The sequence below is a fragment of the Peromyscus leucopus genome, chromosome 1 (genome assembly GCF_004664715.2).
Source record: "Peromyscus leucopus breed LL Stock chromosome 1, UCI_PerLeu_2.1, whole genome shotgun sequence".
In the NCBI taxonomy this organism is placed as follows: domain Eukaryota; kingdom Metazoa; phylum Chordata; class Mammalia; order Rodentia; family Cricetidae; genus Peromyscus; species Peromyscus leucopus.
The window spans coordinates 3,803,897-3,875,985 of NC_051063.1; the positions used below are offsets into that span (position 1 = coordinate 3,803,897).

The 72,089-nt window shown below is 44.4% G+C and overlaps 1 protein-coding gene across 3 annotated transcripts; it reads right to left on the reverse strand.

Moving 5' to 3' along the window:
• Positions 1-20,738: 20,738 nt before the first annotated feature.
• LOC114685690 (inner centromere protein) lies at positions 20,739-46,376 on the reverse strand. 3 transcript variants are annotated; one of them, XM_037204577.1, is made up of 19 exons: positions 46,294-46,376; positions 41,627-41,773; positions 41,096-41,209; positions 39,491-40,251; positions 34,990-35,041; positions 33,407-33,485; positions 33,169-33,286; positions 32,137-32,188; positions 31,566-31,680; positions 31,360-31,494; positions 30,913-30,924; positions 28,657-28,766; positions 28,464-28,584; positions 27,956-28,075; positions 26,966-27,129; positions 25,700-25,778; positions 25,448-25,555; positions 24,457-24,607; positions 20,739-23,152 (listed from the first exon to the last, which is right to left on the reverse strand). In XM_037204577.1, exons 2-19 carry the CDS (start codon positions 41,764-41,766, stop codon positions 22,938-22,940), a joined length of 2,646 nt encoding a protein of 881 aa, XP_037060472.1. In that variant the 5' UTR covers positions 41,767-41,773; positions 46,294-46,376; the 3' UTR covers positions 20,739-22,937. The 3 variants fall into 3 exon arrangements, with proteins under 3 accessions (XP_037060472.1, XP_028716168.1, XP_028716169.1); XM_028860335.2 differs by having other exon boundaries at positions 41,627-41,777; XM_028860336.2 differs by lacking the exon at positions 30,913-30,924 and having other exon boundaries at positions 41,627-41,777.
• Positions 46,377-72,089: the final 25,713 nt, after the last annotated feature.

A 72,089-nucleotide genomic window follows, 5' to 3' on the forward strand; every position in this document is an offset into this window, starting at 1 on the left:
CCTTCAACTGAAGAACAGATAAATAAAATGTGGTACATATACACAATGGAATACTACTCAGCAGAGAAAAACAATGACATCATGAGGTTTGCAGGCAAATGGATGGATCTAGAAAAAATCATCCTGAGTGAGGTAACCCAGACTCAGAAAGACAAACATGGTATGTACTCACACTCATAGGAGGATACTAGATGTAAACAAAGATGACTAGACTGCTACTCACAACTCCAGGGAGGCTACCTAGAAAATAGGACCCAAGAAAGACACAGGGATTGCACAATGACAGAGAAATGGATGAGATCTACATGAACAACCTGGATGAGTGGGGTAATGAAGGGCAAGGGTGAGGGAAAGAGAGCTTAGGGAGCAGGAGATCCCAGCTGGATCAAGAACAGAGAGGGAGAACAAGGAATAAGAGACCATGATAAATGAAGACCACATGAGAATAGGAAGAAGCAAAGTGCTAGAGAGGTCCACAGAAATCCACAAAGATACCCCACAATAGACTACTGGCAATGGTCGAGAGACAGCCCGAACTGACCTACTCTGGTGATAGGATGGCCAAACACCCTAATTGTCGTGCTAGAAACCTCATCCAATGACTGAGGGAACCGGATGCAGAGATCCACGGCCAGGCCCCAGGTGGAGCTCCAGGAGTTCAATAGGCGAGAAAAGAGGAATGGTTTATATGAGCAAGAATTGTTGAGACCAAGGTTGGATAAGCACAGGGACAAATAGCCAAATGAATGGAAACACATGAACTATGAACCAATAGCTGAGGAGGCCCCAACTGGATCGACCCTCTGGATAAGTGAGACAGTCGATTAGCTTGATCTGTTTGGGAGGCATCCAGGCAGTGGGACCGGGACCTGTCCTCAGTGCATGAGCTGGCTGTTTGGAACCTGGGGCTTATACAGGGACGCTTGGCTCAGCCTGGGAGGAGGGGACTGACCTCCTGGACTGAGTCTACCAGGTTGATCTTCAATCCTCAGGCAGTCTTTGCCCTGGAGGAGGGGAGGAAGGGAAGGAGTGGGAGGGGGGAGAACAAGGGAATCCGTGGCTGATATGTAAAATTAAATTAAATTATAAAAATAAAATACAACTTATTCCCCATAATTTTTAATTGATTTTTTGTGAATTTTCCATCATGTACCCCAATCCCACTCATTTCCCAATCCTTCTATATCCACCCTCCACTCTGGTAACCTCCCCAGCCAAAGAAAACAAAATTAAAATTTCTCACCGTTGAAGCTGCAGTGTGTCATGGTGTATCATGCAGTCTTACCTTTTGTCCCACCAGCTTTACTTGCAAATGTTCATTGTAATGAGTCACTGGTCTGGTTTGAGGCCTCTGGCTTCTGCTGCAACATCAAAAACTGGACCCTCACTGAGACTCCTCCTGGATATCCTGCTGTTGCCCTGAGTCATGGAGCTCCTGCATGTGCTCCAGCAGCTCATAGATGGTGTGGATGTTGGGGTGGGCTAGATCAAAAGCCCTGGATCTGGGCCTGGGTGGTAGCTGAATTTGGTCAGGCCGCCAGCTCTCCAGTTACCCACAGCACCAGGGCCAGCTCTTCCTGCCCTGCCCAGCAAGGTACAGGACAAGTTTCTCCCAAGTGCCACAGATGGAGAGGGGTAGAGCCCAGTCTCCTGCACCCATGCCACCAGGGCCAGCTTTCCCTTGATGCCCAGGTAAGTGGCAAAGCCAGCTCTCCAAGTATCAAGGCTAACAAGGGGTGAAGCCATCTCTCTTTTTTCCACAGTTCTGTGGTCAGTGAGGGGTTAGTCCAGCTCAGACAACATGTCCTTGGACAGCAGCCCAGATCAAGGAGGTCCACATGGTCTTGGGTGGTGATACAGCCATGGACACCCACACAGAACCCTGCTTGCAGAAGGGCCATGGACCCAGACATGGTCCTTGACAGCAGCACAAGTCCAGATATCACCATGCCTCAGGGGACAGTGCAGGCCTCTCACATCAGGCTGCTCCTCACAGCCTCAGTGTCTCCAGTTCCTCCTCTCTTCAGAGTGCACAAACCACTCTGCTTCTCTCCCATCTCCACCACACACTTGGTCGTTGCAGTGGCACCTGCCCAGGGCCTCTGTGGCCTCTTCTCTTCTCTCTTTATAGTTTTTCAAGACAGGGTTTCTCCGTGTAGAACTGGCTGTCCTAGAACTCACTCTGTAGACCAGGCTGGCCTTGAACTCTCAGAGATTTGCCTGACTCTGCCTCCAGATTGCTGGGATTAAAGCATGAGCCACCACCACCCGGCTAAATATAACTCTTTACTAAAAGGTGAGCATCAGTCCAAACACTGGAACAGAATAGACACAGTTTCTATACCGTGTTGCCACTGTGCTTACTTTCCTGCATGAAGACTTTAGGATCAGTGAATAAGAACACACATGAAAAGTGTGGGACCTCACATTCAGGTTCAAGGGCATGCAATGTCCCCAAAGGACACTAACATGATACCTTCTCTGTTTCAAAACCAATCTCTTCAAAACCAGGAGCTGCACTGGGAAGCAAAGCTAGAGTCGTGTCACCCACCAACCTGCCTCCTCCGTCAAATCATATAGTTACGTGTTCATCTGAAATATGGGACTAAACATGTAATCCCCGTGCCTGAGTGTCTGGTATTTTAGTTCAATAGTTCACTTTCACACTAGCCCCTCCAATGTATTATTAATTTCTGCTTCCAGTGCCAGGCCAACAAATCTCTGCTCCTGGTAATGCCCACATTTGTGACCCTGCTGTGGTGGTATTGTGTTCCCCGAAATATTGTGCATGCTAACAAACTTATCTGGGGTCAGAGAAGAGAACAGCCACAATATTAAACATAGAGGATAGGCAGTGGTAGCACAAGCCTTTAATTCTAGCATTCCAGAGGCATTCCCTCTGGATCTCTGTGAGTTCAAGGCCACCTTGGAAACAGCCAGGCATGGTGACACACGCCTTTAATCCAAGAAGTGAGCCTTTAATCCCAGGGAGTGATGGCAGAAAACAGAAAGATATATTAAAGCAGGAAGATCAGAAACTAGCAGCATTTGGCTAGTTAAGCTTTTGGCTGGTTAAGCTTTTAGGCTTCTAGCAGCACAGTTCAGCTGAGAGGCATCCATTCTGAGGAAAATGGATCAGCTGAGGAATTGGCAAGGTGAGATAGCTGTGGCTTGTTCTGTTTCTCTGATCTTCCAGCATTCACCCCAATACCTTGCTCCAGGTTTGTTTTTATTAATAAGACCTTCTAAGATTCCTGCTACACCCTGCAGTCCTTATTAGCATTGCAAGAGGTAGATGGGGGATTTCTCTAAGTGATTCCTATACTGAAATAGGAATTCTCAGATAAGGTTTTTATTGACCTGAACTACTAAAAAAGCAAAGACCAAATATTTTGGGATTTTTATTAGACATATATTTTTTATTTATTTAATTTTTTTTCATTTTATATACCAACTGTTGCAGGAATCTTAAAAGGTCTTATTAATAAAAACAAACCTGGAGTCAGGTATTGGGTTGAACGCTGAAAGATCAGAGAAGCAGAACAAGCCACAGCCACCTCACCTTGCCAATTCCTTAGCTGATACTGTTTCCTCAGACTGGAAGCCTCTGAGTTCTCATCCAAATGGATCTCAGCTGAACTGCTGCTAAAAGCCAAAAAGCTTAACCAGCTCTAGTTCCTGGTCCTCATGCCTTATATACCTTTCTGCTTTCTGCCATCACTTCCTGGGATTAAAGGAGTGAGTCACCATGTCTGGCTGTTTCCAGGGTGGCCTTGAACTCACAGAGATCCAGAGGGATTTCTGCCTCTGGAATGCTAGGATTAAAGGCGTGTGCTAACACTGCCTTACCTCTATGTTTAATATTGTGGCTGTTCTGTGTTCTGACCCCCAGATAAATTTATTGGGGTGCACAATATATCAACCACATTTCCCCTTTTTGTCTAAAGTTTAAAAAAAAGCTTATAACTAATACAAGAAAAACTATATCCAATAAGTATATACAATATATAGTCAAGAATTACATTAACAATGTCTAGTTCATTAATATTTGACAGATTCAGACAAAAAACTCCATTATATATATTAACAATGTCCAGTCCAGTAACATTTGATAAACTCAGACAAAAAATTTCATTATTTATCCTATTTAAAACAAGTAGTTCCTTTTTAAAAGTAGATTCAATAATTGACCTTTTTATCATCATATCCACATTCTCTTTTTTCTTTTCATAAGATTCAATAATCTACCTTTTGTCATTTTTATATCTTCCCCTTTTTCTTTTTAGAGTAGATTCAATGATCTACCCATTTTTCCTATTATTTATCTTTTTTCTCAGAGTAGATTCAATGATCTACCTCATATCTATATTCTCTTTTTTCTTTTTTAAACAAAAACTCTGAATCTAATCTCCTTGTTCAGCTTTTTTCCTGACCATTAACAATTAACAATTTGTAACCAACCATCATAAACAATGACAATAGCCATAACTCATTAAACAACCAAAACCTCCATCCCACTCTTGGGAATGTGGGCATCGTTTTCTTAAAATTACTTCCTGCTTTCTTGGGGCAAAGGTATCTTTAGGGAATCCTGAAAAGAAAATTTTTTGGGTTAATTGTCAAGCCCTGAGAGAGTTAGCTGTATCATTTGTCCAGTCTCTGCATAATGGGAAAGTGCAGGGCTTTCTTCAGTCTTTGCTCAAGTAGTCGTGAATTTGGACCATCTCAGCTAGCCATCTCGAAATTGTCCTGAGCAGTTTGTGGTCCAAAGTCGGGTTCCCTGCATATTTTTTTCTTTTTCTTTTTCTTTTTTCTTTTTCTTTTCTTTCTTTCTTTCTTTCTTTCTTTTTTTTTTTTTTTTTTTTTTTTTTGTGCCTCCTCTGTGGTTTGGAGCAATCAGTCTGATAAATGTCTGTCTCTCGGAACCATAAACATTCTTCCCTAGAAGAGAAAATCTTGATAGCAATTTCTCCCTACCATTTGTCTGGCCAAACTTTTCCAAACTGACCTTTGCCGATGCTTTCTTGTAACATGCTGGTCCTGGCAATTCTTCTCTGAACAAGCAGCAGTAAACCCTTCATCCCAGATAGCAGCATCACCGCAGTCACCAACATGATGAGAAGCAGCCAGCAACTCGGAGCAGCAGTCGCTGCCTCCATGGTACCACCAGTGTTTGTGGCTCTGCCCCGGCCGAAGCCTCTCCTTAGCAAGCCTCCTAGGCTGGTTTCAAACTTGGCATCCTCCTGCCTCTGCATCCTTCAGCAAATCCAACCAACATGTGCCACCACAACCGGCTGAGGGTAGCTCAGGTCTGAGCTAGGGTCCACAAGGCCACAGGCAAGCAGCTTTTTCTCGAATTCGTACCAAGAACGTTGGGTGCCAGAACCAACCACAGTTCCCTCTCCCTTTTCTTCTCCCACTCCCCACCACCCTTCCCCCATCCACTCCTCATAGGAGGTAAGACCTCCCTTGGGATTCAACACAGGCTGACATTCCAAGATGGAGCAGGACCAAGCCTCTCTCTCCTGCATCAAGGCTTTGCAGAGCATCCCACCATAGGGAATGAGCTCCAAAAAGCCAGTTCATGTACCTGGAGAAGCCCTGGTCCCACTGCCAGGGGCCCCACAAACAGATCAAGCCACACAACTGTCACCCACATTCAGAGGACCTACTTCGGTCCTCTGCAGGTTCCCCAGCTATCACTCTAGACAGAGTCATGAGCTCCCAGTAGTTTGGGTCAGCTGTCTCTCTGGTTTTCTTCAACATGCTCTTGACCTCCTTGTTCCTATAATCCCTCCTCCCTCTCTTCATTTGAATTCCCAGAGCTTGGCCCAGTGCTTGGCTGTATAAGAAAACGTGATACTTTACTCAATGGAGTATTACTCAGGGGTTAAAAAAAACAGTGGCATGAAATCTGTAGGCAAATGTATGGAACTAGAAAAAATCATTCTGAATGAGGTATCCCAAACCCAGAAAGACAAACATGGTATGTACTAACTCTTAAGTGGTTATTAGACACAAAGCAAAGGATAACCAGGCTACAATCCACAACTCCAGAGAAGCTAGGTAAGAAGGAGGACCCTAAGATGGACACCCATGGATCGCTCCAGGAAGGGGAAATAGTTAAGATCTCCTTGGTAAGCTTGGGGGGCAGGTAGGGAAGTGGAGAAGGAATGGGGGATGAGAACATGAGAGATGGGGATGGTCAAGTTAGGGGAGGGATAGAGAGGGAGAGCAATGAAAGAGGTATCTTGATAGAGGGGGCCATTAAGGGGTTAGGGAGAAACCTGGTACTAGAGAAATCCCCAGGAACCCACAAGGATGACTCCAGCTAAGACTACTAGCAAGTAGAGAGGGTGCCTGAACTGGCCTTCCCCTGTAATCAGATTGGTGACTACCCTAACTGTCATCATAGAACCTACATCTGCTGGGTGGTAGTGGCATACCCCAGAACTCAGGATGCAGAGTTCAAGGCCAGCTTGATCTACAGGGTGAGTTCTAGTACAGCCAGGACTATTTCACAGAGAAACCCTGTCTCAAAAAACCAAAAACAACAACAACAAAAACAAAAACAAAACAAACAAAAAAACAACCTGCATCCAGTAACTGATGGAAGCAGATGCAGAGACCCACTACCAAATATTTGTAACTGCAGTAACAACAGACAGCTTCAAGTAAAATGGATCTCAATGTGTTTACCAAGTCACAAAGCAAGATGGGCCAGTGTCAATTTCTATTGCCATCACTGTTTTAATATCAGCGTGGTGTTTTCGTCTTTCACCTTCATCGTCCTGTTCTCCTGCTCTAGTTCTCCTGCTCTTCTTCTTCTTCTTCTCCTCCTCCTCGCACGTTTTCTTGTCTAATTTTAAGCACAACAGCTTCCTGTCACTCAGCGCTGGCACAAACGACTAGGTTTGGTGCAAGATTTCAAGCATCCACTGGGAGGCAGAATTCTCTCAACTATAGATGCTTTCAGAAAGGTGCTTTATGCTTTCTGGACAGTTATTAATGATATTAAGGTTTAACATTTCCAAAAGGCACACATGTGTGTACATACATACCATGTGACTAATTCAGCTTCACAAGTTTATTCTATTGCAAATTTCTGTACTTCAAGAAAATAGTTGGTATTTTCCTTTTTGTTTTTTTGTTTTTATTTTTGCTTGTTTTTGATGGAGAGGCACAGCCATATCTGATGGGAACAGCAAAAGTCAAACGCCAGCGCAGCTGCTTGACCAAGATCCAGCAGAGCTGAGCCACATGATGGCCGCCGGGCCACCTTTGGTTTTCATTTCCACCTGTTGTATGCTTGGGAGACTTTTAATATCTGTACAATTTGAGGATATTGGATTGATGGGAAATTTCTTATGAATCATTTATGCCTTCTCCCATGAGTACTGCTTCCAAGCTTCCCCAGGAAAGTCCTGAACATACTACCCCTCCCACTTTTAGGGAGATATCCTTATCTACTGGAAGGTCTTCCTTATGCCTTGGAGGTTGTGACACATAAAGAAGCCAGAGGTCTCTTTATAAGGCTATGAGACATTCTTGAAACATCTGTCCCTGTACTTACTTAGAGACAAGATATTCAAAACCATGTAAACTTAAAAAGGTCAATAAGAAAAACACCAACAGCACAGACCCTGAGCACAAGAATTAATAAATGGAACCTCTCGAAACTGAGAAGCTTTTGCAGGGCAAAAGACACAGTCAATAAGACAAAAAGACAGCCAACAGAATGGGAAAAGATCTTCACCAACCCCACATCTGACAGAGGACTGATCTCCACAGTATATAAAGAACTCAAGAAACTAGACATCAAAATACTGAACAGTCCAATTAAAAAATGGGCTAAAGAGCTAAACAGAGAATTCACAAAACAAGAAACACAAATGGCTGAAAGACATTTAAAGAAATGCTCAACATCTTTAATCATCAGAGAAATGCAAATCAAAACGACTCTGAGATACCACCTTACACCTGTCAGAATGGCTACGAACAAAAACACCAATGACAGCCAATGTTGGAGAGGATGTGGAGCAAAGGGAACACTCCTCCACTGTTGGTGGGAATGTAAACTTGTACAACCACTGTAGAAATCAGTATGGCGGTTTCTCAGAAAATTAGGAATCGAACTACCTCAAGACCTAGCCATCCCACTCAGCATATACCCAAGGAATTGCTGATTCATACCATAAAGATACATGCTCAGCTATGTTCATAGCAGCACTATTTGTAATAGCCAGAACCTGGAAACAACCTAGATGCCCGTCAACGGAAGAATGGATGAAAAAAAATGTACATATACACAATGGAGTACTACTCAGCAGAGAAAAACAATGAAAGCATGAAATTTGCAGGCAAATGGATGGAACTAGAAAAAATCATCCTGAGAGAGGTAACCCAAACACAGAAAGACAAACATGGTATGTACTCACTCATAAGTGGATTCTAGATATAAAATAAAGAACAATCAGACCACAACCCATAGATCCATGGAGGCTATATATATAGCATGGAGGTCCCTAGGACAACTGTGGCTTATAATAAATTTCGATTTTACTCAATTATTGAAAAAAATAGCCAAATGAATGGAAACACATGAACTATGAACCAAAGGCTGAGGGGCCCCCAGCTGGATCAGGCCCTCTGAATAGGTGTGACAGTTGATTGGCTTGATCAGTTTGGGAGGCAACTAGGCAGCAGGACCAAGTCCTGTGCTCATTGCATGAGTTGGCTGTTTGAAACCTGGAGCTTATGCAAGGACACTTGGCTCAATCTGGGATGAGGGGACTGGACCTGCCTGGACTGAGTCTACCAGGTTGATCACAGTCCTCGGGGGAGGATTTGCCCTGGAGGAGGTGGGAATGGGGGGATGGGCTGAGGGTAAGGGGAGGGGGTGGGAGGGGGGAGAATAGGGGAACCCGTGGCTGATATATAGAACTGAATGATATTGTAAAATAAAATAAATAAAATTTAAAAAAAAAAGGTCAATAAGATTCAGAGGGTTAGAGGAGTTGGCCACAGATCAGATTGCAAGCCTCTTCCCACTATACACTCAGACAATTACATGGCATATACAGCAACACAGTTAGACTAGCTGAAGTTGCCTCTGTCCTACATAGAGTTTATATTGATGAGCAAAGAATGGAGTGAAAAGATGATAAAAGAATAGGACGTCAGGACCTCCCTTTTTTAGAAAAGTTAGCACAAGCAGAGACACTATGGTGTCATTTGACCAAAGAACAACAGAATGTCAGGATTAGACATATAGACAAATTCTATAAGGATGTAAAATATAAACATTGTATTATGTCAAAATTTAAATAACTGCAGCAGCTTTGGCCGGAGGACTTTTCTTGAGCACTCTGGCCATTAAGAGTTAATAATACGCCGGGCAGTGGTGGTGCACGCCTTTAATCCCAGCACTCGGGAGGCAGAGCCAGGCGGATCTCTGTGAGTTCGAGGCCAGCCTAGGCTACCAAGTGAGTTCCAGGAAAGGCACAAATCTGCACAGAAAAACCCTGTCTCGAAAAACCAAAAAACAAACAAACAAAAAAAAAGAGTTAATAATACACTAGTTGGGACAAGACAATATGCCTGGGCTGGCTTGAAGATTTTGTTTTGTTCTAGCATCTTTGAAGCAACCAGAGCTAACAGCCTAAGAACATCTAGTCTTAAAAATTGGGTTATGGGTTAATGAGACTTGTTATAAAAGGTAACTGTTTATCAATGATGTCAAAATGAGGGAAAATGATTGAAAATGATAAATCTGTTCTAAGTTACCAATGATGACTAAAAGATGAGCAAAAGAAAGTGAAATACACGTCCAAAAGCAAAAAATGGTACGATCTATGTTTTGGAACAACATAAATCCCTGCTTATTGAATTCTGTATGAATAAAGCAGAACTCTGGCTGCTAGTCAGTCAGGCTGCAAGATTCTCACTACCACCATATCATGGCTCACCTCCTTCCCTCACCAACTCCTCATATCCTCTGCTGGGACCTGTCCACTACTAAGGATGGCTCCCACTTAGAGGGGGCATGAAGTTGGGTGGGAAGGGAGAAGGGGAGGATTGGAGAGGAGTTGGGAGAGGGAAAAAAATTATCAAAATATACTGTATGAAAAAAACTAATAAAATTAGCTGGGTGGTGGTAGCACAAGCCTTCAATCCTAGCACTCGGGAGGCAGAGGCAGGCAGATCTCTATGAGTTCAAGGCCTACCTGGTCTATACAGCAAGTTCCAGGACAGGCTCCAAAGCTACACAGAGAAACCCTGTCTCAGAAAACAAACAAACTAAAAACAAACAAAAAACTAAGAAAATTTTTGGGCTTGGCAGTGGTGGAGCTCACCTTTAATCCCAGTATTTGGGAGGCAGAGGCAGGCAGATCTCTGTGAGTTCAAGGCCAGCCTAGTCTACAAAGAAAGTTCCAGGACAGTCAGAGTTGTTACACAGAGAAACCCTGTCTCTAAAAACAAAACAAACAAAAAAGTAGTGCTGAATGTGAACAAGAATGGGACTTGTCCTCATACAAACGTGGATCTGGAGGCGATGTAGGGTCATACTGCGCCTTGTATCAACTTCAGGGTTGCTCTCTGAACTTTGTTTCTCTTTTGTAAATGATGGTACACTACATTCTATAAGAATGATAGATGCTCTGGTAAACTCCCTTACATTATAGCAGTGGTTCTCAACCTTCCTAATGCTGTACCTTTTAATACAGTTCCTCATGTTGTGGTGACCCCCAACCATAAACTTATTTTTGTTGCTACTTCACAACTATAATTTTGCTATTGCTATGAATCATAATGTAAGTATTTTTGGAGAGAGAGGTTTACTAAAGGAGTCACAACCCACAGGTTGAGAGCCATTGTATTATTGCATAAGACAATCATGAATAAGTGATTGTTCATACATGAAGTATACTGCTCCCAGCGTGTAGGCTCATCATCTCATGTGTCTGTAACAGCCAGAGAGGCAGTGATGACTAAATGGTGTTTTCTGGACACAGGAGGGCAGTTGCACATATAAACTCACAGCAGTTGTGAGGTGTGCACAAAACCTACATGAGCACAACCCATCACGAAGGAATAGGATGGACATGAAGTCCAACTTCTAGCTGAGGAGCTTTTGTTAATTCTTAGTTGCTGGGAGAGGGAGTCAGTTTCCTCTAAGAGATAGTCTCTAAGTCAACCATGCTCTCTGGAAGGTCATCTAGCCAAGAGTATTTGGGCAGCATGAATTGATCTTGAGTTTAAAAGAAAAAGACACAAAGTTGGGGTAGGTAGGGAAGGGGAATAGATCTGGAAGAGTTCAGGTGAAATTCTTTTTTTTTTTTGGTTTTTCGAGACAGGGTTTCTCTGTGTAGCTTTGCGCCTTTCCTGGAACTCACTTGGTAGCCCAGGCTGGCCTCGAACTCACAGAGATCCGCCTGCCTCTGCCTCCCGAGTGCTGGGATTAAAGGCGTGCGCCACCACCCGCCCGGCTCAGGTGAAATTCTTAAGGAAATACATATATATAATAACATGAAATTTGTTGGGTAAAAAATAGAATGGATCTGAGAATGGAATGGAATAAATATGATCAAAATATATTGTATGAAACTCTCAAAGAATTAATAAAAATGTTGTTTTTAAAAAGAAAGACTAACCAGATAGCCCATAAAAAGTAACAGATGGTAAGCTATGTCAACAGTAAAGTAAATGCAACGAAGATGGAAAATAATTATTTCACTAATAATTAGCCAGCAGTAAATTAATAGTTAATAAGCTAAAAGTTGTTACTTGTCCCCTACTTTCCTTCTTATCATTTAGTCAGATAATCTAGGAATCAGAATTATGAATTAGATACTTATAATTTATAAGGGATTGTAAATTAGATAATTATAAACTAGAAGTCATACAAGTGCTGCTTTTAGGTATTTATTCAAATAACAATTGCTGTGGGATGGTCTGTATGTCAAATTGCTCTGATTGGTCAATAAATAAAACACTGATTGGCCAGTGGCCAGGCAGGAAGTAGGTGGGACAAGGAGAGAGGAGAATTCTGGGAAGCGGAAGGCTGAGGCAGGAGACACTGCCAGCCGTCGCCATGACCAGCAGCATGTGAAGATGCCGGTAAGCCACCAGGCACGTGGCAAGGTATAGATTTATGGAAATGGATTAATTTAAGCTATAAGAACAGTTAGCAAGAAGCCTGCCACGGCCATACAGTTTGTAAGCAATATAAGTCTCTGTGTTTACTTGGTTGGGTCTGAGCAGCTGTGGGACTGGCGGGTGACAAAGATTTGTCCTGACTGTGGGCAAGGCAGGAAAACTCTAGCTACAAACAATCTATGTTTTTAAATTGCATAATAATGGAGATAAATGGTATGAATTGAATACATGTAATATGCTAGAAGTACACTACACACTTGCTCAAATATTCTACTGAATGTTGAGACCAATGAAGCAAAGATATAAGGATGGGCAATGTATAAAGTTTACTAGTTCACTTCCAGCTACAGAGAAAATCTGAGATTTAGTCTGGGGTCTCTATGCTAAAATCTCACAGTGTGATCTCCACAGATGACCTGCACATATGTGGATTAAAATTTCTAGTGATGGTTTGATGCTTTTGCAATAGTTTGAACAGTGAAGAGTTGTTTTTTATGACTTGAAGCAAAAACTTTGGAGGCAAGTAGAGCCAGATATTCCAGTGGAGGAATTTTATGTTAGACATAGTTGTGTGCTCAATGAAAGAAGTACCTTGAGGGTACCAAAGAGCACCAAAGAAGACATTGCTCACAGCACATCCTACTCTTCCAGAGAACCTCAGTTCAATTTGCAGCACCTACAACCGGCAACTCAAAAACTGCTGTGGGAAAGAATAAGTCATTCTTCAGCCACGTGTACAGTGTTAATCAGAGAAAGAAGCATTGCGTTCTGGGAACTCAGCAGAAAGATCTGGGAAGAAGACCACATTGAAACAACAGAGCTAGACTGAGGAATACAGGCTTTCATTCCACATGGAGACAAAACTCTGATTGGAGGAGGAGTGACAGTAGCTACAAATGGCCTAAGTTCCCCTGTACCAGCAGAGCAAGAAAAAGAATACCTGAGAAAACACTGGACTTCTACAGATGTCCACACAGAGCCATTCTTGTGGGTTAAGATACAGCAGTAGCCTGGTAAAGAAGGCAGCTCAAAAGACACCATCTAGCACACTGCAGACTAGGAGTCCTGGGTGGTTTGGCATTTGGTCATGAAGAATTCATCAGAAGGCTGCAATCAGTCACTGGCTTGACAGCTATAAAAACACTATTTCTGGTTTAAGGATAACTGATCCTTACCAAGGTGGATGAGGTGCTTCAGCTGCCTGACAACCGGAGTTTGACCCTCATTCCAAAGAGATGTCCTCTGACCTCCGCTAGTGTGTCATTATACACATGCCCATATACATACATACATACATACAAAATACAAAAAAAAAAAGATTTAAATTAAAAAAAAATCAGCTTCCAGAAATTAACTGGGGAAAAATAAAATTCTCTTTTCCTACCCAAAGGGGCTTAAAGCTCCCTTGCACTATGCTCCTAGAACTCCTGCTACTTTGAGCCATTCAACATACCCTCTTTCCTATGTAAACTAACATACTCTTAAGTGACCCCCCTCATTGGGGAAGGCACGGGTCAGAGCCTTTAATATCCTGAAGATCAGAGTGCTTCCCCAGGTTTAGGGATGGAGGAAGGTCTGAAAATTCCAGTGACTCCAGAGGAAGACCCAAAGCAGCTGGGGTTCATTTCTCTCCCATGTCTGCAGGATGAAGCAGAAAAGCAGAGGAGGGTTGGGACGGGGAAGAGGAAGAGAGAGAAAGCAATTCATTTTCATAGAGCAGACACACTAGTTTTGATTGGATTTTTCCATTGTCTTAGGGTTTCCACTGCTGTGAAGAGACACCATCACTGTAGACTGATTTTTCTTTGGGTAGCTAGCTCATAAAAAATGACACGGAGACTTATTATTAGTTATGAAAGGTTGGCCTTAGCTTAGGCTTGTCCTATTAATTCTTATAACTTAAAGTAACCCATATTTTCAAATCTATGTTCTTTTATGTGGCTCGGTTACCTTTATTCTGTACTGCCCATCCTGCTTCCTCAATGTCTGGCTGGCATCTCTGCCTTTCTTCTTCCCAGAGCTCTGTCTGTCCAGAAGTCTTGCCTATACCGCCTGCCTAGCTACTGACAATTCAGCTCTTTATTAAACCAATCATGGTGACACACCTTCACACAATGTAAAGAAATAGTCCATAACACATGAACATGGCAACTCTTGTAAAGGGAAACATCTAATTGAAGTGGCAGTATAGTCGAAAGTTTTCTCAGATCCCGTCTAGCCCTGCAGTCCTGCATTCCTCTGGTCCTGCCCAGCTCCATGGTCCCTCAGACGCTTATAAAATAATCATTCAGAGGCTCAAAATTATTTACAAACTGTATGGCCTATGGCAGGCTTCTTGCTAGCTAGCTTTTATAACTTAACCCAGTTCTTTTAATCTATAAGTTGCCATGTGGCCATGGCACTACCGGACTGCTGGCATCTTGCTGCTCCTTCAGAGGTGGCTGGTGTGGAAAGGCATGACACAAAAGAAAGGACTGCCAATTCTTGCCAAGACAAGGTAGGAAGGCTCTTTAGAAAATCCTGCTTCACAGATGAGTCTGTCAGATATGCTAGGCCTGTAGGCCGAAGATGGATGCCTCAACGTTGCAGAGAAACTTTGAATGACTGTCAAGGCAGTCAGTTGTCTGTCATTTCTATATTTTTGGAAGTTGCTTACAACGCACTTCCTGTTTACTTAGGTAATATTATATCCTTTTGGGGTCTTTGATGTAATTGAAGACTAAATAGTTATTGTTATAATTCTCCTTGGTTATGATAAAAGATAAGTTAGATATAATACTTTAGACTCACAAATATAGGATAGATGATAAAATATTTTCTTTAATTTTGCCAAATACAAAGACTAGATAGTATAACTATAATTCTTGCTTGATAACTGTTTGTTATATATAATTTTACTATATTAAAGCTAAAACCTTCCTTTTTGATTAGCTAGAAAAGGGGAAGTGCTGGGGGATGTCTTTCTGTACACTGTGGGTATATGTTGTTCCCATTGGTTAATAAATAAGCTGCTTTGGCCTATAGCAAGGCAGCTAAGAGGCAGGCAGGAAATCCAAGGAGAGAGACAGGAAAGAGAAAGGCAGAGTTTGGAGAGACTAGAGCCAGCCACCGAAGAAGCAACGTGTAATGGGATGCAGGTAAAGCCACAGAACATGTGGCGATACATTGATTAATAGTTATGGGTTGAGTTAAGTTATAAGTTAGCTAGCAAGAAGCCTTCCATAGGCCATACGGTTTGTAAATAATATTAAGCCTCTGAGCGATTATTTTATAAGCTGCTGTGAAACCACAGGGTCAGGCGGGACCAGAGAAAACTTTCTGCTACATGGCAGCTTACAATTTCAGAGGTTCAGTCCATTATCATCATGGCGGGGAGCATGGTGGCATGCAGGCAGACATGGTGCAGGCTACAGCTTGATCAAAAGGCAAAAGGAAGTGGCCTGTGACACTGAACAAAGCTTAAGCAAGAGACCTCAAAGCCTGCCATCATAGTGACACACTTCCTTCAGCAAGGTCACACCTCCCAACAGTGCCACTTCCTATGAGCTTATGGGGGCCAATTACATTCAAACTACCACATCCATCTTAATGCATTTCTTATTATATTGAGGAATACTGCTTTTTTTTCTCTTTAGGAGTATAATGGTTTACAATGATCACCACGCTCAGAGAGAAAGCAACAAGAATAGCACTGATACCAAATACAAACTTTGCAAAAAAAGAAACAAAGAAAGAAAGGGAAAAAAGAAAAAGAAAAAAGCATTTAAAAACATTCCACCTGGGTCAGGCAGTGGTGGTGCATACCTTTAATCCCAGCACTTGGGAAGCAGAGGAGGCGGATCTCTGTGTTCCAGCCTGGTCTGCAGAGTGAGTCCCAGGAGTTCTAGGACAGCCAGGGCTACATAGAGAAACCCTGCCTTGTCAGGGGAAATCATTCTACTTAGACAACACCTATATATCTCATTGAATACAAAGTGGAGCTGGTGCCTACCTAGAGCCTTCACCCTACTGACATGGTACTGGAAGGGGCTCTGCATGCTATCAGAGAAGAAAGGTAAACACCAACCCTGCTACAAACTCTTTCATCTACAATGGTGACCTCCCTGCTTGATATGTTGGTGCGGTATCGGTACAAATGTTAAAAGAGTAACCAAGCACTGAGATGGAACCTATGCCTGACACAGCTCAGGTGGCCAAAACTCTGAGACTAGATGGGCCATGTACCGAAGGGAAAACCAAATACTATTTATTGTTCTGCTAAAGGAAAACAGCAATAAAATGGCATTTGCTATACCTATAGATCAGTCTCAATCAGCTATCATCCCTGCAGTAGATGGGAACAGCTGGACAATGTGCAGAGTAAAAGACCTTAGCACATTTAGTCCTAAATGGGATTTCTTCATCAAGCTCCTCTGTTCAAGGCTCAAGGGGCTTATATAGAAGAAGAGGTGGAGGAAATCTAAGAGCCAGAGGGGATGGAAGACACCAAGGAAACAGTGTCTTCCAGTCACAACAGGACTGGCACACATATGAACTCAGAGACCGTAGCAGTATACATTTGGCCTGTACAGATCCAAATGGTATGTGGGTCCCAGCACTGAGACAGGGAAGTAGACATGAGTTCCTATCCCCAATCAAGAAGCTATGTCCAATTAACAGCTGCTCATAAAGGAAAAATTAGTTTCTTCAAGAGAGTCTCACTGAGTACAACTTAAGAGCAGGCTCCATGTCCAGCAATAGATGGCCAACATAAAAGGAACTCAAAGGTATTTTTGGATATATATTTTTTTTCACATATTGCTTTGTTTGGGCATCTTTTAAAAAGCCTTACTGGCCAGGCAGTGGTGGCACACGCCTTTAATCCCAGCACTTGAGAGGCAGAGGCAGGCGGATTTCTGTGAGTTCGAGGCCAGCCTGGTCTACTGTCCCCTGGGCGATGGGGGGGGGGGACATGGGGACGAACGGGGGGACCTTACTGGTCTTTTGCTTCCAATTTTGAATTTGTATGGTGTGTGTGTGTCTATGTATGAGCTTCTCATGCTCTTAGGGTTTTTTTTTTTCCTATGTTCTGTTTTATCCTTGTTTCTCTTTTTTAGTTGCCTATTTTCTTGAGAGAGAAAGAAGGCGTGGAGTTGGAAGAGTGGGGAAGTGGGGAGGAATATGAGGGCAGATAAGGGAGAGGAAACGATGATCAGAATATACTGCATGAAAATAATTGTTTTTAATTTAAAAAAAATTAAATTAAAATGGTGCTGAAGAGATGGCTCAGTGGTTAAGAGCACTGGATTCTTTTGCAGAGAACCTGGGTTTGATTCCCAGCACCTACATGGTGGATCACAGTCCCCAGATTCAGTTCCAGGACATTCAATGCCCTCTTCGGACTCCTGTGGGCTGTTGCAGGCATGTGGTGCACATGAACTCAATCAAGCACACACACACATGCAAATAAGCAAACAAATGCTTTTTAAAAAACAAATAAAAATCATTCTGCCTAACCTACTTGTCCCAATAAAGTAGACTGAAAGAAATGCCTTCACATTGCAAACTTTTTTGCAAAATGAAACAAACATCATCTTCTATAACATACCTAAACCACAACTTCAAGGTTTAAATTTTATGAATTACATTTTATTTTGTACACATTTGTACACTCATATCACTGTGTGCATATGGACATCAACGTACAACTTTGGGGAGTTGGTTCTCTCCTTCCACCACGGGTCCCAGGGATCGAACATGGGCATCAGGCTTGGCAGCCTAGAGCCTTTACCCAGTGAGCCATCCATCTCTCCTGCCCAGAACTCCAAACATAATGACTTCTGCTGGAGACTTCCCTATCCAGCCTTGTTGTCTTTATTGCTATGACAACCATTCCTGTGCCTTAGAGTCCAAGGCTAAGCTATGTGATGGAGAGATGCAAACACTTGCGTGAGAGGGCCCTGACCTGGCTTACTAGCTGAGTTACAAGCAAATGTCCTGTGACTTTATATATAAAATGGATAATTTGTTTTTATTTCCCATACACTGCAATTATGATACTATTAGCTGAAAGTTCTCCCTGGGAGCATGTGAGCAATGCCTGCTCCCCACTCTGAGCTGCCTTTTTGCCTCTGTCAAAACCCAAACAGTCGGATAAGGGCAGGTCTGCTTCTGGAAGACACACAATTCCAGACGTGTCTGTCTTTATGCCAAAATCACTCTTCTGACTTCAGCAGTACTCAACAAATGTGGTGTTTTATTTTGCAGGTCTGCTGCAGTTAAAATTTTTAAACCAGTTTTTCATAAAATTCTACCCTGCCCCCACCATTTAAAAAAATTGGACTTGGTGAGCCATTTGGGGGTGGAGACCTGACATTTTCTTTTTTTCTTTTATTATTTTTTAATATTCACTATACTTTTATTGTTACTTTTTATTTATGTACATTGTTATTTTGCCTGCATGGGGATGTTGGATACCCTGAAACTGGAGTTACAGACAGCTGTAAGCTGCCATGAGGGTGCTGGGAATTGAACCCGGGTACTCAGGAAGAACAGCCAGTGCTCTTAACTGGATGAGCCATCTCTCCAGCCCCGAGACCTGGCATTTTCATAAGTATTTCCGCCCATGAGTACAGTTATCTACCCCCCCCCATTTGTCTGTGCTAATTTCTCTCAACAACATGTCTAGTTTTCATTGTTTGAGTTTCAGACTTTTTTGTCAAGTGTATTCCTAAGATTTTCCAGACACTATTATAACTTACATTTTTACTTCAATTTCTGATTCCACAGTCAACATGGAAATGCAAAGGCTACATAACATGTATCCCTCAGTGGTAGCATGTTTGCCTAGCATGCATCCTGGGTTTGATCCATAGCACCACCAAGAAAATAAAAAAATCTCTGCCAAGCCATGGTGACAAGCGTCTGTGATCCCAGCCCTTGGGGTGGTCTGGCCAGGAAGATCAAACTCTTTTTAGTAGATGTTCTGAATTCTCTACATTACTATCTCAAGCTTTCAGTACTGGGGATTGAACCAAAGCCCTGTGCATGCTAAGCACATGCTCTACCACTGAGGTACACCCTAGTCCTTGAATAATTAATTCTTACCTTTTCCTCTTTTTGTCCTATGGACCTAGCTATAAACTCACTAGATATTTAGAAAAATTGGCATCCTGAATTGAAACTAAGAAGAACAGACAAATTCATCATGGGGAGTATTACTTGCTAGGTTTTTGTTGTTTTAAAAGTGCTTTATATACGTAAATAAACTACCCTTAAATCCAAATTGTATTTAGTTTTATCATGAATTATTAGCATGCAATTGTTGAGTTTTAAATTCCTGTCTACTTGGTCACGACTTTCCTCTTGTGCTGTTTCCACGGTGAATTACACTGATTTCTTAATGTTAACTCTACCTTGCATCCCTGGCACACATCTCATTTGGTCTGTTATCTGCCCATGTAAGAGAACGTGTGTCCTAAGTGTTTGTTGAAACTTTTCAAATCTTGTGTTGCCAGGCGTGAATGTACACAGCACTCAGGAGGCTGAAGGCAAAAGGATCTTGAGTTCAAGCAACAGCCCGAGTTACATAGTGAAATGCTGTGGTGCTCACCCCCACCTCCACAAGGGTAACAAAACACACTCACGTTCACTGGGAGTTAATGGAACTTTTTTTGCTTTTTGCCTTGGAATCAGGACATTGCTGCCCTTATGGGTGCAAAGCAGTAGGAATATGGTTTTCTTTTCCTATAAAAATATGTAATGCCACTCAGGTTACCTACATCTTGTTTTCCTTGTGAAAGATTAGCTAAATAAAATGTCAGTTTCTTTCATAGTTACTTAGGTGTTCGATTTGTTAAGTGAACTGAGACAATCTGTATTGCCTAGAAATTTGTCCTCTAGTCAATTGTATCATAAGTTGTTCACACAGTCTCACTGTTCTGCTTTAGGGGTTGTTTTACTTTGACAAAAGTCTCACCATGTAGCCCAAGCTGTCCTCAAACTGCAGCCTCTTCTGCCTTAGCCTCACAAGTGCTGAGTTACAGACACACTCCACCACACCTGGTGTTTATTACTATTTTAATGCTGTAAAAGTGTACTGATGCCATCTTTCTGAGAAGGTAACCTGCCTTCATCTTCAGAGTCTCAACAGAGGCTTATGGATTTTCTTGAACCTCTCAAATTACAAGCTTTTGCTTTAATTTTTTCTTTCTAGTATCATTGATTTCTGTTCTGCCTGTGCTATTTGTTTATTACTTTAAATTGATCTTTTTCTAGTTTCTTTTATTTGTTTTAAGTGTATGGGTGTTCTGTCTACATGTATATCTGCTGTGTACACTGTGTACAGCGCCCATGGAGGCCAGAAGAGGTAATCAGATCCCTGGAACTGGAGTAAAGATTGTGAGCCACTGTGTGGGTGCTGGGAATTGAACCCAGGACCTCTGGAGTCAGTGCTCTTAACTGCTAAGCCTACTCTCCAGTCCCTTGTCTAATTTCTTCAAGTAGCAATAGCCGTGTAGACCTTTTTCACCGCTAACATGAGGAAACAGTGCCATAAATTTCCCTGAGCATTGCTTTAGGTATATCACAAAATACAAGACCAACATGCAAAAGCCAATTGTATTTCTATATACCAACAATGAACAAGTATAAACCAAAATCAGAAAAACAATACCATTTACAGTACTCCACAAAAATAAATATTTAACAGAAAATGTACAGGATGTATGCTGAGACCACAAAATGCTGAAGACAGAAACCAAGGGTGTAAAGACAAGCTGTTCACAGACTGGAAGAATACTGTAAGTGTGCCAAGCTCCCCCCTAATTTGTCTATTATTCAATGAAATGCGAGTCAAAACTGAGAAGTTTTGTATATATAAGCTGATTCTAAAATGTACATGAAAAAGTAAAAGTAATACAAGGCAAAATCAACTCAGAAAAGGAAATACAAAGCTGGAAGAATTAGAGCACTGGATTAAGACTTACTACAAGTTCTGGTCCTTGTGGAGTCTTAGCAGGAGTCGCCCATGGGCCCATGCCAATGTGCTTCCCCAACAAAGATGTCAAGGAAACTCTGGAAAATGAATCTCTTCAATGAAATGTGCTACAATTAGACATCCGTCTATGTTCTCAAATACAAACAAAAGGCAGACACCGGTAGTTTAAAAAGTTAACTGGAGATGATCATAAATCCTCATGCACTGTGTCAATCATGGAATAGTTTAGGAAACACGGAAGGAAATCTTTGGATTTCTTAGACATGACCTCAAAAAGACACAACCCATAAAGTAACAAAACAGACCTCACCAAATTACAAACTGTGCTCTGTGAAGTGTTAGAAATGAAAAGACAAGCTGCAGTTTAGACTGGGGAATACCACAAAGCACATCGGACAAAGACCACATTCCTACATTTACATCGTAAACTCCACAGTGAAAAAAAAAACACTTCAAAATGAACAAAGGACTTGAACAGACTTGTTACCAATAAAAGATATCCAGGTGGTAAACAAGAATCTGATATGATATTCACCAACAGATATTCGCCATTAAGAAAATGCAAATTAAAACCATGATGAAATATCTCCGTACAGCCATTAGGGTGGCTAAGTAAGAAATACAGACAATCCAAATGCTGGCCAAGACTCGGCAAGATTACCTTTCTGTTTATTTTCTAAGCACTGAATAAATGTGCTGACAAGTGAGTCTGATCTTGCAGTTTTAGACAGTTCTGCCTTCCAGTGTACTCAACTGTTACTAGTGAGAATACATGGAATTAACTGCACTGTGTGCACCATATTTGAATGAACCGTAAATGAACTCTACATGGGAAGAATCTTCTAGACTTGGACTACTGTGTTCACTGTTTCCTCACTGTTTAAAGCACTATTGCATTTGTATTTAGTCTTTATTTGGACCTAAAGCAATTGGCAAAGGTTTCCATGGTCAGCTTCTCAGGCCACACAATTTAACTGTCCTTAAGAGTGGAGCTGGAGGTAATGGGAAAATACATGAGCTTACTATAGTATCTTCAAGACAACTGTGGTGTGACTGCCTGTCTGCCCAAACTCTATGGAAAGAGTATCAGGATCAGGGCCACCCCGCACTGAGCTAAGCACTTCCTTAATGGCTAGTGGTCTTGTGGTGAAATCCTTCTCTGCTTGCAAGCACAGATCCCAAGGTCATCTTGAAGAGCATTCTTCCTTCCTAATCAGATCCAGCACAAGGACTTTCTCAAGCATAGCAGAGCCTGGAGTGGTCAGGCTGAGAGACTAGAGCTAAATAGCAGAGCTATGTCACAGGCCAGGTCTTTCCCCGAATGGGCAGGCTCCTTTTACAACAGGAAGGATGTTCAACTGCCCTTTAATGACAAGCTGATATGCTTCCCAGGGGTTGTCTGGCATCAGAACCTCTGGGTGGAACACCATCTGGCCCCAGGTGATCCTGAGTTGCTGCTGCAGGCCAACATTCCATTGAAGGCCCTAGTCTTCACAATAGCCACAGCAGGCTTCAAGGTATATACTTTATTAAACTGCCTCACAACACTAGAAACTAAAAGTCAACTGAATTGTAACAATCTATTTACAGAGTACTGCCTACAGACCAGTCAGTGCTGAACCTGGTTCTTCCCCAGCCACCCATCAAGCCCATCCTCCACACAGGGCTGGGAGGCCCTGACAAGCAGAGGATGCTGACATCCATCTGAACAATGGCATGTCACAAAGAAGGGCACCAGCCCAACACAGAAACAGACAGACGCACACAGGACCAGTACTGCCAGGAGGGCTGAGGACCTGCCTCATGGCTTCTTCAGGCTATAGACCAGGCTGCTGGGGACCCTGGTGGCTTTCAGGGGTGGCGAGTTCCAAGCAGCAGAGCTAGTGCGTTTGTGGTAGCGGGGCTTGCTCTTCTTAAAGATGTCTTCCAAGTCCAGAGGGAGAATGGTTCCAAAGAGCTCTGGAAGGTTCGGGGGGTGGTAGTACTGGTGGACGATGGCCTGGCTGAGCTGGGAGCCTGAGGAAATCAGAGGCCTGGATCACTGCCTGGTGCTCTCTGGGAGCTTCCCTGATCCCTGTACTACGTACAGAGTCCATCCACCCTCTCCACACCTGCATGCCCTGCCCTACTCTGTCTGCTCCTCCGGAGGCCTCCTCCTCCTGCCCATCCCCTCCCAACACCAATTACGCTCTATCTCCACCTTCTAGCAGCCAAACCCACACAAAGCACACTGGGAGGAGGCTTAGGTGATAGCTTATTCTCCTCATTTTGTGGGCAGAGACTTGTCCAAGGCACATGGACATGCAGATGAATGGCACAGCTAAGTGTGAAGACAAGCCTGCCTCCAACTCTTAAGCCTTCTTGCCTGGCTACTCTCACCAACCTCACAGACCCTAAGAAAGAATGTGAAGGCTGAAGGAGCAGAGCTGTGGTAGTCACAGCCCTGCAAACCAGTGGAGGACCTTCAAGAATGAGGAGGGAACACACACTCAGGGCTTGCTCTGCACTGGGTACTGTTCCTGAATTACTTCACTCTCAATAATCATCTCAGTTGGGTCCTAATATTATGCCCTCTTCACAGATACAGAAACTAAGTAATCCAACATCAAGTACCATCAGGTGGCTTTGCTGGCCACACCGGCCCCTGCTTGAGTGGTTTAGGAAAGTAAACCACTCAAGTTCTAGTTACTACGGGGCTCATTTCAAACAAGGTCAGAGTCATGAAGTTGTCTTCTATCCAGTGCTGACCCACTGTGGGATTTAAGGACCCTTCTTCTGAGGTCAGCACCCTGTGCTAACCTTCAGTTCATCAGTCCTAAAAACCACCCTAGCAGATCCTCAAACCCAGGCCAGAGACAGCATTACACCCCTGTATAAATCTGAAACCTCCAGACTCAGGGCAAATACTGCTCTAGTACCAATGCCCCTTCTCATGACCTTTCCTAGCTCTTAGCATTCCACCCAAATCCTGCTACACCCTCAGTTCTATGCTCACCCATGGGTGCTTACATGGGTCCAAGTCTCAAGAGCCCTGCTGGGCCAGACTCTGAGGAGGGGACTCAGTCCACATCACAGAGCTACATTCAACAAGAGTAAAGGAACTCAATACCCTTCATCCTACATCCTCAGATGAGCCTTCAGGCCAGTACCCATCCTACCTCTAGGTGCATGCTCAAAGCCCAACACAGGCCTCTCAGATCAATGCCATAAGCCACTTGGCACTAGCACATCAGCCTATACATCTGCAGCAGCTAAGCCACCACTTCCACATCCCACAAAGGTGAGGAAGGAGGGCAGCCCAAGCACTGGGCTCTGCTCACCTCTGGCCCAGGAAGGGATGGGCTTCCGGGGATGAGCTTCATCATCCGTGGAATCATCACTGTTTAGGTCCATCCCATAGTTATCTGTGCTGATCTTGGGGTGGGATTTGGGTCCTTGTGGAGTCATTTGATATGAGGTGCAAACAGGAGACTGGAAGAAAGTCAACATGGCCGTTACTCCCTCCTCTGAATTACTGGAGGACACTGACACTCTGGTCATCTCCACCCACTTCTCAAGGAGAAGAAAACAGAAAAGCTTTAGGGGCACTTTTTCATTTAAATATGCCAGGCAATATAAACCACTTTGTATCATGCTAACTTTCTTCCACTTCAGCATGTCCCTCCCCTTGGAGATACTTCAAGACACACCATGACTTCAACTAGCCCTCTGGTCCTTTAACTAACTTCAACATCTTGACTTTGTGGCAGTGACAATGTGTTCTGTAACCAATTTAAAAACTCACTCATCAACAGGAACTTGTTAAATTCCAATGTGATTACCTGGGACATAGCCATCAAAAGAAAGAAATTTACATGTGTTAAGACAGATGTCTAGGGTAGGTATGGTAGTGTACTTGGAAGGCAGAGACAGCAGATCTTGGAGTTCCAGGCCAGCTAGAGCTATACCAAGGCCCTGTCTCAAAAAAAAAAAAAAAGTTGTTTTTTTTTTTCAAGTAACATTCTAATTTTATAATATCAAAAAACTATGCATTATGGAAAATAGCAAAAAGAGAAGTTAGGTATAGGCCTACATGCCTGTAATCCCTGGAACTGGGAGGTTAAGGATTAACATTTATAAAAATTTGTAAAAGGATTACAAATTTGAGGCCAGTCTGGGTTACAGAGCCAGACCCTGTCACCAAAAAGAAAAAGGGGAAAAAGCAGAAAGACTGGTAGTGACGTGTCCTCTCTTCAGGCTCTAACACAGCTTGAGCTTGTAAGCAAATGGAGAATGGGGGAGGGCCCCTCCCAACCCGGGCACAGGCCTCACCTGTACATCCACAGTCACGTTCAGGACCTTGCTGGCTGCTGCCACCTCCTTGGCTTTCTTCGCCTGCTCTTCCTGCAGTCGCAGCTCAGCCAGGCGCTGCTGCTCTTCCTGGAACCCAGCCAACAAGGTATGTGTGTCTCCCCTCTCCTCTTGCCACACTGTTACCCCATGTGACAAGGCCCAGGTTCTCCAGTTCTCTCACCTCACAGCTCAGAACAGACCCCACAGGAAGCCATGCTCCCAGCACCCTACCTTCTTCTTCTTTTCCTCCAGTTCCCTCTGAAGTCGCTCCTTCTGTAGCCGCAGGGCTTTCTCTCTCTCCTGCATCTCCCTGAGAACCACCAAGAATCTGTCAGAGCAGTAGTGGGGCCCTAGGCCTGTTGCCATCCGGGAAAGGGAAGCCAGGCTTGGTGGGCATGCCTTTAGAGAGTGGGACACCAGCTTAGAGCCAACAACAGCTAGACTCTCCAAAAGTAAGTTTCGGAGCCTGACTGTGGAGTCTAACAACACACAACCCCACTCTTCCATGCAAGTGAGGTCTCTAAGCCTCACCCTTCTCTTTTTCACAATGGGAAGAGTAACACCTTTCCTCCAGCCCTGTCACAACCACATGAAACAACAGAGCACTCAGCTCTGCCCACAGCGGGGAGGGGCTGCTGATGAGCTTGACCTCAACAAGTCATTTAGCCTCCCTCTCAAACCAGTTTCCTCTGTAAAGCTGATAGTTTCTATGCCTTAAGAGCTTCAAGTAAGGATTAAATAAGAAAACCTGCAGAGCATGTAGCTCAGAGCAACCTCAGAGCTACCAACCACAACGCCCCTTCACCCCTCAAAGTTAATACATCCCTCACCACCCATCCCATTCCAGACTCTTATCTCTGACTCTACCCATAAGACCAGGGATACTTAGGTGTCAATCTACATGTACCCTACACTGCCCTGAGATTCTAGCCCTCTAGCTGAAGTCCTCACTTCTCTACTAAGCCTGTACCCACCACAAAGATAGTTTCTCAGGAGCTGAGTAGGAGAAGAACAGTTGCTGGTCCTATAGGTCCGCACAATGTGGGCACAATCCTAATAAATGTCAGTGAGGGGAACACCTCACTGGGTTATCACCACCACCAAGGGAAGCACAGGAGTCCAGGCTAAAGATGCTCAATGTCCTATACTGCACTACAAGCATCCCTCCTGCCATGATGCCTGTGGCAGCCCTATGGAGAAGTACTAGTCTGTTCTAAGATTCCCCAACCCTACTGGATCCACTGAGAAAGACAACAAAGGAGTTAGCACATCTGGTGGAAGCAGAACCAAACATGGAGTGACCCTGGTTGTTACCCCTTGAATCTCTCCCAGCTAACATATACCCTATTTGGTGGTCCACCAGCTGTAGACATCTGGTTTGGATACCAAGGGAAAGCCCGCCAACCTTCACGTGAAGATGAGAGCTGCCGAGAAGTAACGGCCATGCTGCCTTTCACTCCCCACCCAGGACAGTAAATGGCCAGTGGGCGGCCTCACCTCTTGGCCTGAAGACATTCCTGCTCCCTCTTGCGTTCCTGCTCCCTTTGCCGCTCCTGCTCACGCTGCTCTGCCAGTCGCCTGGCCTCAGCTGCCTTGCGCCGCTCCTGCTCCTCCTCCTTCTTCCGCTGGAGCATCTCGTAATGCCGCTGCTCCTCTTCCTCCTGAGATGGCAATGCATTGAAGTGCAGGACACTCAAGCCAGGCTTGGGCCCACAGGGAGAAGCTAGCCAAGGGCTAAGGGGCTGCTCCTGCCCATAGCCCAGGCTCCTAAGGCACTGGTCACCATCATGACATCAGCTAGAACTGAGTCGCCAGACGCCTTGACAAGTGAAGTTTTGTAAATCACGGCCAGACTGAAAAGGCATCTGGCAACTACTGCAGCAGAACTAACAAGCAAGAGTGGAGCCTGGAGTTAGCTGTGTACACTGGGCAAGCCATCTGACCCAGTGGTCAGGGCCCCAGCTGCAAAACAGGACAAGAGCAGCACCCGCACCTCCTGAAGCTGCTGGGTTAACATGCATTAATACTTAAGAAGCATCTATCCCAGCACAAATAAACCATACTGGTTAGTCCTACAACTCCCAATGACGGACATTTGTTCCCTACAGTAGTAAGACTGCCAGTTCCCAGGGAGAGACAGGGCCCTACTCTTCCAAGTATAAGGCTCAAGGATGGATGGTAAGTGCAATCACCTGCAGGACATTCAGCATATACCAGGCATGGCATACTTCACATACATTAGTGAATTTTGCTCTCAACTACAACCGTATCAGCAAGATCGCTGCTACTTGAGCAACCTGCTAAGAAATAGCAGCTGTGCCATGAAGGCCGACACCAGATGCGCATATTTAATCCTCAAACTTTGGCATCTAGAAAAAGTCACCACCACCCAACCCTCAAGTCAGCGAGCAGATTCAGTAGTATCTGCTCTACGGAATGGGTGTGTCCAGCCAGTCCACTTCTTCCCTGTCCCACTTGTAACCGCACCTGTTGGAGCAACCTGAGCCTGCGCGCCTCCTCCTCCTGCTTCCGGCGTGCCTCGACCTCCTCCATCTTCTTGGCAGTTGCCTTCTTCTTGGCCTTCTCTGCCAGGCGCTCCTCCTTAGCCTACAGAATCCACTCACATGTGCTCTCTGGAGCAGCCCCTCACTCAGCATGCACAGTGGGACCCAGAGTTCTATGATAGGCACCCCCATTCCACTACAAACCCTGCTTGCTGCCTAGAGCCTAGGGAAAAGGCACAAAAAGCCATACCTGCCCAAGACTGCCCATTCACAAAGTGCTGCTGGGGAAATTTAGGCCAGGCTTCCAGCATTTAACTTGCCTCAGAAGAGACTCCAGAGCCCATGTGACAGAAAGCAGGGGTATACAGGCCACCCAGTCGATGGCTTGTGGAGGAGTCCAGTCCCACCCTTCAGGCTGCCAAGCCTAAAGTTCTTGGGTTCCAGCAGATACCACCCACCTACAGTCTCGATGCCCATCAGCCCAGGCTCACCTTCTCTGTCTTCTCATCAATCTGAGCAAACTTCTGCTCAATCTGCTTCTTCTTTTCCTCCTTCATCTGCTCCACCCGCTCACGGGCCTGCAGCACCTTGCGGAGGCGCTCTTCACGCTTCCTGCGGGCAAAGCAGAGTTAAGGAGAGCCTGCCTAGGCTGGGGCAAGCTGGGCTGGGAGCTGGGACACTTACAGCTTCACCTCCTCCAGCCGCCGCCGCTTGTCCTCCTCCACCTTCTGTCTGCGCAGCTGCTCAGCCTCCTCTTTCCGCCGCAGGTTCTCCAGGCGCTGGCGTTCCTTCTCCTGAAGAGGGCAGGGGGCACTGGCGTGTGAGTGAGGACACCCAACCCCACAGGCTGCCTGGCAGCGTGCATCAGTTCACAACCAGTGTGGCAGCAGATGCCTCTCAGAAAGAGATGTCCCAGTGTACCCTGTACCCACCCTAGGCAAGCACAGGCATTCAGGAGGACCTGAATGCCTCCCCAAACCCCAATTTGTAAGTAACACAAAAAGCAGCCTCAAATTAGATGTGTATTGATTATAATTAAATAAACAGCTTGAAAAAAAGACTAAAGACTAAGAATGCAAAGAGAAAGGAAGGCAACTTACAAAGTGTCTGCTAACGTTCTATTTGGGAGGGAAGGATGAAGGAACAGTCATTTATCACTACTATGACTTTCAATACATGCTAGGAATATGCACATGCACCACTCTTAAAAAAATAAAGTACCATGAAATGTTAACACAGTTGTACAGGCTAGTGAGCTAGATCAAGGATGGTATGTCTTTCCTTTTAGTTTCCAAATTTCTTATGGTATGCCTGTGTTAATAATGTTTACAACAACATTAACAGATAGCTAGCCGTACAGCAGATCAGTGCTGGTGTCACCTCGCAGGCAGACCCGCAAAGTCCCCGGGGACACAGTCACAGCCATACACAACAGCCAGGGTGGGAGGGGCTCCAAACGTTCCCTGGCCAAGGACCAGACCAGTGGTTTCCAGCACCCACAGGCCACCCCTTTCTGGCCTTCCTGGGTACCAAGCATGCAGGTGGTGCATGGTGCACAGACATACATACAGATAAAACACCCATACATGTAAAATAAAAAATATACAAACATATTTGTGTATGTGTGTAATCAAAGACATTTGCCAATTTTTTTTTTTTTTTTTTTTTTTTTGAGACAGGGTTTCTCTATGTAGCTTTGTGCCTTTCCTGGAACTCACTTTGGAGACCAGGCTGGCCTTGAACTCACAAAGATCCACCTGGCTCTGCCTCCCAAGTTGCTGGGATTAAAGGCGTGCACCACCACCGCCCAGCGCCAAATTTTTTTTTTTTTTGGTTTTTTCGAGACAGGGTTTCTCTGTGTAGCTTTGCGCCTTTCCTGGGACTCACTTGGTAGTCCAGGCTGGCCTCGAACTCACAGAGATCCACCTGGCTCTGCTTCCCGAGTGCTGGGATTAAAGGCGTGCACCACCACCGCCCAGCGCCAAAATATTTTTAAAAGCCAATTATGTACCTTTTGTGGTAGCATATGACTCAACACAATTCACAAGGCATCCCCCAAAAATATTCCTAGTGACTAAGAACAGGTGTGCGGCTGCTGAGATCAGAGAACAAAAAACTACCTTCCAAACATGTCCCATACCATGTGCTTGCATATGCATGTACACACACACACACACACACACACACACACACACACACACCATAATAATTTTAAAAGAAAATCCCACACTTTTTATATGTGTGTGCATCTTCAATTCTTTAAACAGATGCCAAGAAGCTAAGAAATAACTGGTCTAGACAGCAACCACCAGGTGCAAGGAACAGGACTGTGGGCTGTGCCCAGGTACCAGTTCTCCAAAGCTCTTGCTCACAGCAAGTGATCTAGCCTAGCTCAGCTCAGCTCTGAGGTGTCTGGGAAAAGAACAGCTTCTTTGGTCTTGTTTCCAGATGCCGATGACATCTGGACCCAGTCTCAGTTTAAAGCCACCAGTCCTACCCCATCACATACCCCCATCAGGGCTACTGGTCATGTCTATGATCCAGTAAATCTCAGTGGCTCTGTGGACCAGAGACATGTCTGTTCTTTTCTCTGACCCTCAGGCCCCAGTGCTGGGGATGAGGAAGTAGATGGCCGTGGGAAGCACTTAAATAGCTGTGGCCTGGATAAACACTGCAGGTCACACCCCACCTGGGTCCTCCCCGTAGCAGGTAAGTTACGGCAGAGGGAAAGCTCTACAGTGGGAGGATGCAGAGTCCCAGAACAGTTGGATCCCACCAGCTACCCTGATGACTCCAGTGCCCCCACATGCACATCTGCCTTCCTAACACTCCCACTTGCGATGTTAGTGCTTCCACAGAGACTGTCAGCTACACAGTGACATGGATATAGTTAAGAACTAGGTGCAGCTCTGTAAAGGGACAGGAAAAGGCCTTACTTACAACAAAGCTGCACTGTGGAGAGGAAACAGAAAACACCAAGAGTTAATGCTAAGGGATGTCCTAACGGGCAGGCCATGCACTTCTTGGGGCCTTTCACCACAACACACTGCCACCTCATCTCACCCACCCTCTCTCCCAACATGAAAGGTGTCTTCACCTGCTCCTCCAAGTCACTCCCACCACTGGTCTGTGGACTGATGGCCAGCATTAGGTCTGCTAAGCCAATCCTCCCACTTTCCAGCAAGCAGCTGAGCTTGAGTCACAGGATCCATAACGTCAGCACAGTACCACAGTACTGAGGCAACCCCTGACCAGAGGCTTTCACTGGCCTGTGATCAGTGCCAGGTCTCTGTATGCCCAGGCCCACACTACTTTCAGCAAACTAAGAGCCTTCAACCACACTGCCCCAGTTCCAGCAAAGCACAGCCAGGGGACAGGCTCCCTTACCTTAGGGTCCACACGGAGGGGAGTGTTGCGTTTAATGAAGGACTTCATGACACTGCTTCGGGAGGCCAAAGTAGGGGTCATGAGCATTTGGTTCTTCTGCACTGTGTGCAAGAAGGTCCGGAGGGGCCGTACCACCTGCAGACCAGGGCCAGGGTCAGCACAGAGCAGGTAGGGCAGACACCAAGCAAGGGAAAGAACCTGCATACCTTGTTGGCCGGACAGGGTGGGGAAGGGGTCTTGTTCTGGGGGGGTTGAAGCTCCTCATCCTCTGGCTGCTCCTCGTCTGGTTCACTCATTGCCTGCTTGTAGCTGCGTTTCCTCCTGCCCAGGACAGGACACATCATAAAGACGACCTGAGAATCCACCTCACAGTCCTACTACATCCCATAAAGATCTTCCTTTGCAAAAAAAAAAAAAAAAAAAAAAAAAAAAAAAAAAAAAAAAAAAAAAAAAAAAAAAAAAAAAATCTGGGCTCAAGCCACAGACAGAAAGCGAATGCAGAGCGGCCCTTTGCTGCCCACTCAGAAAAATGGAGATAGCCAGTGAAAGGTCACAGAGCCAGAAGGATGCAGAGGAACATGATCACCCATTCCCAAGCCAGCATCTACAGAATCAAGCTGTTTCCTCTGTATAGTCAGAGAATAGAGTTGGCACCAGCCAAGAAGCAGAATGCCTGGCCACATACCTACCCTCCCTACACAATGACCCCAGCTTGGTTTAAGGCCCTCTGGAAGCCTCAGAGTAGAACTACGTGTATACCCCTTCCCAGATGCAAACCTGACACTCTGCGGTGGTTCTCTGTGTCCATCTCTTTGGTCAAGCTGGGGTTCTGTGAAGAGAGCAATTTCAAAGAGGTTGTATAGATGATGCCAGTGGGGTATACATGCCAGTTTTAGGGAAGGAAGGGGTCCAGCAGCAACAGTTACAGCATGAGCAAGGCCCCCTCCTGGCAACCTCAGGGTGGCCAATGGCAGGAACACCAACCTTAGCAGTAATTAGCCTTGAGCCCAGGATACTGGCCCCCAAGTCAGGTCCCCCAGCCCTAATACTTGGCAACAAATGGCAGGACAGTATCACCGAAGCCTCAAACTACGTGCCACCCCCTCTACCCACAAAAATTATGTGCAGAAACCTTATGACAGTAGAGCTGTAAACTACTACTCTTCTAGCCTTCAGTTGGTACTACCATGACAGGAGAGGAAGGTTCCTTTATGGGGGCATCATACAGGGCACAGCACATCCTATTTCACACCAAGAGGAAGCACCCTTTACTCCCAAGGGTCTTTGAAGCAGTTCTGAGAGCTTTCAGGCTGGCACAACAACTGTCCTTGACCCTTTCATAAAGAGGACACTTTGCTCAAAACCTTACAGCTACCATTTCTTCACACTAGGGAAAGCATCCTCCACAGAGAAACAGGAGCCAGACTCCAGGAGTCTACTAGTAGCCTGGGAAGCCAGGCAAGGGCTCCTAACCAACTCCCAAAGTCCATAGTAATCCTGCCCTTTCTGAACTAGAAAAGTTAAAAACAAGCCAAGAGCAAGAGGCCAGGTAGACCTTCAGACCCCAGCCTGTAGTTCTTCATGAATCCCTTGCAGTGGGCCTCAAGACCCTGACATGGCACCTTCATACCTTCACCTCATTCAGACATTTCTCTCCTCTTCCTAATTATCCAGCAATAATTACTCACGTGACACTCAGCAGCAGCTCCAGCCAAAAGATCATGGCCTCTTCAGGTTTAATTTATCTTGGGCCTATCAGACCAGAAAATGAGGCTCTGTATTCCAAGAGTCAGGGCCAAGCCAACTCACCTTGCTGCTCTTCAATAGCTGTTGCCTGGCCAGTGGCCACAGGCTTCGAGGTAGGCGTATTAATCACAATCTCGGTGGCACTGTGACGCTTCGAAGTACAGCCACTGTTTTTGGAGACCTACAGGAAGAACCAAGGCTTGAAGAAGCCCACGTGGATCCTGAGGCTCAGGATAGCCGTGGCACATAGCTTTAGACTTGGAGCGTTCAAGACTTATCTGTCTCTGGCCTGTGGCCTTACCTCTGGCTCCTCCGCTGCCACCTCCGGCTCCTCCGCTGCTTCCTCAGGCTCAACCTCCTCAGTGGGCTCCTGCTCCAGGCTGAAAGCAAAGCAAGACACTGTGAGAACTCTAAGACTAAGCTTTTGCTAACTCTTCAAGGTAGAGCCAATATTAAGTGACCAGACCTGAACCACAAACCAACAGTCTAGCCTAGATAGGAAGACTGCAGCCATCATCAGTGGCTTCCTGAGTAGAGAGTGATGTCAGTTTCTGAATCTTGTTTGATATCCTGTCGAGATCTCATTTGGGATGGGAACCTATTCTGGTTTGGATCTTCACTGTCCTCAAAGACCTATGTATTAGAGGCTCTGTTCCCAGTATAGAAGTACTAAAATGCAGTAGAAACTTGGACAGGTGGGACCGAGCTGGAGGGCTTCAGCTTATTACGGGTATGTAGTCGGAGTTTTCTCAGTCCCGCTCAGACCTGCAGCCACTCAGACCCAAATAAACACACAGTCACTTACATTATTTAAACTGTTTGGCCTAATGGCTCAGGCTTCTTGCTCTCTAGTTCTTATATCTTAAATTAACCCATTTCTATTGATTTATAAGTTGCCACATGGCTTGTGGCTTACTGGTACTTTACATCTTGTTTTTCATGGTGGCAGCGGCTGGCAGCATCTCCTGACTCAGCTTTCCACCTCCCAGAATTCTCCTCTCCTTACCTGCCTACAGTATACTTCCTGCCTGGCTACTGGCCAATCAGTGTTTCATTTATCAATCAGAGCAACACATTCACAGCATCCCCAGCACGGGTATGCCTATGAAGATGAGTATGGGATCACAGCCCTTTGCTCCCTTTCTCCTTTCAAGTCCCAGCCATGAGGTAAATAGCTTTGTTCTACCACACTCCTGTCATGATGTACTGCTCCCCAAAGCAACAGAGCTGACTGACTGGTCATGGGTGGAAGGCTCTACAATTGTGAGATAAGATGAACTATTTTCCTTTGCAAGGTGAGTATCTTAGGCATTGTTCCAGCGATGCAGAGCAAACAAATACTTTACCCAGGTCTGTCTCAATCTAGGGGGACCAGAAAAGTCCCATCTTTTTTGAGGCCTACTCACTATTCATCCAGGGGCCAGCTAAGCCAAAGGTATGCCCAGACCCCATTTCCTCATCCCAAGCACTGAACCTCTGCCCCAAAGTAAGGAAGGGCTAGCTCAGGATAGCAGAGCATGACCTCTGAGAAGTCAGAGTGTCCTGGCCCCAAGTAATGCTAGGTCTAATCCAGCGCAGGAAGCACCCCGTGCCCTAGACTACAACACTCTATCACAACCTCATTTAAATGGTTGTTATGCCTCATTGACAGCCATGGAACTCATGAGCCAGAGCTGACAAGTAATACTGATGGAATGTCGCCTGGAGACCATGTTACTTGCTGCCTGGTTACACAGGGACCAGGCTAAGGGAGCCTGACTGTCGGCAGTGCCATGGAGAACATCCAGGATGAGGAGGGAAGGCTTCCACCTGGTGGTCACCTCAATCCCCCAACTCCCAATGTGCCCTGACCACCCCTGTGGGAGGCACTGGCATGGAACTTACCCAACTTTCTGAGGCACTTCAACATTCAGGAGCCTCTCCAGGTAACTGTGACCTGAAGGAGAAATGGAAAAAAAATAAAAGATGCCATCGGAAACCAGTCAAGAACCAGGCCAAGAAGTCCAGGAAGTTCTGACAAGGACATGATCACTGCTCCTTTCATAGACACACGCACAGGCCTGACTGTGCCCCGGGTCTCACCCTCATTCATCCTCACACAACCTCAATGCAGCTATTAGCTTTATGTTGCTTGCCTAGCAGGCACACCTCCACCTCTTTACTAGGCTAGGAGCATCGTGGAAAGAGGGATGTCTGCCACAACACTGGGCTCCAACATAAGCAGCTTATTCACTCAACAAATACTCATCAAGTGCTTACTATGTATTGGGTTTTGAGCCAGGGGCTGGAGGCTCAACGCAATGGTAGTGAAAACCAACAAGGCCACTGTCTGGTCTTCCTATCAGCATCAGATGATCTTATACAGTGAATTAGGGTACGTGCAACAACCAAGTCAAGGATGCTGAAGCCTAGATGAGGAGACCTGAACTGAAGACCAAAGGGGAGGAGGAGGGAGAGGAAGACAGTGGTTTTCAAAGTGTATTCTCCAACTTCTAGAAATACTGGAGACCCTTTTGGGTGATCTACAGGTCTTAACTATTTTCACTGCTGTACTAAAGTGTGACTTTTCCTTCTTACTATATTAACATTAGTCCAAACAGCACCAAAGCAACAGAGTCAAGAAGAAAATGCTGAAGTTTAGCACCCATCAAGGTTTCAGCACCGAACTCTATCATCCTATCATACACAGTAAAGCAATGCCCAGTTTCAATAAGGAATGTCCTTGGAGAAGTATTAATTACAGGCATGATGGTTCATATCTTTAATCCCAACACTCAGGATGCTGGGACAGAAGGATTGCCACAAGTTCAAAGTCAGCCTGAGCTTTATAGTAAATTCTAGACCTATCTAGACTACAGAGTGAGATGGTGTCAGTGATCTAGGAAGAAGGAAAAACACTTGCCAAGACCACAAATTGAAAAAAGGGCTTTGGGGGGCTTAGAAAAAGGCCAGCTCCTGGGTCAGGAAAGACAGACCAGAGCTAGGGAGACAAGGAACCTAGGTGGTGCCCCGGCCTAAGAAAAACAGGGAAGACAACAAGAAAAACTGGAACAACAAACTGGCAGGGCTCAGGGAGAACTCAGCAGTAACAAGAAGCAGGAATTTTCCCTTCTGGGCTATGGGATCCAGGCTGGGGGCCAGGAGGGAGCAGCAACAATATGACACTGGCAGCTAGAGATGCTACCTTGAGGGGTCTATGGCCAGAAGATCTGCTCTCTGTTGTAGGAATTTAAGTCACTGATTGGGGGGCACACATTAGAATGGACAGCTGTTTTCTAGAAGCACCTTGACCTTGAAGAATCCTTGTGGAAAACAGTGATTGTTTTCCGTGATTTGTAGAACTGTTTTGCTGAAGGGGCCATTGCAGCCATCCCACGACTTTGGTCACCTGAGGCTCTCGTGTTATTGTGTATTGCAAACGATATATAATAACGGATTAGAGTCATGGGGGCACGTGATGCTCTCCTTCAGTAAAACATGTAAATTAGAGACCTTGGGATGAGGAAATACTTTGTGTAATAATCAATAAATACGCCTTTGTACGGTTGTTCAGGAGTTCAGTCCGTTAGAGAGGCTGGACCTTCCTGCTGCCACATATGCTTTAAAATTTCATCTTGGAGTGCCGCCTTTCTTCAACTGACTCATGCTCCACAGTGCACCCTGACCCCCCTCCTCTGACCCTGCCTCTCTCCTGACTCCAAGCTCCTTAACTGCGGGAGGAGAGAGGTAAAAAGGCCAGAAGATCAGAAGACACCCAAGTGAACACATAACTATTCCACAGTACAAAGACTTTTTGGAATGTTAAGCACCCCCTGCATGTCAGAACAGGCCCAGTGTCAAAGAAGTGGCCTGGCCTACGGACTGAGGAGGAGCTACCCTCCAGTTAAAAAAAAAAAAAAAAAAAAAAAACTAGCCATGAAGCCTGAATGACAAACCTGACCTATACAGCTGGATTTTCTAGAAACCCCACAGCAGTGACCCTTGTCCCTGTCTGCCTACTAATACCGGAAAGCTTCCTCCTGGGGAATGCACAGCAGACCAGGAGGACAAGAGGCTTCAGGTCCTCTGTGCACCACCACTAGATTCCAGAGGCTCCCAAACCACCCTTTCCTGCCAGTCTCCTGTTCTGACCTCATTCCTTCCCACTCCCCTACTGCAGGTGTGTCAAAAGCTGCCTTAGGGAGAACCCAAACGACACGACACCTGAGTTACCCACCCAGGTCCACCTTAGAGCCTGACATCAGAAAAGCACCAGGACACCTCTGCCTTGCCCTTTCTCATCCCTTGAGTTTCAGTAACACAGTCCAGGGTTAACTTGGCTAAATGAGTTACTGACCATGTACCATATCCAAGCACTAAGATTAGTTCTCCAACTACATTCAAGGCAAATGTCATTATCATTTCAGACAGGAAACTGAGTTTAAGAGAAGAGGTGATGCCACATTCTAGTCCCTGCCTCTTCCCCACCATCCCTCTATCTCAAGAAGGAAGATGACTGTTGGGCTGGGAATAGTCAGGCTTGCTCACAAACAACCCAGAAGCCTATCCATGAGCAGGGAAGGCTGTAGGGAAGAGCAATAGGCAATGCTTATTGAACCTCTGAGTTCAAGGCCAGCCTGGTCTACAGTGCAAGTTCCAGGACTGCCAGGGCTACAGAGAAACCCTGTCTCAAAAAAGAGAGGGAGGTGTCTGTGAGATTCTCCCCAGTTCCTCCTACCCTTCCCATAGCTCCAGGCTCATCTAGCCCTGTAGACCCCACCCCAGGACCAATTTCAGGCCTGAAGAAATCTAAGTACCACCTGTGACACCCACCCCACCCCAGGCCTCCTGAATCCAAAATGGACAGTGTGCCAAATCTTATGCTGTACACGGCCCAGATTGTCTCTCCAGGCTGCGGAGCCTAGAGCTGGGCCAGAGAGAACCTTCCAAGGTGTGATGTCTTCACCTGCCTGACAAACCCCAGCTCCCTCAGCACCTGCTTTCCTGGATGAAATGCAAGAGGGCTCAAGTCCCAGTTTCTGGACTCTACAGCTTGTCTACCTCAGTTTCCTCTTCTATTAAAAGGTATAAACCCTGAGGAGCCAAAACCACTGCTGCAGACAGATTTTCTTCCACCAATCTTACAAAAGCCAGGTAGACTTATGTTCCATTTACTGTAAAACTTGGCCTGTCCTCTAATCTGGGTCTTGCAGGAGGCTGATCTAGCAGCCTCCTCTATTTTTAAAGGGTGCCTAAGAACCTCCAGCCACCGGATATTTGCTTTAGTGGCAAGAAGCACCAGGCAGCCCATCACTTACTACTTGATGTCTCCAAATCTTTGTGCAAGCTGTTTCCTTGGCCAAGATAGCTAGTGCTACATTTTCTCCACCTGGGCAGAACACAACTATCCTTTAAAATCTTACCACAAGTCCCCACCCACGCAGACAAGCCAACCCTGCCTACTTTCCTCTATGGCTCATAAGATCTATCCTCACCAGAGCAATGGCCCTCTCTCTGGGCTTAGATCTGATCATAATGAAAGCAGTCACCTCGCACCAGCCCACATGCTCTATGTGGCACATCTCCACAGCAGTTTCACCATTTGGAGTTACATACAGGAACAGTGAATTTAAGTCCATCACTCCAAAACAGCAAAAAGGGATATACTGACTCTGGGGAAAGGGACCATGGGAATACTGGAGCTAACATTCTAGGCCTATTATCTATGAACGAAGTTGAACTAAATCTGTCACCCAGTAGTGGCAGTCACTAGCTATATGTGGCCATTTAAATCTACATTGAAGAAAGTGCAATGACAATTAAAGGTCAGGGCCAGTGAGATGACTCAGAAGTAAAGGCACCCGTTGCTGAGCCTGTCAACCTGAGTTCAATCATCAGAACCAACACAGCGGAAGGAGAGAACTGATTCCTACAAGTTGTCCTCACTTACACTTACACACACACACACACACACACACACACACACACACACACACACGGCAAGGTGTGTGCATGTGGACACACATACTATTAAAGAGAAAAACAAACAAACAAACAAACAAACCTTAAAATCAGCTCACTGGTGGTACATACAATCCTAACCGTGGGGGCAGAGGCAGGAGGACTTTGAGTCCAAAGCCAGCCTGAGCTACATAGCAAGAGCCTATCTCAAAAAAACAAGGGCTAGAGGACATTGCCCAGTAGTAGAGAACTTGCCTCGCTCAGGGGCATAAAATCAGCTTCTCCATCAGACTAGACACATTTTCAACAGCCAGGCATGGCTAGATAGACTCCATGCAGAGTTCACATGAGAAGCACATCACTGAAGGGTCAATGGAAAGTTCTCTCAGAAACAGCCCCACCGAGCCACCCACTGCCCCATCACCCACACTGGCCCCACACTCACAGATGATGCGAGCAGAGGCCTCCGGCTCCTTGTCAGCCTTCCTAGCAAGTCTTCTGCTTGACCTACGATTAGCATTTTCTTGTTTGGCCACCAAACAGTACTTTGTGGCTAGTGGCACTTGGGAATCCTGGGAAATCAGGCTTCGTCGCACTGACCGAACATTCCCAAGAGGGCTCTTGGCTGTGGTGGGCAAGATGTTATTTGGTAGGAGAGGAGAAAGCACCCTCTCCTGCCATGGAGAGTCTGGAGAGCCAGGAGAGTCCTGCAGGCCCCGGGAGGCCTGAGCAATCTTGAGCTTGGAAACAGAACGTCCTGCCCCAACCCCTCTGTTCTTGGGGCTCTGGGGGGTAGCCTTGAGGGAGCTCACGGCGACAGATTCCAGCTTCCCAGCCTCTGACTCCTTGGGTGTTGATTCCTCCTCCGATGTCAGGATGCCTTGGGAAGCTGGCGGTGTGGCTGGAGCTGGGACTGAAGATGGAGGAAGGCCACCTTTGAGCTGGACGAGGTGCAGGTCTGCACTCAGTTGCTCTCTGGCGCTTACCTCCACCACAGCTTTCTTGACCACTGTGGGAGACTCAGCAGTGGGAGAGGAAGCAGCTGATGCCACAGAGGCCGCCACCGCTGCAGCTGCAGCCCGAGTTATCCGACGCAACACAGGGGAGCCATTCTCCCCAACAATAGTAGCCGGCTTCTCCACCTTGTCCTTGCTGCGGAGGCAGCGGGTGCCCAACTGGCTGCTCCGAGACTTCCTGCGGGATAACCTGTTGTGGCAGAACAGAAGCTGAGACAGCCTAATAGGGCAGGGGCACCCCAAAAATAAAATTAGAGTACGTCCATCTCCCTAGTAGCCACCAGCTTCAATGAAGTATGAGCAAAGGGTCTGGAGGCAAAACCTGGAGGTTCTAATGTAGACTCTATCATCTCTAGCCATGAGACCCCAGTTCTTCCTCTCTGAGCCTCAGTCTCCCCAACTGTAAATTGATGACAGTGAGTTCCATTACTCATAGAACTGCCGGGAAGATTAAAGTCAAAGGAACTTCTGTGATCACACTGTGCTAAGCACCTTCTGCAAACTCCACTCACACTCTCGATTCGCAAGCCTGAGGTGACGGCCCTAGGAGGCAGGCACCATTATTCCACTTTGGAAGATAAGAAAACAGAGAGATGGAGATTCATTCCAAGGACATACAGCAGCTGAGGCATGAAACTGATTGGCATACATACCAGGCTGCCTGATTAGAATGACCAGCATCTTTACCTGAGTACTGCAGTCACCACCAGTCCTGCAGGGAGTTGTAACAACCCCGACAACAGAGGAGCTGGGTGGGAACCAACAACCTGGGCCACAACTCTGGTGCCTCTCCCCTCCTCCAAACCTCAACTCAAACTCCATCTCCACCTTTGCCACCAATGTACAGAAGTTCACACCTGGACTCTGAACTGGATTAACACTTCATTTTACCCATGCCATCTCAACTGGGAGGGTCGGCGTGGGGTACTAACTACCACTGCCTTTCAGCTGTTGTTCCTATCAGCACATCCAGGAGCCAACTTCCCCAAGTCTCCAGAGACCACCTCTAGTGCAGCCTCCCCAGCCTTCCCTACCTTTTCCTCATGGGATCTCTGTTTTCATCCTGAATGTTAGACACCCGTCTCTTCTTCCGACGGTTCTTCTGAGAGGGAGTTTTGGGCATCAGCTCCGGCTCGTTGCTGAATTCTCTGTTAAGGACAAGGAGGGTGAACTTGAGGCTTCCTGGAACTGCTGAGCGGCCCCCTCTCTCACTAGATGACATTCTACCCCATTCTTGGCAATGACAAGTCAAGCTAGAGAGACCATCACCAGGAAAGCTCTCCAAAGCTATGTGAAGACACCAGCTGGACACTCAGAGCTTCCTCCTGGACATATGGCAGGGCAGCAAGTTCCAAGACAAGTTATCCCAGGCCACACACTCAAAGACACGGCTAACTACAGTGAGCCAGGAGAAGGGCTCAATTGCCTCTTCCCCTGCCCGCGGCACTAGGATGGCCCCAGCACATGAGGCACTTAGGAAGGAACCCTGACAGGCTATTTGTCTGACCTATCAGGAGGACACCAAGCTCCCTCACCACCACCACCCCAGCATGCCCCGTCTTTACCTGACAAACATGCGCTCAGCCTCCTCCTCAATCTCCTTGAGCCACATCAAGTCCTTATTGTCCATGTTGCAGACAAAATCCAGGAGTTTCTGGTCACATAGATCCAACAGGTGAATGGGCCCTGGGGCTGTGGTCCCCATGGTGGCACTGTCTGGTGAAGGTAGGGACAAAAAGCATAAGGATTCAAGGTTAGGAACCAGGACCTTTTCCAGGGAAAGTCTACCAGACCCAAAAATCAAACAGAATACTCTGTGCCTAAACCCGTGCATCTCCCAATACAGAGCCTCTTGCCATTGCAAAATTCCAAACGCCAACCCAATGGCCTCATCTCATGAAAAGAAGTGAAGTTACATTAACCCCACTCTCTTGACAACACAACACAACACAACACAACACAACACAGAGCATGACTGTCTCTATAGGCCCACGCTTTAATTCTGATATAAACTTTACAAATGGTCTTTTGCATCAAGGGGAAACACCCATCCCCACCCCCATACTCTCTCTCTTTACCCAAATACAGAACTGTTTACTTTCTTGTGGGCTTTCCTCCCACTTCTCATGGATGGGGACTAAGACATGGCCATCCTGTGTTGACCCCAGATACCAGACCATCAAGACATCAAATCCAGGGCTAGCAGGACAACTCAGCAGATTAAGGCACTTATCACCATGCCTGATGACCTGAGTTCAATCCCTGGGACCCACATGGTAGGAGAGAAATAACTCCTACAAGATGCCCTCTGGCCTCTACATAAGCTATGCCACATCTGTACGGTTGTGTAAGTGTCCTCCCAGACTGAACCACTCCATCTGCAAGGAAGCTCCTTAAAAAGGAAGGTCAACGGTCAGTGGCCATGTCAGAGGAGAGCAGGTGGCAATTGAAGTCCAAGGTGTCAGCCCACCAGGAAGAAACTCTCTGATGGGTGAATCTTGGTCAGGCAAGGCCCCGAGACCATGGATCCTGGCATGTCTTTTGCTTCTGCTGTGTCTTTACAGGTTTGCTGCTGCCATCTTTCTCTGGTATCTGGCATAGTGAGATTGGGTGTGGGGAGATCCCCAGTGCCTATAATGTAGTGTGTTTATCTCATGGAAATATCCTGTTATACTGGGTATTTTTACCTGTAGATTATTATGAAGATGGTTTACTCCTAAGCTGTACTGTCTAATTGATAATAATGTTAGTTTATACAGAGTTTTGATGAATGAAAACAACTGAGTCCCAGTAGTCCAGCTAGCTTAAATTCTTATAACCTTAATGTTGGGAGATGTGTTCACAGGTTTTGGAGTGCAACACAGCTGAAACAAAACTTTGAAAATAACTGAAACTAAGATGTTTTGTCAAATAGCTTTGAAATGAAAAACCCAAGAAGATAATCTAAAGTTTAGAAAGGCACATAGTTGAATGCGGAACTCTTTAAGGTCAGGGAACAAGAACAAAGCAGCCCAATTATTACTAGCTGATGTGCCTTTCTTGCTAGGATTGGTTGATGACCAAAGGTGTTTAATTCCTTGTACCCATTTTTGCCCTCAATCTCCTGATATAAAAAACTATTAATGAGTGGGTATGTACCCTAAAGATTTAAAGTAGAGCTGACTGATTCTTTTTCATATATAAAAGTTTAGGTTTGTGATTCCTTTAAGATTCCTTATAAGATTACCTTTCAAAATAAGTAATAAATTAATTTGCCCTCTCTTTGTAACTGCAAAATGCAGCCTGCCAGTGAAAGACCTGACTAAGAATATCTTGCTTGCCCACATTGTTAATCTATAACAAGTTTCTTGGGTATGAATGCACATGGGTTCTTGGAATAATCTGTTTTTCACCTGTAATACATAAAATGTTTAATCATGTAAGGGATATGGAAAACATGCTGTTTTTACTGTTTGTTGTGTATTCATTGTAATCATTAACTTGAAAAACAGAATGTAACCACATTGTAGTTTTTATATTGCCTGAAAGATTTTGCTAGGTATATAAGCTGTAAGGGAAAGAACAGAGAGAGTTAGAGAGAGTTAAAATGGGCTAGAAGGAAAAAACATCAAGAATGAGAGTTAGAAGGAATTAGAAGGGAAACATCAAGAATAAGAGAAGGAAATCACCAGGAAAATGAAGAATAGAGAATGCAAAGAAGAATAAAGAAAAGGTCTGAGGGAAACCATCGAGAGTGTGTGAGTGTCTTTTTTCCCTCACCCCCTCAGATAGAAAAGTCTAGTACGTGCAGCTGTGGACTTCCCTTTGAGCCCTGAGCTATCTGGAGGCTGGTTCCCCCAAAGCAACGATAGTCAACAACTCAAAATAGCTCCAGGAAGTGCCTGGAACTAACCAAATTCACTAGGCCTCTCCTTTCCAGACTAAACAATAAAAGCTGAGAGTTCCTCTCAGATAAGCAGAGCTGAGCTGCAAGAAGCAGAAACCAGCCAAGCTTCCTGGATGAGGTTTAGACTGACTGAGTCACTTGGAAAGGACACTCTAACCTGTTGAGCTGGCTTCAGACTGTGCAGTGTACTGCAGGTTCCCAGTTTTTGAGAGCTGCCACCCATGCTGGGGTGGGCCTTGGTGATAAGGCTATCTTTGAGTCAGTTCTGCTCCTGTAAATAACCCCAATAAAACTCACTGGTTCACCAAGTTAGACTTTGGTGGTATCCGTCTTTGGTGGTCTGCTGTGGGTTCCCTACCTAGGCTAGATCCTGAGGTGTGGCATGTCCCCAGGTAAAGTTTTGTCACACAACATGCACACATAACAGACACACAAACAAGTAAATAGAGAGTGGAGCTGAGAATGGTGGTGAATGCTAAGACATGAGGGTCCACAGACATGCTCTCCAAAGAAACCCCACAAGCCCCTCCCACTAGTGAAAATGCCCTATAAAGAAATGAGAGTGGGGTGAGTGAATAAGCAAAGTGCTGTTTTCAGGAAAACCTGTCTATACATACCAGGCTAGATTTCTGATCTCCCTGATCCTTCTGGAACTTAATGCACAATATGCTGCAGCCTGAGTTTTCCTTTAAAGATCTTCGGTTTGATTTGTGGGCTACACTACCCCTTTGTTCTTCAAACACGTTCTTCCTTCTAGGAACTCTATCTCCTGTTTTGTATAGCTTTTTCACTTAGCTCCTAGATCCTCAGGGAGGGCCAGACCTCCAACCCAAGCCAAGATCACACGCACAGACTCTAGTTATGTGCACAGCAAAAGAGTGAGTGATTGTGTGTGCCTACTGCTCTCTACCTACTAAGCATTGCTCTCCAAGGGCAAGCTGTTAGTCCTGCTCATCAACAAGAAAGTGTGTAGCCCTCCAGATATCTGGCACTTGTGGAATGATTTAATCCATCCATCAACTAATCCTGAAGCTTCCCTTACCATCACCATCACACACAGGGACACTCAGTGAGTAACTCACTAGGCACAGGTTAGGACAGGCCAATACACACCCAAAGCCCCTAAGCTAACTGCCAAGGGCAGTACTAACTAGGGCAAAAACAAAAAGCATTAACTGTGCAGCCAGTTAGTTAATCATGAGTATGGCCTTTCCATTCATTGCCACCCCTGAGTCTCCCCATCCCTCTGCACTAGCCCTGGAAAAGTCCAAGACTTCAGTTCAAGGTCAGCAAAGAGAGAGCTGTTCAAGGACACCAAAGATTTTCGGAGGAGCTACAGAAAGCAACAAGTGGGTAACTTTACGAAGCATTTGTTCAAACTGCCAACTTGAGTGACAGCTTCTCTCACCAAGTCCAAAAACACACTTCTTCCATGGAGAAATGTGCTTTCTAGCAAGCCCTCGCTGAAAGTTAGAAGAGGTGGCCACGAGAAAGGAGAAGTGTAACAAGAATCAGACTCCTGGGAAACTTCACCTTCCTTCAGCCCATGAAAGAACCAGAGCACCCAAATCCCACCAAGGGAGAAGGGAGGTCCACTTGCTTTCCATAAATACTTCTTCCGTGTCATTCATCAGACTAGCACCTCCACTACATTCTCTTCTAAGGGTGCAGGAAGTGAACGAAGCACCTCTCTCCACACACCTCGATCACTATAGTTGCTCTCTCATTCAGAGTCCTACTTCGGGACAGGGACCCTCTCATTTCCTTCTTGCCACATATTCCAGGATACCCATGCACAAATAAAGTGACAAGAAGTCTAAGTCAAAGTCACCCAGTAAATCGGGAGGCGGAGCCTGGATTTAAACAGCTCTTGACCACTAGCTACAGGCCTCCAGGACGCTACCTACTGGCTTAGAACGGCACAGTCCTGACCCTGGGCCGCAGGAGGCTGGATGGAACTGCGCTGCTGACAAGAGACGACGCTTGTGGGGATGACAAAATAAATAAGAGGCAGGATCGGCCTCCGGACCTGGGACAGTTTAAAATGCTGCTCAGCTGGGGTGTGAGAAGCTGAGCAGCCGTTACGGTATGGAGACTCGGATCCCGGTCCACAGAGCAGCCTAGGCTGCGCAGTAGGTGTTAGGCCCCGCGTGGGGGAGGGGACAGGTCACTCTCAGATCCCAGGGACCAGATGCACGGGAGTGGAGGTCACCTCCAAGCCCAGCACCATTTGACCCCACATCCACAGGAAACAAGGACCAGGGTGAGGAGCCTGGGCAGAGAAGCGGACAAGACCAGATGCCGAACACCACGACCCCGCCACGCCGGCCGCTTGCACTCACTCACCCTGCGGCGCCGCGTCTGCCCCGAACACTCCCGATTCCAGACCACAGCCTCGGCAGATAAGGCTCCCCACAAAGCCCGACCCTCTGGACTCCGGGTCTTCAGGGCTCGCCGCAGCCAGACGACCAACGGGGCGGTGAGCGCGGGCGAATTTTCAAAACTGTGGCTAGCCAATTCCCCCCAAGTTTGTCTGGGCGGTTACAAAACTCCGAACCAATCGTGTAACAGGTTACACAAGTCCGGTTATCTGTTGGCTGTCAGTGCTGTCAATCTGTAGGACTAAGAGGCGGGAGAAAGAACGTAGACGTTTTTAACACGCCCCAACTTCCGGAAGCCGCGGCTCTCAAAGAAATGAGGAAGTGGTTGCTTGGTCTGAGAAGCGAGTGAAGCTCGGAACCACAAGTCCCAGCGTGCATTGCGAAGACGGGCTTGGTTATGGCCGGACGCCGATTTATGTTCGGGCCAGCCACTTCGCTGTTCTCAAATCCAGAATTCTGCTTTCGGAATCACAGCTTTGTGACCTCTGCTATTTTGGGGAAGTAAAAAGAAAAATAAAAAGAAACGCACTGCAAATCTCACAGAGTGTTTCCTTAGGGCAGCGATTGTCACCCGGAAGTATTTGCTAAATACACTCCAGGTTGGACAGCCACGCCCAACAGAATTCTCTAGCCACATACATCAGTGAAGTATGCGTTGAGGGTTGTCACCACCAGTGAAAGAAAACACTTAAGCCTCCAAGATACTTACACCTCCACTTTCTTTATAGAATCATTCTCACTAGCCAAAAGGTGGTAGAACTATGAAGGTCCATGAACAGATGAAGAAGGGTTTTGTTTTTTGAAAATTGTTTTTCCTTTTATTGAAAATAGATTTTTTTCTCACATAATATATGATTACAGTTTCCCTTCTCTCCACCCCTCCCAGTCCCACCCCTTCCAACCAGAGACATTCCTTTTCTGTCTCTCATTAGAAGGCAAACCGGCTGTCTAGAGAGATGGCTCAGAGGTTAAGAACACTGGCTGCTCTTCCAGAGGTCCTGAGTTCAATTCCCAGCAACCACACGGTGCCTAACAACCATCTATAATGAGATCTGGTGCTTTCTTCTGGCCTGTATGCATACATGCAGGCAGAACACTGTATATATTAATAAATAAATCCTTAAAAAAAAGAAAACAAGCAGGGTGGTGGTGGCACACGCCTTTAATCCCAGCACTCGGGAGTCAGAGCCAAGAGGATCTCTGTGAGTTCGAGGCCAGCCTGGGCTACAGAGCAAGATCCAGGACAGGCACCAAAACTACACAGAGAAACCCTGTGTTGGAAAACAAACAAACAAACAAAAACAAAACAGGCTTCTAGGAGATAATAATAATAATAAAGTAAGACATAATAAAATAATATACAGTAACACAAAACCTAACACATTGGAATTGGACAAGACAAACAGAAATAAGAGAGCCCAAGAGACCCACTTGTTCGTACACTCAGGAATCCCATAAAAATACTAAACTGGAAGCTATAACATGTACACAAAGGAGGGGCCACAGCAGCACCATGGCGAGGCTTCTCCTGGCCCCAGCCCCTACTAGGCCTGAGTTTTAGTTAAGTTTCAGTTCTTGTTTAGGTCTCAGTCTCTGTTTTTGTTTCAGTTTCTGTTTTGGCAGGTGGGAGAGATATAGCACACTAGGCATGTTTCAGCAGTTACAGACCCAGACAACCAGAAACATATTAATGGGGCTGCTGCTCGCCTGGCCAATCATGTTTAGGGGGACCTCCTGGTTGGGTATAAAAGGAGCTGGGAGCTTCTCTGAGGGTTGCAGCCATTTTATTGGCTGGCTGACTGACCCCCGCATGCTGGAATAAACAACACTCTTGTTGGTTGCATATATGAGTGGTGGTCTTTGTTTTGTGTGGTGTTCTGGACCCTAACAAAAGGACCTGATGCAGATTTGTGCAAGACCTGTGCATGCTGTCTTAGTCTCTGAGTTCATATGAGCTTTGATCATGTTGATTTAGTGAGCTGCGTTTTCTTGGTGTCCTCCATCCTCTCTGGCTCCTCTTCCACAGGGTGCCCTGAGCCCTGAGGGGAGGGACTTAATGAAGACATCCCATTTACAGCTGAGTATTACAAGGTCTCTCGCTCTGCATAATATCGGGGCTGTGGGTCTCTGTATTTGTTCTCATTTGCTATAGGAGGAAGCTTCTCTAATGATGGCTAAGCAAGGCACTGATCTAAGAGTGTAGGAGAATGTCATTAGGAATCATTTTATTGCTATGTTCCTTTACTAGAACAGTAACATTTGACTTAACCCTAGGTCCCTGGGCTATCTAGTCACAGATTCTTGGTCACCCAGGCAGTGTCAGGTGTGGGTTCAATCTTGTGGAATGGGCCTTAAGTCAAATCATATATTGGTTGGTTACTCCCACAAGCTTTGTGCCACCATTGCCCTAGCATATCTTGCTTGCAGGACACCACTGTAGATCAAAGTGTTTGTTAATCCCACCAAACAAGAGTAAAGATCATTACCCAAATTCTTCTAGTTGAGTTAAGCAAGCTTTGTTTTCTGTCAAACAGGGCTATTTCCCTAAAGCAGGATTTGAAAGAACAGCATCAAACACATGAGAATGTGGGATTTATATAGCTCAAGAACTACAAAACTAGGGGGCTTTCCAGAGGATCTTATCAGAGTAGAGGTCAGGAAATAGGGTATTGAACATGTCAAGTTCTAGAAAATCAGGTCAAACCCAAGTTTTACAGAAAACAGGAATGAACTTATTTTGACATTGTAACAAGATGGCTTCGAATCTTTGGAAGGAGACAAAAGGGGGAGGGGTTGCTGTGAGATATTTGTACATTGTGTGAAGATATATTGTTGTGGTTGGTTTAATAAGGAGCTTAATTGCCAATAGGTAGGCAAGGAGAGCTGGGCATGCAGTACGGAGATGAGGTAATGAGCTATGGAGCAGAATGTAGATTTAAAAATATGGGTTAATTAAGTTATAAGAGCTAGTTGAAGCCGGGTGGTAGTGGTACATTCCTTTAATCCCTTTAGTACTTTAATCCCTTTAGTACTTTAATCCCTTTAGTACTTTAATCCTTTAGTACTTAGGAGGCAGAGGCTGGTGGATCTAAGTGACTTCGAGGCCAGCCTGATCTCAAAGCAAGCTCCAGGAAAGCCAGGACTGTTACACAGAGAAACCTGTCCTTAAAGAGAGAGAGAGAGAGAGAGAGAGAGAGAGAGAGAGAGAGAGAGAGAGAGAGAGAGAGTTGAAAACAAGCCAAAGCCAAAGGCCAAGCTTTCATAATTAATAATAAGTCTCTGTGTCATTATTTGTAGAATGGTGGTCCCAATGAGAAAGTACTACTACAGGGGGTCTCTGAGATAAAGGTTTCTCTGTGTATCCTTACCTGTCCTGGAACTTGCTCTGTAGATCAGAACTCAGAGATCTTCCTGCCTTTGTCTCCCAAGTGCTGGGATTAAAGGAGTGCACCACCACCACCCAGTTAAGATGCCCTCTAATCTTAAGATGGATTCAGGCTGGTCCATCAGTTTGTGGCTATGTTGGTGTTAATGTTTCTTTTGGTTACATCCTGTTAGGATATGCGGGTGAAGGCTCTCACTGGCACCAGCTTCTACTTCTCAACGTCTCCATGTTCAATGAGTTGTGTAGGTGTTGTCTTCAGCAATGGGGCCTTCAGTTTGTGGAGAGCAATGTACAGTCTTGGCAACAGCCTCGGTTGTTTTGGGATTCCTGTGAGACCCCTTTGGCCAACAACTCAATTAGACCTGATCCAATCCTAGTACTAGAAGCTTCATTTGGTGACAAGAGATGGCTGGTTAGGGCTCTGTAGCCCCCATTATTTGGTGATTTCATTTAGATTGCCTTCATATATAGATATATTTTAGGAAGCTTCTACTGTGTTAGGTTTCCATACTACCCTCAAATGACCCTCAATTCTCGCTGTCTGTCCCTGTATTCCCTCTCTTGTCACCTTCTCTCCTCCTTCTTCTCACTTGATGCTCCCATTCCAGCCCCCCATCCATCCAAAACCATCTATTATATTTCCCTTTCCTAACAAGATCTATCTGTCCTACCCAGCCCCTTATGAATGAGAGTGAGGACATGACCGTAACAAGGCCCCAGACCTTAAGAGGCCCCCAGATCTTAGCACAACTGACTCCATGATAAAAGTGCCATTCAGGCTGTAAAACTTAGCATGTAGACAGAACCACCTTCCAAAATGAAAACAAAGGCCTAATCCATCAAAGTCCATAGTTCTGGCAAAGTCTAAATGTACTAACTTTGCTTTTTAGCTTCTGTAGTTCTGCTTCCGGCTAACTGTTCTTGTTAACTGAAGTATGTCAGCCCAGAACATGGTTTTTGTATTTAAAGCTCACCCTGAGAAAGGCTCAGTGCTATATGGATCCTGAACACACAGTGTGGTAACTGGCCAGCTAATAAAGGCATTCTATTGGCTTAAACCCATGTCCAAGCAGTCTTCTCTGGTGAGAACCAAACAACAATGACTGTTTCTAGGTATGGTTGAGGAGAAGGGTTTTATTACAGATATGAAGGAGAATTTAGCCAGAGGCATTCGGTTTTCTGGGTTGTTCCTCAACCAAGTTTGCATGGGCTTTGTACCTTCAGAAAACTTCCAGACAAAATTCACATAGGAGGAACTGGGAGACCAAAGGTAGCAATCACAAAAGGCAGATTAAGGCTGGGTGCCAACACTCCCAGAATCAAACCAGCCGTAACTCTGCAGGAATCCCCCCAGCATATCCCCCTTTTTTATATGCAACAATTAATTATTTTGGAGATTATGTACCTTTACAGAAAATACAGCCTTTTCTCTATCTTTCTGTTTTACAATCTCATGTAAGCCAAAACACATTTTTAAACCAATAAGATTACTATTGCTAGCACAAGGGTAACACTGGCTAAAACAAGAAATATATTAAATTGATTCACAGGGTTAAATGAGGCTATAATATCTGCAAGGCTTTCCATAACATCCATTCCTATCATATCAGGTAACTTTTTTGTAAAAGTTTCCTTAATTTCTTGCTGTAGATCATAAATCATTTAAGAAGAATTAGGGTGACCCATCAAATGCATCTTAACCTTTTCCCAATCATACTTGCTTTCATTAAACTTTAACAGTGCAATAAAATAGGATGTAACATTCCAATCACATTTTAATTTTATTTGCTCCTTTAGTATTTTTAACAGATCTCCCAACAATGTAACAGCTTGTTTCAAATCAGCTAATTCATTTACTATCTCATTATCTACTTTATTTTGTTCAGTCCAAAGTTCTGTAGACTGCTTATGGCAGTCTCTAATGAACTTAGCAGTTTGAATTTCTTTATGAAGGGCGACTCTGGCTGTTGCAGCCGTAGCAGCCAATGCAATAATTCCCATAATAACAGCAATAATCAGTCCAACCATTCAATGCGTTCTTCCTAATATTCTTTCAGCGAGCTTCTGTGTCAGGATCATCACAGGTGAGTCTTGTCTTGGCCTTGACAACTTCACCAGTATCCAGATTGCTGGACTTGCTCTAAAAATGTGTAAACTTTTAGAGGTTAAGTTTAAAGACACACTAGAATTAACACAGGTATGAAGGGTACAGCATTCACAAGTGATGCTGCAATTATTAGGGTGTCATTGTACAGGCCCCTTTAATAGCAAGTAAGGTAATGGTACACATGCCATAAAAGGATGACTTTGGTTTAGTCTAAAGGACAAAGTATACTTATCATCCTTAATGTTTAACTTTCCTTCCCATGCTTTAAGAGGGTGGAAGGCACTTGTTAATTTCCACAAGTTAGTCTGAATTGAATTTTCAAATTGTAGGAGACACTTGACATTCCAATTCCATGCCATTGGATAGGTTCATTAACAGAAGAACTAATTTCTACAGTTCCATTCAAACTGTCCGCTTCCATCTTAACTGAGTGAGAATATTTTCCTTGAGGGGAGCTATAAGGGCTCCAATCAATGATGTCTCCATGGGAGATATTAATTAGCACTCGGGGTTTCTCCTACATTGCTGCCAATGCACTCAGTCAGATTCCTTGTTGGTAACCCTCATTTCACAAAATGGTAGATTTATGGGACCAGTAGCATTAATCTCCTATTCTTTAAAACCAGATGCATGAAGCATATAAAACTTATTATGATAATCTTGGGTAGTATTTGTTGGTTTTAAAAAATATGTGGCACTGGTTACTGTGCGAAGAAAGGTCAGAGGCACGACAAAAGCCAGTATCAGAGCTTTATTAGGAGGAAGTGGGGGAACAGAAAAGAGCATGGCCAGGCCTGGGGCAGAGACACATGAGGAAGAGGGGGGGGGAGCAAAAGAGAAGGGAGGAGCCTGTGTCCGGCTTTTTAAGGATTCTCTTGCACATGCACAAGTGGGCTTACAGAGCTATGCCACACATGCATTGATTGCATGACCACGCTACACACATTTGTGCAATCACACAGTGCACTGATGGCGTAAGACGTAAGACCCCTTGCTTAGCTACTGAACTGTGCATGTGTGGTCATATAGCTGGAGTGGCAGAATCCTAACAGTATTGACTATAGATAGCCACACTTGAAAGGTTATATTTAGACATTGAATTCCATTTTTTATACAAATAGGAATTCTTTGTACTCCCACAGCATAATATTTTTTTTGACAGGGTTTCTCTGTGTCGCTTTGGAGCCTGTCCTGGAGCTCACTCTGTAGCCCAGGCTGCCCTCGAACTCACAGAGATCCACCTCTCATGCACCACAGTGTAATTTTTAATCTCTTTATGCTCCTCCATTGGCTGAGCAGGTCTTCAGTTGCCATAAGGACCAGGTAGCCAAGCAGATTCATTAACCACCACAGTAATATCCATCTCTCCCCAACTTACTGCTAAATTTATTGGAGGATTAGGAATAAAGACCCAGTAATTATGATCAGTCCCCATTACCTGCATAGTTACCACCAATAGCATGGCAAGGACAGATTTGTAACACTCAAAGGTTTCTGAGTCAATTATTCAAATTATAGTTTCCCCTTTGTCACACAATTCTTGAGCTGCCCCCTGGTGGGAGGACTAGCAGTGTGCTCCAAAGGCCTTGTGTGTTTCTCCTTTTGCAGAGGCATCTCCACAGCCAAAGCATCCAAGAGCTTCCTCTTGCTCATGCCAGATTTTTATCAATTTTGATGGGATTCACAATTTTTTTAATAACCTGTGGAAACATAAGCATACCCTTAGCCACATCTTAACACTTTTCTTGGGATCCATAAACAAGTTAAAAAATCTTTAAAATATATTGGCTGACCCAATTTAGCAGTTTTGTCCACAATCTAATGTCTCTCAGCAGCTGTTGTCCCTATTTCCTTGGTGTTACTTTAAGGCTAGTAAAGCATTATGTAGTCTATCCCTGGGGGTCCTCACATTCCCCTTTTGTTTAACAAGCATCTCCTTTAGAGTATGATTAGATCTTTCAACAATTACTTGTCCTGTAGTATATGGTATCCCTGTAATGTGTTTTATGTTGTAATGCCAAAAATTACTTCATTTTACTAGAAATATAACCTGGAGCATTGTCAGTTTTAATTTGTATCAGTAAGCCCATTACAGCCATTATTTTTAATAAACTTGTAATTATAGAATCAGCCTTTTTAGAACTTAAGGCGGATGCCCATTGAAATCCAGAGTATGTGGAGCAGTGTGATGAAGCAGCGAGAACGACCCCCGGATGGACCAAACCCGCGCACCGGTGCATCCCTGCGTTCAGCGCCGACGTCCCCTGCCGCTGCCATGCCCAAAAGAAACCTGAAGGGGATACTAAAGGAGAGAAAGCCAAGATGAAGGACGAGCCACAGAGAAGATCTGCAAGGTTGTCTGCTCCAGAGCCCAAGCCTAAAAAGGCCCCTGCAAAGAAGGGAGAGAAGGTCCCCAAAGGGAAGAAGGGGAAAGCCGATGCCGGGAAGGATGCGAATTATTCTGCAGAGAACGGAGATGCCAAAACAGACCAGGCACAAAAAGCTGAAGGTGCTGGAGATGCCAAGTGAAATGTGTGCATTTTTGGTAACTGTGTACTTCTGGTGACTGTACAGTTTGAAATACTATTTTTTCCTTTTTTTTTTTTTTTAAGATTTATTTATTTATTATGTATACAGCATATATCCCTGCAGGCCAGAAGAGGGCACCAGATCTCATTACAGATGGTTGTGAGCCACCATGTGGTTGCTGGGAATTGAACTCAGGACCTATGGAAGAACAGCCAGTGCTCTTAACCTCTGAGCCATCTCTCCAGCCCACAAGGTACTTTTTTTTTTTTTTTTTTTTTTTTTTTTTGGTTTTTCGAGACAGGGTTTCTCTGTGTAGCTTTGCGCCTTTCCTGGATCGTGCTCTGTAGACCAGGCTAGCCTCGAACTCACAAAGATCCACCTGCCTCTGCCTCCTGAGTGCTGGGATTAAAGGCGTGCGCCACCACCGCCCGGCTGAAATACTCTTTTTTATCAAGTTTTATAAAAATGCAGAATTTTGTTTTACTTTTTTTTTTTTTCTTAAGCTATGTTGTTAGCACACAGAACACTTCATTTTTTGGGGGGTGGGGGGGAGGAACATGTGTCACTAACAAAATGTCTCCCAAGCTGAATTGGTGATGGCTGATGTTGGAAAACATCTTTCCCTGCTAATATTGAAAGACTCCTCTTGGCTCTCAGGGGAGACGTCCTGGTGTTGACATATGTGACCACCATGGCCTTGTGTGGGAAACTCTAAATTCATTTCTGTGTCTTCCTCCCCTGGACCATCAACATAGACTTAACTCCCTTCAAACCAGAGACCTGTTGGAACCTGACCCCCAAAATTGGTTTTGCCGGTCTATCAGGCAATCTGGACTTTGCAGTGGTATCATGGTGTCCTCAAAAGAGCAGCGGTTCCTTTTATAAAAGATTGTGGATCTTCAGATTGATAATTCTGCCGTGTTGGTTTGGTTTCCTGAAAGTCAGGGTCGGCTTGTGAAAAGTTGTTAAACAACATCCTCAGTGTGAACTGTCAGCCCTCACCCTAAGCTCTCCCCCTTTTCAAAGCATCGAATGAAGACCCATCGGGTTTTATAGTGGCTTTCTGATTTTGGTAGTCTATACAAGAAGGGAGTTTGGAAGTTCTTGTATACTGTTAATGATTGTCTGCCCATGTCCTGCCTAAAAAGCCATGATTGTTTATGGAAAATAGCTTTAATAAAGCTGGATACAGTTTGGCTTGGAAAAAAAGAAAAAGAAAAGAAATCCAGAGTATGTATCAATAGTATGATGAATATATTTTAATTTTCCTAATTCTGCTATATGAAATATATCCACTTGTCAAATTTCATTTCTTTGTGAACCTTCAGGATTAGTTCCTGCAGGTAAAGAAACTTGATTATACAAGGAACAAACAGGACAGTTTTTTTATAATTTCCATAGCATGTTGCCAAGCAATGGAAAATTTTTTCTTTAAGCCCCTACTATTAACATGATGTTTCTTATGAAATTCTGAGGCTTCCAACATATTTCCTATCAGTAATTGATCAATTTCTTTCCTTTTGCTAATGGTCCAGGCAACCCAGTATGAGGTTTAATATAGGTAATATAAAGTGGCAAGTCCTTTCTTGGATTGCCTGTTGTAATTGTACAAATAATAAAATTAATTCTGAATTATCAGGAATAAGTTCAGCAGTTTTTGTATGTAATATAACCTTTTCTGCATATTGAGAATCAGTAATTATATTGAGAGATTCATTAAAGTCTAATAAAACTATTGGAATGGTATATAACTCTGATTTTTGAACTGAGGCATATGGACTTTGAAGTACTTTACTGATGTTTCCTGCTTTATAACCAGCCATTCCTAATTTATTTGCACCAGTATAAAATGTAAGAGCCCTAGAAATAGGTGGTCTTTTCACCAAGGGGTTTAAAATCTACTCAGTTATTTTTATAAATTGAAATCACTTACTTTTTGGATATTTGTTGTTAATTTCCCCTAAGAAATTACTACAAGCTCTTTGCCAATCATTATTAATCACCAACAATTGTACAATGTCAGCATTAGTATAAGGTACTACAATCTCAGCTGGATCCATTCCTGACAACTGACGAAGTCTTATTCTTCCCTTCATGACTAATTTAGAAACTTTTTCTATTTAGGTCTTTAACTTTTTACTCTGTAAGCTAGGAAAATCCATTCCAAATATTATCTCCCTCTGCATAATGAGTCCAATAGGGGAATGACTAGAAGGTACAATTATTAAAATACATTTAGTTGTGAGATCTAATCAATCCACATAGGTATATTGTTGTTTTTGTTTTATGTTATTTTGTTTTTCAAAACAGGGTTTCTCTGTGTAGCTTTGGAGCATCTTACTCTCTCAGCCTTCCACTTCCCAGAATTCTCTTCTCTGCTTGTCCCACCTATACTTCCTGCCTGGCTACTGGCCAATCAGTGTTTTATTTATTAACCAATCAGAGCAACACATTTAACATACAGAACATCCCACAACAGTCCAGAGCTTGTAATCAATCATCTGGAGCAGTGCAGTCAGCAATTGAATCTTGGAGGTGTCTGTCAGCCAAGTATAAACCTGGTGAGACAATTTTAAACTAGGAACAGAAGTTAAAATTTATGAACTTATTTGGAAGTTTTAGGCCCATAATCTTAGTAATTGGGAAGTACAGAAGTCCCAAGACTAGGAGAGAGAAAAAAATACCATCCATAGAAATAGATAAGTGGGGGAAATTTAAGCTGTACTTATCTAGAGTCCTTCCAACCTCTGTGAAGTGGATACAGGTTTTATCACTATTTTAATCCTCTGAGGCCTATATGAATTATCTTACAAAATGACATGGAAGTTTTAGATACATTAGTATTACCAATCTGTACTGAAATCCATATCATAGACAAAGCAGGTGATGGGTATCTGTAAAACAGCAGAAGTGAACACAACTTTGAGTTCTAGCAATAACTACAGATTTGAATTAAAAGCATGTCCATTTTCCTTCTGTTCAGAAAGCCAGCTATGAATTGGACAGAGAATTTTTTATGGCTTGATGAGAAGCACTTTTAAGTTTATATTTAGATGACAACCAAAATAATTCTAAAATGTTGAGCTTGTGACTGAACAATAAGCAGTCATTGTTCTATCAGCTTATCAGAACTCTAATAAATGTTAAATTCTGAACTTTTATATCATAGAAGGGGAGAGCAATCTGATACATTTCTCATTATCTAAATATTTATTTAAATCTTTATAACTTACATTCATGTCTTAAATCATTTTCTGAGATCCTCAAAGCTTATAAGCTTTCATATCCTCAGACCTTTTTTCTTTTTTTTTTAGACGCATATTTAAACCTTCATGACTTATTTAAACTTTCATATCTTAGAACATTTTCTTAAAAATGAGCTAACAAGTTGGTTATACCCTTGTGAAAGGATCTAGTTGTCTGATGCTGCTAAGATGACAAAGTTATAGCTAGCCTAGCCATCAGTATTATGAGGGATTTGAGAAGGATAAATTTGAGTGCAGACTAAGCAGGTTCTAATTCTATAAATGACAGGGACCAGTCCATACCCAGGTCTCCATTGCATTGGAGGCACAAGTATCAGAACAGCATCAATCTTCTTTGGCCCTCAGGCCCATAAGGGAGAATTTTTCCTGTAGAAGAGGACATGGGGAAGACTGATCTAACTTTGTCTAGGCAAAAGGGGTACAATCAATTCTCCAGTGTCCTGTTGCTTGTCCACAGTCTGGACTGGGTCCTGGTGGCAGGTGTTGCATTGCCCTGTGGTCAGCATTGCCATAATCCAGTTGGAGACATTGTGGAGCCCCAAAATCTTCTTTGGAGATCTTGGGTCACTGCTAGAATCTGTGAGTCTGTCTGATATAATAAGCTTTTAGATCAACATTTTAAATGCCATATTCTGCAGATCTCTGAAGTATGAGAACTGTCCAGGTATATCTGAATAGACAAACTTTGTTTCTAGTTACTTGTTTTAAGCTCAACCCTGAAAACATATACAAGGGACTAAGTAAAGCTTATCCCTGTAATTAATTACATCAGAACTTAGCATGACTACAACTAAAGAACTTGATTATTTATAAGACAGCTGACTATTTACTTGTGTTCACTAACAGTCTACAATAAATAGCCTTAAAAACAATTATTTTGAATTGAAGCTCTTCTAGTATCAAATACTAGTTCAGTAAAGAAAACAAAACAAAATAGCCATATGTTAATGGAAGGGCCCTAAGTTCCTTTTACCAAAGATAAAGAGGGTGACTCCCTTTTTAGCAAGCAGGAACTTTCTCCAAGCCCCTGAGGGAATGGGAGCTTTATCTAAATGCCTGACCTTGGGAAAGAAACTTTGTAGTTTTATCTCTGTTAAGTATGAGCCTTAAAAACAATTTCTCAATCGAAGCTCCTTTTAGTATCAATAGAAAACATTTATATGACTCAGTTTATCCAAATAGCTTAAGCTTAACAAATTTAGCAAAGAAAAAGAAGCTAGACATACATTCTTAAGCCTGAATAGACCTTGAGTAAGTAGAAACATTCTCCAAGGCCTTGACCTTTCAACATAGTTCCCCATGTTACGGTAGCTCCCCATTACAAAATTTTTCCCATTGCTATTTCATAACTACAGTTTAACCATTGTTATGAATCTCAATGCAAACATCTGACATACAGAAGGTGGTCCTAGGCTACCCCTTTAAAAAGGTTTTCTTTTTTTAACTCCCAAAGGGTCAAGACTCATGGAGTCAGAAGCTATTCCAAGCCCTTTTGCCTAGGTCATTGTCTTGCTGCAGCACAAGAAATGAACATCTCAGTTTCTGGTGACTATCACCTGGGTGACTCATATTATTACAAAGTTTAGCTGTCAGAGCAAGGTACATTCTTGTGTATAAAAGCATTGAGGTACAGCTTTAATATTTATCAAATACCTTATTTATTAAACACATGTAGCCATCTATTTAAATTCTCTAGAAGCTTGCTGTTGAACACTTGGAAAAGACATAAGTACTTACATGTAAATCTCTAAGTTAGCTTTTGTTAACCTGAATAGATTTTTTATAACCTTAGTAAAAGATTATAAAAACCATGTGGCTGCCTACATCATGATGTCATCAGCCAAGATGGAGGAAAGTCACTTGGTTGCTGTTTAAAACATGTTTTTTTAAACAACAATTACTTGCACTCATATGCACAGTTAGATCCAAATTGTATACATACAGTTAAAACTAGCTTACATTCACACATATAGAGTTAAATCCAAGTCACATACATGTCCACATACATACACATGTATATATCTCCAGTTTTAATATAAACATTTTGCAGTGAAGAATCATCAGCTATTTTAAAAGTGAAACCCAGCCAGAATTAACTTTCAAATTCAGTATTTGCAGATATGAGAAATCACAACATAGTTCACATCCCCTCTGGCCTTCTACAACCTTCTATGTACCTTCAGTCCATTTCTTTGAAACCTCAGACATTTATTTCAGACAAATTCCTCTTTTCCTTTCCTTCTTGTTATTATTCCAGTCTCCTGCTTTCTCTCTTATTTCTTTTAACACAGAAACTCTTACCAAAATCTTTCTTGTGGTTCTCCTCAGTAGTTTAGAATACATTGTATAGCTACAATATTTTAAACAAACAGAAATACATGCATATACCATGACAAGAATAACTTTAAATTTGCATCAACACTGTACCAGTGTGAAGAATCTATTGGATCTGAATGATCAAAGCAGCCCTGGCTACAGCATTATACCATAGCCACCGTAGCTTAGCAACCATACGCAGTAACATTCAATTCCGCCCTTGGAGTCAAACCTTGGTCAGGTTTGGCAGGCAGCCCCCAGGGCAGGTCTTGGGAGCCCCACCTGGCTCCCCACAGGCTCCCAGTGCAGGGGCCTGGCCCCAAACCTGTTGTGTCCAGCCCTGCAGTGCTCATGGCCTGCCCCAGCACCCAGCCACTTGATTGTGACCCAAGTCCTTGCCCCAGCTGCCGCTCACCTGACATGTGGCACCACAACAGTGTGCTCCCCTGCCTGGCCCTGCCTGTGCTCCTGGTCAGAGAGCAAGGACACATTTGGGGGTAGGAGTACTCTTAGTCTGTCCTAGTTCAACCAAAGGGACCCTCTGTCCCTTCTGCTGGCCATCCAGCCCAAAGGCTGTCCATGTACAATTTCTGTTAGGAGTCACAATGCACACACAAACCCAAGCATAAAACATGCATACTTGTGGGCACATTTCTCACACATTCACATATTCATATAGGCAGGACATTCCAACAGAAAGGCAAACAATTTCCCCAGGGAAAGTGTCAGCTGACCAACTCAAAAATCCTAAAATAAGAGTCTATAATTTTTGTAAGTCAGGAAAAGAACAAAATTACAACCTACAAGGCAACATCTTGGTAGTGAGTTAAGAGTAAGTCCAGAGGAGAAGTTGTCTGTCACAGTCAGAAACACAAATATAGAGAAACAAAGGCACCACAGAAGACCAAGGGCACAAGAGGAAAGCTTGCCTTTTTGTGTCCAAATACCGTCCAGATCTGAGGCTCTCCGTTCTCAATCAAACAGATATGGGGCTCTCCACTCCAACTACTGGGGTCTGGAATGTCTCCCAGTTCCTTGTATCACTGTTGCCTGGTGCATCTGACTTAGGCACATCACAGAAACAGAACTGAACACAGACAGACAGGACAGACAAACACTGAGACATTTACCAGCTTCAGGCTCTATGGGCAGTGGTCCTGGTGGGCTTGGGAGATCCTAGATGAGCCCCCAAATGTTATGCCCAGATCATGGGGACCCCCAAAAGACTACCATGGAGACCAAGTCCCATATATAAAAGCAAAGTGCCTTTATTTTCAAGCTCAGAGCTTGGACTCTCTGGCCAACTCAGCAAGCACAGAGCCCTAAGCCCAAGAAGGGTGGGGTTTTTTATCATAACAGAGGTTGGGGGGGAGGGGATTTCCATAGTTCAAGATCCTGATGCTGACATTTGTCTGGGTATAAGGAATATTTAGAATGTCAGGTATTTCCCCTTAGATGCAGGCCCCACTTTGGAATGTCAGATATTTCCCCTTAGATACTGGCGTTCCCTGTGTGGGGTCAGCTTATGGCTTTTCCTGGGTCCAGGTGTTGCCTGCCAGAAGCTGTGTCTGGGCCTTTAAGTCTGTCATGGCAGCTATGTGGTCAAGTTATTTTGGGCCCCCCAACAGAAGCAATAGTAATTGAGCAATTCTATTACCAGCTTCTATCTGCATAGTCTTTTTTACATAAGCCATCTATAAAAACATTAAAAACAATCTCTATAGGATTTTAAGAGGTAACTTCAGGCAATATTTATGGAGTATTTTTTATGATATTTTAAAAAAAAGGATCCTTTTTTATAGATTCCAAGGAACATGTTAATGCAATTTGTCAGCTATTAACAGTGTTGATCAAGCAATTTATTGGTATTTTTATTTAGTGGAAAAATAATTTTTGTAGGCTCTTTAGCAGTAAGAAATTATTTTTTATGAGCTTTTACCTTAGTAGTCACATTATCTAATAAGTTAACAGCCCAATCTGTTTCAGGTGTCATATCTTTACAGAATTTAACCAAGAATTTCAGAAAGCAACTTAAAGAACAGAGCTAAATTTTCAGAAATGATAAACAGACAAGAACATACCTGATATATAGTTCTACACAGAAAAACCCTGTGATATGGATTCACAACGTGCCCCCATGGTTGGGCATGGTTGCACATGCCCAGTGGACCTAGTCACTTCTGAATAGCCATTTCTGGGTCAAAATGTCTCATGTGACCAGGACCCCATGGCTTTGCGTGGTTGCATAAAGCATGCAGTGCAACCATGTGATCTACATGCATGGGATCTACGCGCGCATGCGTGGAATAGCCACATGGGCCTGTGTGCGCAGGCGCCGCCCAGCCTTTTTAAGCTGGTGCCATATTCCCAGCTCTGTCTTTACTTACGTGTCTTTTCCACAGGCCTGTGCACATCTGTCTCTCTCCCTTATCTAAATAAAACTCTTTGCGGGGCAGTGGTGGCGCACGCCTTTAATCCCAGCACTCAGGAGGCAGAGCCAGGCGGATCTCTGTGAGTTTGAGGCCAACCTGGGCTACAGAGTGAATTCCAGAAAAGGCGCAAAGCTACACAGAGAAACCCTGTCTCAAAAAAACAAACAAAAAACTCTTGTTAGTGGATTCTGTAGTGTTTTGTGACATTTCCTCAAGGGTAAGAGCGCTGCAAATAACCAACATCTGGTACCGTGATGAAACGGGCACTTCCAGGTACTCTGCACCTGGAAACCTGAAAACCAGGGACTCTGCTCCATCCGCAACAGACCACTGTCCATTTGCCTGGCCGTACAAATCTTCATGCAACACCACTGCTTCGATTGATGAGCCCCCCCACACACACACTTTTCAGCCAGTGTAAACGGTTTCCTGAATCTGTGAGAATGACCGTTGAGCGTCCGGCATCTCACTGAGTATTCTTAAAACTGGGGGAACCCCCTACCACAGTCTTTATTGGCTATGGTCAGCCCCAATCACAGGCCTAAATTTCTAGCCATCTCCCACATCTGCAGTTTGAGATATTCCTTGCGGGTGGACCACCACTGTCCGGGTGCGTCCTGGGGCTGTGTGAGAGCGGCACGTTTTTCTGGCTTGACGAAGCGGTTAGACGCTGTTCTGGATTCCCGGGGAACCCTAGCTTCACACAGGGGGGGGGGGCTGCTTTTCGGCTGACGAGCCATCTGGCAGCCTGTGCCTGGTGAAGATCCATCCTTGGCCTTAGGGATGCCTGGGGCCTTGGCTCCGGATCACGCGTGTGTGTGTGTGTGCGTGTGTGTGTGTGTGTGTGTGTGTGTGTGTGTGTGTGTGTGTGTGTGTTTCTGCATCTCTGCTGCAGACATGGGAAACAAGGCTTCCAACCCTGTCAGTCCTGCCTCTCCCTTAGGCTGTCTTCTTGAGGCTTTAAAACCTCTCAGCTTAATGCCTTACTTAAATACGCCTAAGCTTATCTATCTCTGTACTAAGAGATGGCCCAAATATGCTTTAGAAAATAACAATAAAAATGGCCACTGAGTGGCTCCTTAGATCCATATATTTTACGAGAGTTATCTAATTTCTGCCAGCAAAACAGGAAAATGGAAAGAGTTGCCCTATGTCATAGCTTTCTTCTTTCTCAGTGCTAAACCGTCTCTTCTGGATTCCTTCTCTCCTTCTCATATGCTCCTAGCTATGCCTAAACCAGAGGATTCTCTGACTCCGGAATCTCTGACTCTAGATCCTGCTAACAAACCTCCACCTATCCGACCTCCAGCTCACACCCCTATTCCTAGGGCGACTGTTCCTTCAGCTCCTCTTCCGGATTCCTCTTCCTCTAAAGCCTATTCTTCCTCGACAGTGGCCGTATCTTCCTCGGCCATTTCCAAGGGCCCTGCCCTGGCTCCAACCTTCTCTCCTCCTGCCACTCGTTCTCAAACTGCTAACTTCGTTCTCAAACTCTTCTCCCTTTGCGAGAGGTGGCCGGTGTGGATGGACTGATCAAGGTCCATGTTCCATTCTCTTTCGCAGAACTCTCTCAGATAGAAAGTAAGCTGGGTTCTTATACTTCTAATTCTGCTTCCTTTACTAAACAGTTTCAATATATAACTCAATCTTATAGTCTCACCTTTTATGATATATATATGATACTTTCTAATAATTTACTTCCTGAGGAGCACAGGCAGATGTGGGAGCAGGCTAGGACTCATGCAGATGAGGTTCACCAGACTAACCCTCACATCCTCCAGGAGCCGAGGCGGTTCCTGACTGAGAACCACACTGGGACTCTAACACCCAGGGTGGCTCTCTAGCCAGAGATAGGTTTATTACCTGTCTCCTGACAGGCCTCTGTAAGGCTGCCCTAAAACCAGTAAACTATGAAAAACTAAAAATGATAATTCAAGATAAGGACGAAAATCCATCTCACTTCTTGGAGCGCCTCACCAAGGCTCAACTTCAGTTCACTAGCTTAGACTTGGAGAGCCCTGAGGGCAGGCAGCTCCTAATGACCCTCGTTGTCTCACAGAGCTTCCCTGACATTAGGGATAAACTTAAACGTTTAGAGAACAGCCCTCTGACCCCACAGGCAGATGTGCTGGCGATAGCATTTAAGGTGTACCATGAGAGAGATGAGAAGGCCCAAAAAAGGAGCTGCCAGATGCTGGCAAACACTATCCGACCAGCTCCCCGAAAGCCGTTTGGTCCCTGTTTCAAGTGTGGAATGAAAGCCACAGGGCCCGGGCTTGCACCACCGCCCCACAAAGGGCACAAATAGGCCTTGTCCAAAATGTTGCCCAAAGGGTCACTGGTCAGCTGACTGTCCTAATGTCCCAAGTGACATAGGAACACCAGATGAAGACCACCCTCTGGCTGACTTTCTAGGCTTGGCCTACAGCGCCGGCCACTTCCATCTCACACAGGGAACCTAGGGTAGTAATAAAAGTAAATGGGTGCCCCATCTCGTTCCTTTTGGACACTGGAGCTACCTACTCTGTCCTAGAGAGTTTCGGGGGACTACCTCTCCTTCTTGTCTCCCTATTGTTGGGGTTGGGGAAAGCCTTATCTACCTCATCAGACACCACCACTTAATTGTATTTTCAGAGGCATCCTCTCACACATACATTCTTAGTGGTACCAAGCTACCCTGTACCTTTAATGGGAAGGGATCTTCTAGCTAAGGTAGAAGCATCCATTTCTTTTGCTCCCACATTCGCCTCACCCCAAACACGCCAGCAGCTCCTCTCCTTCTCCTTCTAGCCACTCACTCTTCTGACTCTAACAATTCTTTTCCCTTGCCAGCCTCTCAGGTAGACCCAAAAGTCTGGGATACCCAGAACCCTTCTATCGCTAGGCACCATCAGCCTATTACTATCCAGCTACAGGACCCTACCAGATATATCACCCAAGCTCAGTACCCTCTCTCACTCCAGAGCCTAACAGGACTTAAGCCTATAATTTCTGACCTTCTCAGGAAAAAGCTGCTCTGCCCAACCTCTTTACCTTTTAACACCCCCATACTTGCAGTTAAAAAGTCTAATGGAACCTACCGCCTGGCTCAAGACCTCCGGCTCATTAACTCTGCAGTGGTCCCCCTCCATCCTGTAGTGCCTAACCCTTATACTCTCCTATCCACTATCCCTTCAGGAACCTCTCACTTCTCAGTTCTAGATCTCAGATGCCTTCTTTTCTATTCCTCTCAGTCCTCAGTCTCAAAATATCTTTGCTTTCACCTGACTGACCATGACACTCACCGGTCCACACAGCTGACCTGGACTGTTCTGCCACAGGGATTCAGGGACAGTCCACACCTATTTGGTCAGGCTCTGGCCTCTGACCTACTTTCTCTGTCTCTCCCTGCTCTAAACTAATACAGTATGTAGATGATATTTTTACTCTGTATCCCGTCCTTACAGGTTAGCCAAAACTAACACCTCTGCTCTCCTAAATTTCTTATCCAGCTGAGGTTACAGGGTATCTCCATCTAAAATTCAGCTGTCCACTCCCCAGGTCACCTATTTGGGTCTAACTATTACTCCAACCCACAAGGCTATTACTGTAGACAGAAAGTGTCTAATCCAGTCTCTTACAGTCCCTTCTACTAAACAGGAGATTCTGCCTTTCCTAGGAATAGCGTGGCTTTCTACGGTCCTGGGTTCCATCTTTTTCTCTCCTTGCTCACCCCTTATACGAGGCAGCTCAGGGCTCGCCACATGAGCCCCTCTTCCATCCTGTCACTAAACCTTTCCAGAAGCTCCAACAAGCTCTTCTTCAGGCCCCAGTGCTTCATCTTCCAGACTTAACCCGTCCCTTCTCCCTCTATGTAGCAGAGAAGGATTTTGCCCTGGGAACTCTAGGTCATCAGCTGGGACCCTCTTTTGCACCTGTAGCCTACCTGTCAAAGAAGTTAGACCTTATCAGTCAGGGCTAGGCACCTTGCATCTGTGTCTTAGCAGCTGCAGAGCTCCTTATTCGAGAATCAAAAAAGCTAAGCTTTGAGTCACCTATTACTGTCTTCTCTCACCACAATCTGTTCCATCTCTTAGCTTATAAAGGTTTACAAACTTTACCTCCTTCCTGGTTCTTTCTCTCCACGTGGCATTGCTAGAGGATGCCACACTTACTTTCTGGACCTGTCCACCTCTTAATATTTCAAGCCTCCCCCTCAACCTAATGCTGACTATTCTCCTTCTCATTCCTGCGCTAAAACCTTAAGGAACTGGTACCTCACCCTTCACATATACAGGAGGGCACATTGCCTCAGGCTACTTATACCTGGTACACAGATGGCAGCTCCTTTTTATATGAAGGGACCCGTAAAGCGGGTTATGCCATAGTGTCACATTACCACATAACCAACAGGCTGAACTTATAACTCTCACTCATGCCTTCCAATTGGCACAGGGACAATCTCTAAATGTTTACACAGACTCCAAATATACTTTTCATATCCTCCTGTCCCACGCTGCTATTTGGAGGGAGCGTGGCCTTCTCACAGCAAAAGGGGGATCCATATCTAACTCAGGTCAAATAATGGCCATGCTGGAGGCTTCCACCTCCCAAGGCCATAGGAAATGTCCACTGCCAGTCTCATCAGACCAATCACTCTATCATCTCTAAGGGAAACAACCAGGCTGACCAGGCATCCAGGACAGCGGCCTCCAGGGCCAAGTCTCACCTCACCCACCACAGGGAATCCATACAGTACAGCTTACACCCCCACAGGGAACTCCTGACACTAGGCAAGTTCTTTCCTATCTACACCAACTCTTTCACCTTAATCTTGCTCTGTCTCAATTCGTAAAAGCTCACCTGCAGCCCACCTCTGAGGACTTACAGTTCTTAAGAACTATTACTGCCTCTTGTGAGATCTGCCAAAAAACATATCCCAATACCAAGTATAGGAGTCAGCCTTTTCCCACCCACCAGGCTAGAGGTTCCCTTCCAGGGACTGACTGGCAGCTTGATTTTACCCATATGCCCACCATCAGGAAAGTTAAATATCTCCTCATGATGGTGGACTCATTTTCAAATTGGGTGGAGGCATACCCGGTTTCTAATAAGCGGGATCAGACAGTTACAGACCTCCTTCTCTGAGAAATTACTCCTTGGTTTGGGGTTCCTGCTTCTCTTCAGTCTGACAATGGCTCCAAGTTCACCTCTCAGATTTCCAGACACTAGCTAAAGCTCTTAACATTCCTTGGCATTTTCATATCCCATACCGTCCTCAATCCTCAGGAAAGGTGGAACATACCAACCAGTCTTTAAAAAACTATTCTTACTAAGATGTCACAGGAACTTCACCTCGACTGGGTAAGATTGTTGCCTCTAGCTCTCCTCAGGCTCAGGGCTCTTCCTAAAAAGCCTCTTTCAATTTCTCCATTTGAACTAATGTATGGAAGGCCAGTTCTAACACCAGGTCTTCTATCCAACCTTCCAACTGTTCCAGATAGCCTGTTAACCCCCCTCTATCCTATGGAGCTTCACTGACTACTCTTTACCTCAGCTGTGTGACAATCATCGTCCACCTCCAATCCACATCGGGATCAGGTTCTTCTCTTTCCTCCAGGCCAGCGCCCTTTACCCCTTTCCCCTAAGTGGCAGGGACCCTTCAAGGTAATTCTTATGACTCCTACAGCTGCTAAACTTGAGGACTTTCCTCACTGGGTCCACCTGTCTCATCTAAAACCTTTTATCTCACCTCCATCCAGAAAAATCTCTCTTCATATACAACAAAATGAACAGGGCCTTGTTCTCTCAAGCTCCAGAGGATATCACGATCCACTGCCTTGTCACCAATTCCAGAGGAATAAGGTATCACCCCTTCCTTTCCCAACTAGGGCCACACAGAGCTGGAGGCAAAAGGACCATCAAAAATATCCAGGAGGTAAGAAAAAAATGTAATGTAACAGTCTATCATTGTTAAATACTCAGCAACTGATCACCTGCATTTCCTGAATGCTAAACTAATAAAGAAAACAGGTGCCTTAAATAAAGGTACCTCTAATAAAGCTTGTCTCAGGTAAAAATTAAGAAAGTACTAAAACACCATAATAACCATTAATTCTCTCACAGCCACCTTTTTAACATGTCTCCGTCTGGACAGGCCAGATCTACCTCAGATAAAAGTCAACTCCAAAGCCAGGCGGTGGTGGCGCACGCCTTTAATCCCAGCACTCGGGAGGCAGAGCCAGGTGGATCTTTGTGAGTTCGAGGCCAGCCTGGGCTACCAAGTGAGTTCCAGGAAAGGCGCAAAACTACGCAGAGAAACCCTGTCTCAAAAAACCAAAAAAGTCAACTCCAGAAATAAAACAATAATGATTCTTTTTTCTATAAACTTTTTCTATGTCACCAGTATCTTGTCAGACAAAAGATTCCCAGCCACACCACAAAGGATGGACAGCTGCAGAACAAGGGACGACAGAACTTCATTCCAGGACTCCCACCATCATCCCAGGACTTCAGAAGCTACCCTCCCCATTTCCCCAAGAGCCAACTGATGCCCACCATTCAGCTGGAAGCAGTCTTTGAGAGAAACGACTCCCATACCCACTCATCCGCCATTTTTTTTCTTAAAAAAAAAAAACAAGAGTCCAGGATGATATGGATTCACAACATGCCCCCATGGTTGGGCATGGTTGCACATGCCCAGCAGACCTAGTCACTTCCGCCTAGCCAGTTCTGGTCAAAATGTCTCGCATGACCAGGACCCTGTGGCTTTGCATAGTTGCGTAAAGCACGCAGTGCAACCATGTGATCTACGTGCATTCGTGGAATAGCCACATGGGCCTATGTGCGCAGGCGCCGCCCAGCCTTTATAAGCTGGCGCCATGATTCCCGGCTCCATCTTTACTCACGTGTCTTTCCACAGGCCTGTGCACCTCAATCTCTTTACCTTATCTTAATAAAACTCTTGTTAGTGGATTTTGTCATGTTTCATGACGTTTCCTCACAGGGTAAGAGCACGACAAATAACCAACACTAATATCTCTGGAAATTCAAACAGCATTGACTTTAAGCCCTGAGTGTAATTGTTTTTTATTAGAAGTTGAGCTTGTTAAAAATTTTTTCTTTCTCCCATGAAGAGACCATTGATGAGTCATTCCCACTATTAAGGTAAAATTTTTTTAAAAAAATTTCCCTTGAAGAGATCTTTAATATTGAATTATTCCTGCTCTGAGGGAAAAAGCAAGAAACATTTAAGCAAACAGTCAACAAGAAAATTCTAAGCTCTGGGCCTGGTGTGCTTGCTCAGGCTGCAGCAGTGAGGCTACCCACTATCATTCTTTGTAATTCAGATGCCCCCGGCTCTGTGCTGACAGGCAGAGAGAGCCCTGAGATTCAGCTATCCTCAGTTTCTTATACTGGAAAGAGCCTTTCTTTCTTCCTCTATTTTTACTGGAAAGAGCCTTTTTTTCTTCCTCTATTTTTACTGGGAAGAGGCTTTTTTTCTTCCTCTATTTTTACTGGGAAGAGGCTTTTTTTCTTCCTCTATTTTTACTGGAAAGAGGCTTTTTTTCTTTCCTTTATTTTTTGTTTATGTGGCCTGTTAATTTTTAGGCCTTGGTTCAATATTTTCCCTCTTTACCAGGATAATCCTTTTTCCCGATTAAGCATATCTCCCTTTTCTATCTGGAAATTTCCTTTTATTTCCTTTCCTTACCTCTTCTCTATTGGGAAGATTTCCTTTTTTTATTGTCTTTCTTCCCCTTTTCTCTGCTGAGAAGGGCCTATTTATTTATTTATCATTTCATTTATTATTCATTTATTCATTCTTTGTCTCAGGAGCCAGTCTATCTCCATCTTTAAAAATTGTGCATTTACTGCTTTTTCTTTTAGCAATCATTTTAACAACTGTACTTTTTGTTGCTTCTGAGATGGGGAGTTTAAATTCCCCAGGACTCTGCCAATCCTGGTGTTCTCTTACCCTGAAAGTGAACTTTCCTCCAGTCCTTAAGAATGTCTAGATCTTCGGTCTTTCTTCAAGACAGATATTGATGCACCAAAATGTTGTATAACTGGTGTGGGTTCACGCAGGTCTGTAGAATCTGTAGAATCTACACAGAGGCAATTTAAGGATGAAATTAGCCTTTCCAGCTGCAGGGGTATCAGCCTTTCAGGACTGATCCTTTTGCTTAGCAACGGGTTTTTTGGTTTTGTTTTTTTTTTTTTTTGGTTTTTTTTTTTTAATTTTTCTTCAAGTGCACCTTTAGCAAGTTAATTTCTATATTCCAAAACCTCTTATCTAAGCTCCCCAAAGGGACAATGCCAAATTTAAATTCTCAGTTAAGGAATACGTTTGGTTTTCTGGGTTGTTCCTCAACCAAGTTTGCATAGGCTCTGTACCTTCAGAAAACTTCCAGACAAGATTCACATAGGAGGAACTGGGAGACCAAAGGTAGCAATCACAAAAGACAGATTAAGGCTAGGTGCCAACACTCCAGAATCAAGCCAGCTATAACTCTGCTGGAATTCCCACAACGTTTTTCTTCTCTCTCTCTCTCTCTCTCTCTCTCTCTCTCTCTCTCTCTCTCTCTCTCTCTCTCTCTCTCTCTTCAGAACTTTTACCATAAAGGGGTGTTAGATTTTGTCAAAGGCCTTTTTTGTATCTAATGAGAGGATCATGTAGTGGTTTTTGTCTTTCAGTTTGTTTATATGGTAGATGAACTTTTTGACATGTTCTTAGATTCAGTTTTCAAGTATTTTATTGAGTTTTTTTTTTTTATCTATGTTCATAGAGGAAATTGGTTTGTAATTTTCTTTCTTTGTTGGGTCTTTATGTGGTTTAGGTATTGGAGTAACTGTAGCCTCATAAAACAAATGGGGAAGTGTTTCTTCTATTTCTATTTTGTGGAGTAATTTGAAGAGTATTGGCATTAACTCTTCTTTTAAAGCCTGGTCTGAGTTCAAGGCTAGCCAGGTCTACAGAGCTAGTTTCAGGACAACCAGGGCTACACAGAGAACGCTGTCTCAAAAAACAAAAACAAAAAAAAACAAAAAAAAAAACCAAAAAAACAAAAACAAACAAAACAAGGGAAAAAAGGTCTGTTAGAATTCTGGCCCTGGGCATTTTTTTTAGGGGTTACAGGCCTATTTAAATTGCTTATCTGAGCTCGATATAACTTTGGTAAGTGGTACATATTGAGAAAATTATTCATTTCTTTTAGATTTTTCCAATTTGGTGGAGTACATGCTTTTAAATTATGTCCTTATGATTCTCTGTATTTCCTTGGTGTCTGTTGTTATCTCTCCCTTCTCATTTCTGATTTTGTTAATTAGATATTCTCTCTCTGCCTTTTAGTTAATTTAGTTCACTTATGGTTTGTCAATCTTACTGATTTTCTCTAAGAATCAACTCTTTGTTTCATTGGTTCTTTGCATTGTTTTGTTTGTTTGTTTCTATTTTATTGATTTCAGCTCTGAGTGTGATTATGTCTTGTTGCCTACTCCTTTTGGGTGTGATTTCTTCTTTTTGCTCTAGAGCTTTCAGGTGTACTGTTAGGTTACTAATGTGAGATCTCTCCACTTGCGTTATGTAGGTATTTAGTTGCCTCTTAGAACAGCCTTCATTGTGTTCCGCAAATTTGGGTATGTTCTGTATTCGTTTTCATTCTATTCTAGAAAGTCTTTAATTTCTTTCTTAATTTCTGTCATGACCCATTTCTTTCATTCAGTAGAGAGTTGTTCAGTTTCCAT

Coding starts and splice junctions, on each gene's coding strand:
- LOC114685690 (XM_037204577.1), bottom strand. CDS start 41,766: ATGGGGACCACAGCCCCAGGGCCCATTCACCTGTTGGATCTATGTGAC. Junction 35,042..39,490: donor GGCCTCTGCTCGCATCATCT/GTGAGTGTGGGG, acceptor TTTCTCCTTCAG/GTCACAGTTACCTGGAGAGG. Junction 27,130..27,955: donor GGCTCAGGTTGCTCCAACAG/GTGCGGTTACAA, acceptor TTGCCATCTCAG/GAGGAAGAGGAGCAGCGGCA.